Source organism: Hordeum vulgare, chromosome 3H (assembly GCF_904849725.1).
Source record: "Hordeum vulgare subsp. vulgare chromosome 3H, MorexV3_pseudomolecules_assembly, whole genome shotgun sequence".
Lineage (NCBI taxonomy): Eukaryota > Viridiplantae > Streptophyta > Magnoliopsida > Poales > Poaceae > Hordeum > Hordeum vulgare.
Genome location: NC_058520.1, coordinates 234,532,244 through 234,604,332, shown reverse-complemented (window position 1 = coordinate 234,604,332; position 72,089 = coordinate 234,532,244). Strand labels below are relative to the sequence as shown.

Below are 72,089 nucleotides of genomic sequence, written 5' to 3'. Positions count from 1 at the left end.
ATCAACAATTGATGCTCCTATTTGATTTCTACTTTCGCGTTGTCAAACATTGCGAATCGCTTAAGGATCATCATATCCATCCTTGATATGTTTATAGTTCATCACGAAGCTCTAGTAGCTTGGTGGCAGTGATTTTGGAGAACCATCACTATCTCATCTGGAAGATCAACTCCCACTTGATTCAAGCGACTGTTGCACTCAGACAATCTGAGCACATGCTCAACGATTGAGATTTTCTCCTTTACTTCGTAGACAAGAATCTTGTCGGAGGTCTCATACCTCTCAACAAGGGCACGAGCATGAAATACCAATTTCATCTCTTAGAACATCTCATATGTTCCGTGATGTTCAAAACGACTTCAGCGCCTCAATTCTACGTCGTTAAGTATTACGCACTGAACTATCACGTAGTCATCAAAAATGTGTATGTCAGATCTTCGCAACATCCACAGACAAAGCTCGAGGTGTAGCACACCGGGCGGTGCATTAAGGACATAAGCCTTCTGCGCAGCAATGAGGACAATCCTCAGTTTATGGACTCAGTCCGCAAAATTGCTACTATCATCTTTCAACTAAATTTTCTCTAGGAACATATAAAACAGTAGAGTTGTAGCGCAAGCTACAACATAACTTGCAAAGACATTTTGACTATGTTCATGATAATTATTTCAATTAATCATATTACTTAAGAACTCCCACTCAAATAGACATCCCTCTAGTCATTCGAGTGGTGCATGATCCAAATCCACTAACTCAAGTCCGATCATCAGATGAGTTGAGTATAGTTTCAGTGGTGAACATCTCCATGTTGATCATATCAACTATATGATTCATGCTCGACCTTTCGGTCTCTTGTGTTCCGAGGCTATGACTGTACATGCTAGGCTCGTCAAGTTTCACCCAAGTGTTCCGCGTGTGCAACTGTTTTGCACCCGGTGTATGTGAACGTTTAGTCTATCACACCCGATCATCACGTGGTGTCTCGAAACGATGAACTGTCGCAACGGTGCACGGTCGGGGAGAACACAATATTATCTTGAAATTTTAGTGAGGGATCACCTTATAATGCTATTGTCGTTCTAAGCAAGATAAGGTGCATAAAAGGATTAACATCACATGCAATTCATAAGTGACATGATATGGCCATAATCTTGTGCTTCTTGATCTCCATCACCAAAGCACCGGCATGATCTTCATTGTCACCGGCGCCAGACTATGATCTCCGTCATCATGATATCCATCAATGTCTCACCATCGAGATTGTCGTGCTATCTATGCTATTACTACTAAAGCTACAACCTAGCAATATAGTAAACGCATCTACAAGCACAAACGTTAGTTTAAAGACAACCCTATGGCTCCTGTCGGTTGCCGTAGCATCGACGTGCAAGTCAATATTTAACTATTACAACATGATCATCTCATACATCCAATATATCACATCATGTCTTTGGCCATATCACATCACATGCATACCCTGCAAAAAGAAGTTAGACGTCCTCTAATTTGTTGTTGCATGTTTTACGTGGCTGCTATGGGTATCTAGTATGATCGCATCTTACTTACGCAAAACCACAATGGTGATGTGCAAATTGCTATTTAACCTATCTCCAAGGACCGCCTTGGACGGCAGCAAGGACGAACATCAACGCCCACAAAAACTTTTGAGTTCTACTTGAGATTACATCTACGCATGAACCTAGCTCATGATGCCATTGTTGGGGAACGTTGCATGGGAAACAAAAAAATCCTACGCACACGAAGACCTATCATAGTGATGATCATCTACGAGAGGGAGATCGTATCCACATACCCTTGTAGATCGTTAAGAGGAAGCGTTAATAAACGTGATTGATGTAGTGGTACGTCTTCACGATCCGTCCCACGAACCGTCCCATGATCCGTCCCGCAAACCGTCTCACGATCCGTCCCACGACCTGTCCCGATCAAGTGCCGAACGGACGACACCTCCACGTTCCACACACGTACAAATCGATGACGATATCCGCCTTCTTGGTCCATCAAGAGATACAGGGATGTAGATGAGTTCCCGACAGCGCGACGGCGCTCCGGTGGTGGTGATCTATTCCTGCAGGGCTCCGCCCGAACTCCGTAGAACACCGATCTAGAGGAAGAACTATGATCTAGAGGAGAGGGCAGCACGTGGCAAAGTTGTGTCTCAAAAAGCTCTAAACCTCTAGGATATAAAGGAGGAGGGAGGGGATAGCCTTGGCGCCACAAGGGAGGCTCCCTTGGGTCAGCCAAAGTGGAGGAGGGAGGAGTCCTCCAATCCTACTTGGATTAGGACTCCTTCCTTAATTTCCCACCTCTTTTGGATTTTCCACTTTGTCCTCATGGGCATCCAATAAACCCATGTGGACCCCTTGGGGCATGGTGGGCCCACCCAGTGGGCCCCCGGAACCCATTCGTCACTCCCGGTACACTGCGGGCAATGCACGAAAACCTTCCGGAATCCAAATACCAACTTCCTATATATCAATCTTCATTTCCGGACCATTCCGGAACTCCTCGTGACGTCCTGGATATCATCCGGGACTCTGAACAAAACTTTGGTTACCAACACATATAACTCAACTATACCGAAACGTCACCGAACCTTAAGTGTGCAGACCCTGTGGGTTCGAGAACTATGGAGACATGACCTAAGACACTCTCTGGTCAATAACCAACAGCGGAACCTGCATGTCCATATTGGCTCCTGCATATTCTACGAAGATCTCTATCGGTTGAACCTCTATGGCAAGGATTCATATAATCTCGTATATTATTCCCTTTGTCCTTCGGTATGTTACTTGCCTGAGATTTGATCGTCGGTATCGCCATACCTAGTTCAATCTCGTTACTGGCAAGTCTCTTTACTCGTTCCGTAATACAAGATCCCGTAACTAACTCATTAGTCACATTACTTGCAAGGCTTGTTGTGATGTTGTATTACCGAGTGGGCCCCGAGATACCTCTCCATCACACGGAGTGACAAATCCCAGTCTTGATCCATGCCAACCCAACACACACCTTTGGAGATACCTGTAGAGCACCTTTATAGTCACCCAGTTACATTGCGACATTTGATAACCCACAAGGTATTCCTCCGGTGTCCGTGAGTTGCATGATCTCATGGCCATAGGAACAGATATGTTGACATGCAGAAAACAGTAACAATAAACTGACACAATCATATGCTACGTTTATAGTTTGGGTCTTTTCCATCACATCATCTCCCAATGACGTGATCCCGTTATCAAGTGACAACACTTGCCTATGGCCAGGAAACCTTGACCATCTTTGATCAACGAGCTAGTCAACTAGAGGCTCACTAGGACAATGTATTGTATATGTATCCACACATGTATTTGAGTTTCCAATCAATACAATTCTAGCCTGGATAATAAACGATTATTATGAACAAGGAAATATAATAATAACCTATTTATTATTGCCTCTAGGGCATATTTCCAACAGATAAGCCTCAGATTTCGAGCCCAGTCAACAAAGTTGCTTCCATCATCTTTCAGCTTAGCTTTCTCTAGGAACGTTTTAAAATTCAGGGTTGCTACTACGCGAGCCATTGATCTACCACATGAAATTTTGCAAAGATTACTTAGACTATGTTCAAGACAATTGAGTTTAGCTAATCATATTACTAATAAACTCCCACTCAAATAGACATCCCTCTAGTCATTCGCGTGTTGCGTGATCCAAATTCACTAACTCAAGTCCGATCATCACGTGAGTTGAGTATAGTTTCAGTGGTGAACATGTCCATGTTGATCATATCAACTATATGATTCATGCTCGACCTTTCGTTATCTTGTGTTCCGAGGCCATGTATGTACATGCTAGGCTCGTCAAGTTTAACCCGAGTGTTTCGTGTGTGCAACTGTTTTGCACCTGTTGTATGTGAACATTGAGTCTATCACACCCGGTCATCACATGGTGTCCCAAAATGATGAACTGTCGCAACGGTGCACAGTCAGGGAGAACATAATTTTATCTTGAAATTTTAGTGAGGGATCACCTTATAATGCTATCATCGTTCGAAGTAAAATAAGGTGCATAAAAGGGTTAACATCACATGCAAATCATAAGTGACATGATATGGCCATGAACTTGTGCTTCTTGATCTCCACCACCAAAGCACCGGCATTGTCTCCATCATCACGGGCGCCGCACCATGATCTCCATCATCGTGCCGCCATCGAGGTTGTCGCGCTATCTATGCTATTACTACTAAACCTACAACCTAGCGATATAGTAAAAGCATCTGCAAGCACAAACGTTAGTTTAAAAACAACCCCATGGCTCCTGCCGGTTGTCGTAGCATCGACGTGCAAGTCGATATTTAACTATTACATCATGATCATCTCATACATCCAATATATCATATCACGTATTTGGCCATATCACATCACATGCATACCCTGCAAAAACAAGTTAGACAACCTCTAATTTGTTGTTGCTTGTCGTATGTGGCTGCTATGGGTATCTAGCATGATCACATCTTACATACGCAAAGCCACAATGGTGATATGCAAATTGCTATTTAACCTTTTCCAAGGACCACCTCGGTCAAATCCGATTCAACTAAAGTTGAAGAAATAGACACCCGCTAGTCATATTTATGCAACAAGTTGCATGTCAGTCGATGAAACCGGTCTCTCTTAAGCGTACGAGTAAAGTTGGTCCGGGCTGGTTCAATCCAACAATACCGCCAAATCAAGAAAAGACTAAGGAGGGCAGCAAATTGAACATCAGCGCCGACAAACTTTTTTGTGTTCTACTCGAGATATCATCTACGCATGAACCTAGCTCATGATGCCACTATTGGGGAACGTTGCATGGGAAACAAAAAAATTCCTACGCACACGAAGACCTATCATGGTGATGATCATCTACGAGAGGGAGATAGGATCCACATACCATTGTAGATCGCTAAGCGGGAAGCATTAAGAAATGCGGTTGATGTAGTGGAATGTCTTCGCGATCGAAATCGCCGCCGTCCCACGATCCGTCCCGATCTAGCACCGAATGGACGACACCTACGCATTCAACACACGTACAACTCGATGACAATCTCCGCCTTGTTGATCCAGCAAGAGAGACGAAGAGGTAGCTGAATTCTCCGGTAGCACGACGGCGTGGTGGTCATGATGGTGGAGCTACTCCGGCACGGCTTCGCCGTGCCGTACCGATCTAGCTACAAGGTGTCACGAAGTAGTGGAGGGAGAGAGGTTTGCACAAAGGCTTGAGGTGCAAAAACCCTCTCAAATCTCCACTATATATAGGAGGAACAAGAGGGAGGCTGCCTTGCCTCCTACTCCAAGTAGGAGGGGTCGGCCGAGCCAAGGAGGAATGTCTGCTCCAATTCGGTTTGGTGGAGGAGTCTTTTCCTTCTTGTCCACCTCCTTCCCTTTTTTCTTTTTTTTTCTTTTTTTCCTTGGCTGAAATAGGCTTATTGGAATGGCCTCACCAGCCCACTAAGGGCTGGAGCGCCACTAATGGGCCTATTAGGTCCTCTCCCGGGTGGGTGGCCCCTCCCGGTAAAACCTCGGAACCCATTCGTCACTCCCGGTACTTTACCGGTAATGCCCGAAATCTTTCCGGAAGCCAAAGGCAACAATCCTATATATCAATCTTCATTTCCGGACCATTTCGGAGACACTCGTGACATCTAGGATCTCATCCGGGACTCCGAACAACATTCGGTTACCAACATCAATAATTCAACTATACCGAAAACGTCACCGAACCTTAAGTGTGCACACCCTGCGGGTTCGAGAACTATGTAGACATGACCGAGACACTCTCCGGTCAATATCCAATAGAGGGACTTGGACGTCCATATTGGATCCTACATATTCTACAAAGATCTTATCGATTGAACCTCTATGTCAAGGATTCACACAGTCCTGTGTATCATTCCATTTATCCTTCGGTATGTTACTTGCCCGAGATTTGATCGTCGGTATCACCATACCTATTTTAATCTCGTTACCGATTAGTCTCTTTACTCGTTCCGTAATACAAGATCCTATGGCTAACTATTTAGTCACATTGCTTGCAAGGCTTGTTTGTGATGTTGTATTACAGAGTGGGCCCCGAGATACCTCTCCGTTACATGGAGTGACAAATCCAGTCTTGATCCATGCTAACTCAACGGACACCTTCGGAGATGCCTCTAGAGTACCTTTATAGTCACCCAGTAACGTTGTGACGTTTGATACACACAAGGCATTCCTCCGGTGTCAGTGAGTTACATGATCTCATGGTCATAGGAATGTAAACTTGACATGCAAAAAACAATATTAACCAAATGACACGGTCACATGCTACATTTATAGTTCGGGTCTTGTCCATCACATCATTCTCCTAATGATGTGATCTCGTCATCAAGTTACAACACTTGTCTATGGCTAGGAAACCTTAACCATCCTTGACCAACAGGCTAGTCAACTAGAGGCTCACTAGGGACATTGTTTTGTTTATATATCCACACATACATTTATATTTCCATTCAATACAATTATAGCATGGATAATAAATGATTATCTTGAAACAGGAAATATAATAATAACTATTTTATTATTGCCACTAGGGCATATTTCTAACATTTTTGCCATGCCACCCCAAGGGAGTTACCTCAGAACTCCGGATGCAACTCCTGGCAGTTTTGTTAAGATATTGTGGGATTTTACCCGCAGTACCATGGGTTCTCCCCTCCCACCCCAGTACGAACTATTCAAATTGAGGATCACTTCCACCACCTCGAAATATTGGTGAGTTGTGCACATTTTTCCAGTGGATCCTAACCAAGACCCCACGAAAGTGTCCTTCAGCGGGAAATCTATGCTTACCCTGAAAGTAGCCATAGAGGTTGCTGCCTACGAAGCGATTAATCGCCTTCGATTTGCGGTACCATGTGTCAATGAAAGGGGGTATTGTCATTTTACAAGCCGTGCAGCGCCCGGAGAAGCAGCGCCTTTTCCAGGCACCCGTGCAGAGAGAGACCGAGTGTTGATCAGGCTAGTGCACTATGTCATCGCTCAAGAGCGTTTGAACCAGCAAGTGATGGATTTTCTCCATACCCTAGCTGTGCAAAACCCTTAGATCGCCATTCGCGAACCTCTGAGACTAGACCCAGCAGGATGCATTATGCGAGTCCTCCAACCGCTCGACCCTGAGGACGAAGAATATATTCCACTGCCGGGAATATTTCCTCATAACCGTTAGATTTGGCATGTTCCATGAACGCCATGTTTGTATGTGCTAGCCTAGCATCTAATAGTGTGATGTGATAGTTGTGCCTTACTTTGTAAATTATCCATTGCATGTGTCATAATTTCAATTGTGTGATTGTTGTGATTTTTCTTTGGATTGTTTTTCTTGTGACAATCCTTTGTGTGATAGTTTACTAAATAAAACTACTGTAGCAAAACTTTTTCCAACAAGCATTTTATTTGCATGCCAACCGGCTTACAACCACACTCACTCTGCCGATGCACTAAGGGCAGAACCACACACATGCTTAACACCTAGCTAATCGCCTCGCTAGCACCACAGTCTTCCCGAGAGGAATACATTTGTGGATATTTTATTTTTGCACAATTACCACAGGCACACTAGCACCAAACCATGCACTTTACACGTGCCTAGTCATCGTGTTTCACTGCCGTCGTGGAGAGCCACCAGTCGAGCAGCAGAATCGTGACGATCATCTTGGATCATCGTGCATAGGAGCACCGAGAGCCCGACCAATGCCGCCATCCCTCCAGCCAGCAGGGTCGTCAGCCACCCCGGAAGCTCGTCCGTCATTAGAGCCTCGCCTCAAGTTCCTACAAGCAGAACTGAAGAAGGAGGAAGAAGGAGGAGCGAGGCTAGGTGTGAGGCAGAAGAGAGGAATGACGCGGTCATTTTTATAGCTCAAGTTCGGTGTACGATGGGCGAAGTCCACCAGCTCGATCGTCGCTCGATCACCGGTGTTCGGAGGCGAATCCGCGAACAGTGCCGACACGCACTGGCTCGCGAAGTGAGTGCACGCTGCGCCGATAGCTAGCACACCGCGCACTACTACAGTACGACCCTAGACGCCCTACACGCTAGACGCCACGAGTGGAGAAAGCGCAAAAAGTGCGCGAGAGGGAGAAGAAAGAAGAGAGCCGGAATAAGAAGAAGAGACTAATAGTGGGCCCTAGTTCCGCCCATCAGCCAGAGAGAGCATTGTGCACTCGGGTATGGCAAGCACTATTCGGAAATTGGAAATTTTCCTTTTCCAAAAATTGTCGTACCATTAGTAGCAACATCTCAATTGCACAACCATAGATTTTATTTGCAGCACTAGTACCACACCAGAGTTGCGCCAATTATCGTCGTTCACTGTGACCCCGCCATATCATTTATATAGAGTATTTATTTTCGTGCTCATATTGCAGAATGGTAGGGTAAATATATATTTTTTGCAACGTCCTTAGCAAATCTCAAGGACGAGATTTTTCTTAAGGGGGGTACAGTTTGTAACACCCAAAAAATTGACCATGATTTTATTTATTAAAATTTGACCATGATTATTTAAATTTTTAGTTTTGGGTTTCCTGTTGACTTCAGATCCCTTTCTTTTCTTTGAATTATAAAAATTTCTTTCCCAAGTAGGAGTTTTGAAAAATATGATATGACTTGAGTGCTTGCCTAAATATTTTTCCCTTTCATTTGCCAAATCCAGTGAAGGCCTTTTTATAAATATTTTCCCTTTAAGTTTCACTTATTCAAAAATGGCTCTTTAATTCTTTTAAAGACCTAATTTGAACTGCAATCATTTGGTGACTTCATTTAAAAATTTCACAAAAACTTGTTGATGACCTATGATGTTCCTAGTTCAATTTTATGCAAAAACCTAGCCAAGTATTTTAAAAAATTTGAGCACATTATCTCTTTTTCTATTCTGGTCCAATTTATTGTTTTGAACTACAACCACTCGATATACTCTTTCGAAAACTCTATAAAAATTTGGAGATGTCAACGGGTGCTGATAAATCACTTTTATGCAAAAACCCACTTTGGTCTTTTGAAAATTTTGAGCACCACATCTCCTTTTCTGTTCTGGACCAGTTTAGCAGTTTGTACTACAACCCTTTTGTTTTCTTCCCCAAAGCTTTTGAGATTTTTAATGCTTGTAGAAGACCCTACCAAAACCCTTAAGTCCAGGAGTTTATCCCCATTGGCATTGTTTGAGACCATTTTATAACTCCATTTTGTTTCTGTCCAGAATGGAGATTTTATTAAACTTGCACTAGGAAGTTTTTGTTTTGGCCAAACCAACCATGCCATCATTCTTAACATCCAGGGAGACCTTGGACTGGAAGTTTTGGTGGCCAACAAGACCACCTAGATGCCCCTGGCATTTTGTCAAAAACTAAAGGTGCATGGCGTGAGTTGGCATGGTTCTATGTTTGCATTGGGGACTTGCCTCCCTAGCCATACCACCATGTCCACTAGTCTCTCCTCTGCCATAAACCTAACCCTGTTAATTTGTGTTTGCAACTAAGCCCTCTAGGACCCCCGGCATTCTGTCGAACACTTGGTGGGCATGTCCAGAGCGTGGCGAGAGCACGCATTTTGCACATGCTCCACATGAGCCTTCGCACCCACCTGCACTGTTTTCGTGATGCCCCCGCAGTGGCAGCTTGCTCCTCTCAGATCACTAGCGCTACTAGCTCCGTTTCTGCATGCATGGACGCCCTGAGCAGCATTGGTCGTTGACGCTGCTACTACCACAAAAGACCTTCCAACGGCGGCAGAAACAAGCGTGCTGACGGGAGACTATTCTTGTCTTGATACTTCTCAGCAACGGCACCAGGAATCTTTCTGCTACGGCTATGCCTTTCGGGACTTCCTTGGCAAATATGCAAAGGATTCCCCCGTGGCCTTGGAGCCTTGTGTTGGTGTTCCCTCGAAGCGGAAAGGGTGATGTAGCACAACGGTGGTAAGTATTTCCCTCAGTTTTGAGAACCAAGGTATCGATCCAGTGAAGGATTGTCACAAGTACCTGCACAACCACAAAGAGCTTGCACCCAACGCTATGAAGGGGTTGTCAATCCCTTATAGATTGTTGGCCAAGTGAGAACTGAAAGCAAAAAGAAACAAAGCAAAGTAAAAGAAAAAGTGGAAACGATAGGTGTGAATAGACCCGGGGGCCGTAGTGTTCACTAGTGGCTTCTCTCATGAAAGCAAGTAGACGGTGGGTGAACGAATTACTGTCGAGCAATTGATAGAACCGCGCAAAGTCGTGACGTTATCTAAGGCAATGATTATATCTATAGGCATCACGTCCAAAACAAGTAGACCGATACTTTCTTCATCTACTACTATTACTCCACACGTCGACCGCTATCCAGCATGCATCTAGTGTAATAAGTTCATGAGAACAAAGTAACGCCTTAAGCAAGATGACATGATGTAGATGGACAATCTCATATCTATGATAAAAGCCCATCTTGTTACCCTTGATGGCAACAACACGATCCATGCCTTGTTGCCCCTTCTGTCACTGGGAATGGTCACCACACGGTATGAACCCAAAACCAAGCACTTCTCCCATTGCAAGAATCATAGATCTAGTTGGCCAAACAAAACCCAAGACTCGGAGAGACTTACAAGGATATCAAATCATGCATATAAGAAATCAGCAAAGACTCAAATATATATCATCGATAATCTGATCACAAATCCACAATTATCGGATCTCGACAAACACACCGCCAAAGAGGATTACATCGGATAGATCTCCATGAAGATCAAGGAGAACTTTGTATCGAAGATCCAAGAGAGAGAACAAGCCATCTAGCTACTAACTACGGACCCGTAGGTCTGAAGTGAACTACTCACGAGTCATTGGAGGGGCGATGATGTTGATGTAGAACCCTCCAACTCCAAAGTCCCCTCCGACAGAGCACCGGGAAGGGTCTCCAGATGAGATCTCGCGGAAACGGAAGCTTGCGGCAGCGGAAAAGTGTTTTCGTGGATTCCCCTATTTTTTCTGAATTTTAGGGACTATATATGCGAAGGAGCTAGGTCAGGGGGCGCCAGGGAGGCCACAAGCCTGGTAGCCGCCGCCCCCTGGTGGCGGCTACAGGGCTTGTGGGCCCCCTGTGGCTCTCCTGCCTTGGCCCTCAAGTCCCCTGATCTTCTTCCGTTGTGGAAAAATTTATTTCGGGGATTTTATTCCGTTTGGACTCCGTTCCAAAATCAGATCTGAAAAGAGTCAAAAACACAGAAAAAACAAGAGCTGGCACTTGGCACTCAATTAATAAGTTAGTCCCAAAAAAGATATAAAAGGTATATAAAACATCCAAAGTTGACAAGATAACAGCGTGAAACCATCAAAAATTATAGATACGTTTGAGATGTATCAAGCATCCCCAAGCTTAACTCCTGCTCGTCCTTGAGTAGGGAAGTGATAAAGAATGATTTTTTTATGCTTTCATGCTACCTAGCATAGATGTCCTTTGTAACTCCTCTTATGTGACGTGAATGTTCAGATCCATTAGATCAAAACAATAGTTTGCTATTGACGTGGAAACAATAATACTTCAAGCAAACTAGCAAGGTAATCATGAACTTTCAAAATAACAAGGCCAAAAGAAAGTTATCATTACAAAAGCATATAGTCTGGCTATGCTCTATCATCCTTGCACAACGAATTTAAATCATGCACAACCCCGGTATTGGCCAAGTAATTGTTTTCACACTTTTACTTTATCAAACTTTTTCAATTCTCACGCAATACATGAGCGTGAGCCATGGTTTTAGCACTATAAGTGGTGTGGAGTGTGGTGGAGGTTGCAAGACAAACAATGACAAGATGATCACATTAACTAGGCATATCAATGAGCTATGGAGATGCTCATCAATAGATATCAATGTGAATGAGTAGGGATTGCCATACAAATCATGGACTAGAGCTAAGAGTATGTGAAAGCTCTTAAAGAAAACTAGTGGGTGTGCATCCAACTTGCTTGCTCACGAAGACCTAAGGCAAATTTGAGGAAGCCTATCATTGGAATATACAAGCCAAGTTATATAATGAAAATTTCCTACTAGCTATATGGTGGTGACAAAATGAGAGACTCTCAATCATGAAGATCATGTTGCTTAATAAGCACAAGTGTGGAAGGATAGTAGCATTGTCCCTTCTCTCTTTTTCTCTCATTTTTTTGGTGGGCTCTTTGGCCTCTTTTTGTATATGGGCTTCGCTGGCCTCTTTTATTTCCTCACATGGGACAATGCTCCATCAATGATGATCATCACACTTACAACTCAAAACTTAGAACAATGATGACTCTATATGGAATGCCTTCGGTAGTGTACCGTGACAATGATCTAGCATGGCATAGACATTAATGGAAACATCATGCTAGCTATCTTACGATCATGCAATGGCAATGTAGACGTGGTGGCACATGTCATGGTGGTAGTTGCATGGCAATATATCTCGGAATGACTTTTAAAAAGCCATAGTAGGTAGGTATGGTGGCTGTTTTGAGGGAGGCTAATGGTGGGTTTTGTGCACTGGCGAAAGTTGCACGGCACTAAGAAGATAATGATGGTGGAAGGTGAAAGTGCATATAAACCATGGACTCAACATTAATCATGAAGAACTCATATACTTGTTGCAAAAGTTTTAGTAGTGATCGAAGCAAAGCATTCAACGCATACTCCTAGGGGAAGGGTTGGTAGGTATAAACCATCGCGCGATCCCGACCGCCACACAAAGGATGACAATCAATAGACTAATCATGCTCAGACTTCATCACATAGCGGTTCACCATATGCGCATGCTACGGGAATCAGTAACTTCAACACAAGTATTTCTAGATCCACAACACCTTACTAGCATAACTTCAATATTACCACAACCACAACTCAAAACTAATTGAGATGAATCAAACTTCTCTAACTATTCAATGCACATGAAGGTGGAAGTTTTCATATCCCTTTGGATAACTACCCCTTTTTTAGACTACTTTCATACCATAGATCAACTACCAAGCCACGCGCTTCCGTGCTCTAAAAGATATAAGTGAAGCACATAGAGCAAAATCAACTAGCTCAAAAGATATAAGTGAAGCACATGTGAGCTGAATTGTCTACCAAAGGATATATGTGAAGCTCGAAAAAATCACGGTAAGTGCATGTCTCTCTCTCTAGGTGTGCAGCAAGGATGATTGTGACACAAAAAAATAAAAGACTCCTACGATACAAGACGCTCCAAGCAAAACACATAACATGTGGTGAATAAAAATATAGCCCCAAGTAACGTTACCGATGGATTGAAGACGAAAGAGGGGATGCCTTCCCGGGGCATCCCCAAGATTAGGCTTTTACGGCATCCTTGAATCATCTTGGGGTGCCTTGGGCATCCCCAAGCTTGAGATCTTGCCACTCTTTATCTCTTTGTCCATAAGAACTTCACCCAAAACTTGAAAACGTCACAACACGAAACTTAAACAGAAACTCGTGATAACATTAGTATAAGAAAGCAAACCACCACTTCCTTAGGTACTGTAGCAAACTTAAATTCTACTTATGTTGATGTTGGGTTACTGTATTTTCAATATTCCATGGCTAATACCCCCCGATACTATCCATAGTTTCATCAAAATAAGCAACCAACTCAACAAAAACAGAATTTGTTAACAGCAGACCAGTCTGTAGCAATCTGTATACTTCGTATACTTCTGGTACTTCAAAAATTCTGAAAAAATATGACAGTCTGAAGAATTTGAGTAGCAATCAGAAGCAAAATAAATCAACTCAAAACTCTCACAGAAAAAAATTGAAAATTCTTTTCGTGAGGAGAAAGTTTCTGTCTTTTCCAGCATGACCAAACGATCATCCCCAAGACTAATCATAACGGTTTTATTTGGCACAAACGCAAAAAGAAACACAAAAAACACAATCATAACATAATTATGAAAGTGTGGAAAACACAAAACAGAAAGAAAAAGGATAGATTCGTTGGGTTGCCTCCCAACAATCGCTATTGTTTAACGCCCTTAGCTAGGCAAAAGGTGATGAAATCACGTATAGTCATCTTTGGTGCTCAAACCATAAGTAGCCCTCATCATAGATTCATAAGGCAATCTTATTTTCTTTCTAGGAAAGTGCTCCATGCCCTTCTTTAGAGGAAATTGAAATCTAATATTCCATTCCTTCATATCGATGATAGCACCAATAGTCCTTAGGAAAGGTCTACCAAGAATAATGGGACATGAAGGATTGCAATCTATGTCAATCATAATGAAATCCACTGGTACATAGTTCTTATTTGCAACAATAAGAACATCATTGATCCTTCCCATGGGTTTCTTGACAGTAGAATCCACAAGATGCAAATTAAGAGAACACTCTTCAATCTCATGAAAACCAAGAATATCACATAAAGACTTTGGAATCGCGGAAACACTAGCACCCAAATCACACAAAGCATTGCACTCATAGTTTTTGATTTTGATTTTGATAGTAGGTTCCCACTCGTCATGAAGTTTACTAGGTATAGAGACTTCTAATTCGAGCTTCTCTTCAAGAGATTTCATCATAGCATTTACGATTTGCGCGGTAAAGGCTTTGCTTTGGCTATAAGCATGTGGAGAGTTTGCAATGGATTGCATCAAAGAAATGCATTCAAACAAGGATCAACAATCATAATTGATTTCCTTGAAATCCAAATTGCGAGTTTCATTACTACCCAAAATTTTGATTTCTTCTACTCCACTCTCCACACCTTTATCATCAAGATAGGTGGACTCTGAATCATTGGGGCGTTTTTCAACCAAAGTGGATTCATATCCAGCCGCTTCATCAATAGGTTTGACACGCGAAAACAAAGATTCAAGAGGAGTCACACCAAGCACTTTAAGATCTTCGTGATTTACATCACTAGAACGCACCATTTTTAACCATTCATGCCTAGCGCGAATTTGGGCGGTTCTTTCTTTGCTCTCATTCATGGAGACACGCATAGCTTTTAAAGTTTCATCCAGGTTGACCTTGGGAGGAGCACATCTAACTTTCAAATCATCAATATCACAAGACATCCTATCAACGCTCTTAGCCAAATCGTCAATTTTGAGTAGTTTTTCCTCAATGGACGCATTGAAAATCTTTTGAGAGTTGATGAACTCTTTGATATTACTCTCTAAATCAGAGGGTAATTTGTTGTGATTTCCATAAGTGTTGTTGTATGAATTGCCACAATTGTTAGAGGAGTTACTAGGAAAGGCCTAGGAACATAGTTTCCTCTAAAAGCATTATTGTTGCCAAAATTGTTCCTACCAACAAAATTAACGTCCAAACTAGCATTGCTACTCTCAATCAAGGAAGATAGTGGCATGTCATTAGGATCCAAAGGAGAATTTCTACTAGCAACCAAATTCATCAACTCGTCCATCTTAGCACTAAGCGAGTTAATTTCTTCTATAGCGTGTACCTTTTTGCTAGCAGGTGACCTTTCAGTGTGCCACTGAGAGTAGTTGGTCATGATATTGTCTAGGAGTTTTGTAGCGTCTCCTAACGTGATTTCCATGAACGTTCCACCTGAGGCGGAGTCCAAGATATTGCGAGAGGCAAAATTCAAGCCAGCATAAAAGATTTGTATAATCATCCACAAACTCAAGCCATGAGCGGGACAATTTCTAATCATTAACTTCATCCTCTCCCAAGATTGTGCAACGTGTTCATGATCAAGTTGCTTGAAATTCATGATAACGTTACGTAAGGAGATAATCTTAGCCGGCGGAAAATACTTGGATATGTAAGCATCTTTGCACTTATCCCAAGAATCGATACTATTTTTAGGCAAAGAAGAAAACCAAGTTTTTGCGCGATCTCGCAACGAGAAAGGAAAAAAAGCTTCAACTTAATCACGTCATTATCCACATCTCTTTTATTTTGCATATCGCAAAGCTCAATGAAGGTATTGAGATGGGATGCGACATCTTCACTAGGAAGGCCAGAGAATTGCTCTTTCATAACAAGATTCAGCAAAGTTGCGTTGATTTCATACGATTCCGCACTAGTGGCGGGAGCAATCGGAGTACTCATAAAATCATTATTATTGGTACTCGAGAAGTCACAAAGTTTGGTGTTTTCAGCCATGATGACTTCAACAAACAAATAAGCACACAAGCAAGCAAGAAAATCGGCAAAGGAGAACGGCAAAAAGGCAAAAGGCAAAAGAAAACGGCAAATGTGAAGTGGGGGAGAGGAAAACGAGAGGCAAGTGGCAAAAAAGTAAATGCAAGAGATGAGTTTGTGAGACCTACTTGGATAGATCTCTCCTTCCCCGGCAACGGCGCCAGAAATACTTCTGCTACTGCAACAAAAGACCTTCCAACGGCACCAGAAACAAGCGCGCTGACGGGAGACTATTCTTGTCTTGATACTCCTCAGCAACGGCACCAGGAATCTTTCTGCTACGGCTACGCCTTTAGAGACTTCCTTGGAAAATATGCAAAGGATTCCCCCATGGCCTTGGAGCCTTGCGTTGGTGTTCCCTCGAAGCGGAAAGGGTGATGTAGCACAGCGGCGGTAAGTATTTCCCTCAATTTTGAGAACCAATGTATCGATCCAGTGAAGGATTGTCACAAGTACCTGCACAAACACAAAGAGCTTGCACCCAACGCTATGAAGGGGTTGTCAATCCCTTATAGATTGTTTGCCAAGTGAGAACTGAAAGAAAAAAGAAAAAAGCAAAGTAAAAGCAAAAGTGGAAACGATAGGTGTGAATAGACCCGGGGGTCGTAGTGTTCACTAGTGGCTTCTCTCATGAAAGCAAGTAGACGGTGGGTGAACGAATTACTGTCGAGCAATTGATAGAACCGTGCAAAGTCGTGACGTTATCTAAGGCAATGATTATATCTATAGGCATCACGTCCAAAACAAGTAGCCGATACTTTCTGCATCTACTACTATTACTCCACACGTCGACCGCTATCCAGCATGCATCTAGTGTATTAAGTTCATGAGAACAGAGTAACGCCTTAAGCAAGATGACATGATGTAGATTGACAATCTCATATGTACGATAAAAGCCCATCTTGTTACCCTTGATGGCAACAACACGATGCGTGCCTTGCTGCCCCTTCTGTCACTGGAAAGGTCACCACACGGTATGAACCCAAAACCAAGCACTTCTCCCATTGCAAGAATCATAGATCTAGTTGGCCAAACAAAACCCATGACTCGGAGAGACTTACAAGGATATCAAATCATGCATATAAGAAATCAGCAAAGACTCAAATATATATCATCGATAATCTGATCACAAATCCACAATTCATGGATCTCGACAAACACACCGCTAAAGGGGCTTACATCGGATAGATCTCCATGAATATCATGGACAACTTTGTATTGAAGATCCAAGAGAGAGAATAAGCCATCTAGCTACTAACTACGGACTCGTAGGTGTGAAGTGAACTACTCACGAGTCATTGGAGGGGCGATGATGTTGATGTAGAAGCCCTCAACTCCAAAGTCCCCTCCGGCAGGGCACCGGGAAGGGTCTCCAGATGAGATCTCGCGGAAACGGAAGCTTGCGGCGGCGGAAGAGTGTTTTCGTGGTTTCCCCTATTTTTGTATTTTTGGGAATATATAGGCGAAGGAGGTAGGTCAGGGGGGGCAGGGAGGCCACAAGCCTGGTAGCCGCCCCCCCCCCCTTGGTGGCGGCTACAGGGCTTGTGGGCCCCCTGTGGCTCTCCTGCCTTGGCCCTCAAGTCCCCTGATCTTCTTCCGTTCTGGAAAAATTCATTTCGGGTATTTTATTCCGTTTGGACTCCGTTCCAAAATCAGATCTGAAAAGAGTCAAAAACACAGAAAAAACAGGAACTGGCACTTGGCACTGAATTAATAAGTTAGTCCCAAAAAAGATATAAAATGTACATAAAACATCCAAAGATGACAAGATAACAGCATGGAAGCATCAAAAATTATAGATACGTTTGAGACGTATCAAACGCCGGGAGTGTCTACCTCGACGATGCAGCATCGCCAAAATCGCAGTTGCTCGCAAGCTCGCCCCTGCAGCCAATACCTTCTTGTCCACTAGCTCAGCCAATAGCCAGGACACCCCCTTGACCACCTCCTGCATCGCCACGTCCCCCTGCAGCTACATAAGTGGTAGGTCGGCGACCTTATCGCCACCACCTCGGAACCAGCTTCGTTGGCTATAAAAGGGAGCCCCAAGCACTTCTAGACACCATCGCACTCTCTACACATCCATAGGAGACCCCTTTCCTCCAATTTCACCGGAGCCAACTCCTTCCGCACCACTGGTAGCTTCGGCCCCCACCGTCCTCCGGTGAAATTCGAGCTAACGAGACCCCAACCTTGACACTCTTCTTCGCCCTAGCTCCGCGATGACCCCTAAGACCTTTTTGCCCTTCCAATTGCGCCCGGCAGACGCAGTGCACCCAACTCTATTCTTCCCGAAGCTTCCCTCCGCCATGGAGGAAGGGCTACTCGCCAAAGAGCTCCGCTGCGCCTCTAGCCTCCAAAAATGGATGCGACACATCCTCCCGAGCATGTGCATAGCCGGAGCGCGTTGGTTGGTGCCTTGTGTCATCGGGAATCGTCACCAAAATCCATCTCTGCTCTGTGTGAGCATGCGCGCCTCACGAGGGAGACGAACCTCACAGGTCGGTCCCACCTGTCGGTGAGCCAGCCCCCCTCGTTGTTGGCGCCCAACGGCGGGTGTGTTTTCCTTTCCGAGCAGCGTATTAAGCAAAGTGCATTTTCCCATGATCGAAGGCTGCCTATAAGTGTGGATATGGAGAGAGGAGTAAAACTTTCAAGTTTTGGAGTGCAACATACTTCTCTATACTTGGAAGGCAAGCATTGTGAACTTGCATATATTCTGGTTCTGCGTGGAAAACATTATTGTTATATTGAATAGGTTTGATAGTATTTTGTGTGGTGGTATAACCATGCACATGGGTACATGGTTAGAAGATCATATATGTTGCATATGTGATGCTTGTGATAGTAGCCACTCCCTTATGCCTCACATGCCTTTCCGGATGGGATCCGAGAATATTCGGTGTCTCAGAAAGGCACAACTTCGGGTAACTGACATCTCGTTGGACGAGGATGGTCAGCGACGCATGTTGGGGTATGAAAGGTGGTGATTCTGTGTGGAATCACGAAACACTTGTGTTGTGCTAATTATGCAGGGAATAACTTAAACCTCCTAAGTCGACCATAGATCGAGTCTTGTCAGTGTGTCACATTACCATTTTGCGCTGCCACGGGTCTTCCTGGAAGGGAATATGGTTCAGTAAGTCGTAAACCTATTATCAGGTACACACCAAGTAGAGGGGCCGGGATGAAAGTATCCGGGCACTGGACTAAATCCAGTCATCCGGTCAGGGGGCATGGGTGTTTCTGGTCTTGGACCGAGAGGGAAGAGCTCTCACCTTGTAGCGCGCGGTATAAATTTGATCCCATGCTAGTCGAGGTTGGAGCCTCCCCGTCTTATGGTTTTTCCCTGGCAGCATAGTCTGAGTGATATCGGTCTTCGGGGGGGATGGGTTTGTGCTGGTTCTGAGTGTTCACTTCTAGGATACCATACATGGGATTAGTCCGAGTGACTATTGAAATCCGTGGGCTGTGGGTAAATAGTACACCCTTTGTAGAGTAAAAACTATTCGAGTAGCCATGCCTACGGTCAAGGACGACTCGTTGACAGGTCGAGTATCGGTCTTCGGAGGAAGTTAACATAATCGTGAGAAAATCATGAAATATGGTGGATGATCATAAATATTATTTTATCATGGACTAACCTTTATGATACATGAATGTTGAATATCCCTACGATAGTTCTACCTCCTCGATATTCATTGTTATTATTTCATGTAAGCCCCTTTATGTGGTGTCGCTCAGACGCCCGACTGCGGCATGCTTGTTATTATTTCATATAATCCCTTTATGTGGTGTCGCTCAGACGCCCGACTGCGGCATGCTTGTTATTATTTCATATAAGCCCTTTATGTGGTGTCGCTCAGACGCCTGACTATGGCATGCTTGTTATTATTTCATATAATCTCTTTATGTGGTGTCGCTCAGACGCCCAGCCGCGACATGCTTGTTATTATTTCATATAAGCCCTTTATGCGGTGTCGCTCACACACCCGACTGCGACATGCTTGTTATTATTTCTTATGATCCCTTTATGTGGTGTAGCTGAGACGCCCGAGTGAGGCATGTTTTATACCTTATCCTTTCGAGGCGTTTCTCGAGACACCCGATCAGACTATTTTCCTGTTCTTGGAAATATTCGAGAGGACTACTGCCCAATGTTCCAATAAAATTTTCTTTCATTGATTGCTTGTTAAATTCTCAATATCGTAAAAATATCTGTCGGCTTACACTTAAGAAGTTGCATTATGACTAACGGAATATCATTGGATTAATTCAAGAGCATATTAACCACTAGATATTTTATGTCTGATTTCATGATGTTTGCGAGTACATTCAAAGTACTCTCTGGCTTGTCCCTAGCTATTGTCTTGGCCAGATTTCATGCTGGAGAGGAGGATCCCGACGATAGCCCCGGAACCTAAGCACCAAAAACAGCAGTCCCGTGAGATAGGAATTATCCATGTCAGCTGTTCTTGTGGGAAATCGACTCCCATAGATGCTGGAGATCCCGAATCCCTTCCACCATCAACCAACAGAAACCTTTTTGATGTACTCCATAGACCATCTTGGTCATGTACTTCAAATTTGTAATTTTCTTGGACATTTGTATCAAGGCTTTGTGTACCAGCTGACAGTATCCTTGGGGCTAGTATGCACAAGGGTCATTTTGAAGGGAAAATAAATCCCCAAAAAACCGGTCGTGGCAAAACTCGGTCCAACTGTTTTCTGCGAGAGGCCTGCTTTCATTCTCGGTTCTACCGAATCACATTGCCTCGGTGATTCCGGTATTATCACTACCTTTGATTTTTAGATATCTATTGGACTATTGTCTTAGGGGGAGAAAGGTTGTCAATGATCCCAAGTTTCATTTCCTTCTAAGATTTTATTGAACATTTTGGGAAACAAAATTAGTTTACATTATTTTCGAGGGGGAGAAAACTTCTCTAGGGGAAGAAACCCTCAGTGATCCCATACAATATAAGAGGGAGAATCATCTAGGATTCCAAACTCAGGGGGAAATAGTTCAAGGAACTCTTATCCATATTAAAGGGGGAGAACATTCAATGAACCCTTACCTATGATCTAAGGGGGAGAAATATCAAGGAATCCTTATCAAAGAGAGAAGTATCAAGGATCCCTTTCTGTCAATGAGACCTTACCCTCTGACCTTTTTGGAAATTAATGCCAAAAGGGGAGAAATATAAAAGCTTCCAATAAACCTATATAAAGGTGGAGAAATATCACCAATAAGCTTACATGAAGGGTGAGAAATATCAATAGGGGGAGATATATGTTCCTAAAGGAAGGTTTACCTAAGGGGAGATCTACCTCAGGGCAGATGTATCAAGCCTTACGTATTAAGGGGGGAGAGAGATAAAATTGTTTCACATTTTTCATTGCTTCACTATCTTTTGTTTGAACTTGTCTTACCCTACCTACTCCCAATATCTACATGCTATGATTTAGGGGGGGAGGAAATTCTTACATATTCATTCTTAAGGGAGAAAGTTCTAAATTCTCTTGGAGACATATCTATCATCAAATCCTATTTTCAATATGTATTTAATATCTTGGTACTTTTTAAGCTCTTTGCATCTTTACAATAGAGTACTCTTGTGTTATCTAACATTTGTTTTCCCAAGTATACTTCTACTGCTACGACGCTCAAGAACCTCAAGGTAAGAATATGCATCATATCCTTGTTCATCATGATCTCTTGTCTCTTGCACATATTGTTTGCAAGAGTGAGTCTTGAACATGGAAGCTCTACATTCACATATGTTTGATGCATATAGCCAAGATTTATATGACGTGTACTGTCCTTCTACCTTGTGTGTGCCCATGCAGTCCAAAGCAATTGTCCTTTAAAAAGGGATTGCACACATTTAGGGGGAGCTTGTACTAGTCATGTATCTTTCAAAGTTGTCATATTCTAATGCATATCTTTATTTGAAGCTTTGGTTGTATGTTGTCATCAATTACCAAAAAGGGGGAGATTGAAAGCACGTATGCTCTCTTGGTGCTTTTGATAATTCATGACAACATACAATGTCTCTTGGACTAACACTTTTATATAGTATATTTCAGGTATAGTCCACAAAGAGCTTTGGCTATAGGATTGTGAGGAGAAGCCCCTTGATGAGGAAAGGAATAGGATTGGATCAAGCTTCGAGCAACAAGGCTCTACATTTTACATTTGTGAGAAATCACTTTGAGTCCATAGGAAAGCCAATATTATTAAAAGGGGTGAGGTATTATGATGAATTGGTTGCTCAAGTGCTTAGAGATAGCCACCAAAAATACTCAGCCATTCTCCCATGAAATATCTTTGTCCCAAGCCAAATCAGCAAAATTGGTGCCACTAACATTTCCTACTCGACTATACCAATTTTACACTTAGATAGATCCTATGCCAAGTCCACCATCTCGGCACAACCAACAATTCCATCGGTGTCATCGAGATTGGGTGACCAGCTTTCTGTTGAGATAACTTCAAGTTTCAGAATTTCTGGGTTTGAAGTCGGTCTCACCGAGTTTGGGAACTAGTCTAGGTCATCGTATCGGTACCACCGAGATTCCTATACAGGTCTCACCGAGAATTCATAGTTGCCACATTTAGTGCAACTCGGCACCACTGAGATTAATATTTTGGTGTCACCGAGTTGGGCAATAATGTTGTAACGGTTGTATTTTGGGAGATGCCTATATATACCCCTCCACCTACCTCTCATTCGCAATGGAAGCACTCAGAACACACTTACACTTGCCAGATCCATTTTTCTGAGAGAGACCCACCTACTTGTGTGTTGAGATCAAGAGATTCCATTCCAAGCATTGGAACCTTGATCTCTAGCCTCCCAAGTTGCTTTGCACAAGATCAATGTCTCCTACCCCTACCAAATTTGAGAGAGAGTGATTGAGTGTTGAGGAGACTATCTTTAGAAGCACAAGAGCAAGGAGTTCATCGTTCTACCACATCCATTACCTTTTGGAGGGTGGTTCCTCCTAGATTGGTTAGGTGTCGATGGGGACCTCCTACTTTGGAGTTGAACCAAGATGTTTGTAAGGGCAAGGAGATTGCCTACTTCGTGAAGATATACCATGAGTGAGGCTAGTCATGTGTGGACGAAAGCCGTGCTGGAATAGACAAGGCTGTTTCTTCGTGGATCCCTTGTGGGTGGAGCCCTCCATGGACTCTCGCGGCCGTTATCCTTCGTAGGTTGAAGTCTCCACTAGCATGGACATACGATAGATCCACCTATCGGAATCATGCCAAAAATTGTCGTGTCAACTTTTTCGCGTTTGATCTTCCTAAACTCTACTCCTTACTACATGTGCAAAGTTTTTACTTTCCGTTGACATACTTGTTGACTAGCATGTGTAGGGTGCATTAGACTTTTTAGAATTGCTAAAATCTACCAAACATTAAATTAGGAAAAGGCTAGGATTTTAATTTATGAAAGTAGTCTATTCACCCCCCCTCTAGACACCTCTTCTATCGATCTCTCAAATAATCTAACAAAGCACTACAAAAAATGGCATGGCACACCCAACAAAACATGATGCAACAAAATAATGAAATGGATGTCATGATGCCATGATGCACAAGTGGATGACATGAAGCACAACATTTTTATAAGTTCAACCAAAAGTTGACATGGCATACAAGGTTCACACATGGAAATGGTTACAAGGTTGGAAAGATGCTCTTGGGCTATTACATGATAACACAAGCAGGCATCACCTCACAAAGCCTCTTGGTGCTCCATGTTAATGCAGGGTTTTGAGCGATGCTCCATCAAGATTGAAGCACACCAAAAGCACACTCCATATCCTTTCTACCACTCTCTTGCATTTGGGAAATCTGTGTCTCTTCTCTCCTTGCAGATTGGGTATTGTATTCACAAAATTTGACCATTGAGGATAGATACCATCAATTGGGTAGTATCCCTTGTTGTAATGGTGGTCATTGATCTCACAGTTGATCTCTGGGGAGTGGCCTTCTGCAAGCCTTGCGAACACTAAAGAACGCTGAAGCACGTTGATATCATTATGAGAACCAACCATGTCGAAGAAAGAATGACATATCCATAGTTCTTGTGAAGCTACCGCTTCTAATATGATAGTGACACATTTCACGTGTTCCTTATACTGTCTGTGTCAAGCAAATGGACAGTTCTTCTACTTCCGGTGCATACAATCTATACTATAGACCATGCTCGGAAAGCCCCTATTGGAATTGATCGCCATCAATCTGTGTGTATCAACGATAGTTGGCTCTCTTAGGTACTCAGGATCAAACACTGCCACCATAGGCTTGCAGATATTGTACATTGATACAAGGCATGTTGACTCACTCATACATATGTAATCATCGATAAGATCTCCTAGAATTCCATATGCAAGCATGCCAATAGCCGACATGCATTTCTAATAAAAGCAGAAGCCAAACTTGCCAAGGGCATCCTCTTTGCACCCAAAGTATGAGTCATATGCTACAAGTCCCTTCTGAATATGATTAAACACATGTCTCATCGTATGTAAGCAACGACAAAATTGGTGTGGTTTGTAGAGCGGGCCATTATCAAAGTAATTGGCGTAGAGGAGGGAGTAGCCACTGTCCCGTTGTGGTTCAAGGTCGGGACATGACCCGAGATTGATCCTGACCGAGGCCATTGCCTAGCAATGTGGTCATTTACGACCAATGGAGCAATCACAATCTCTTCATCGTCCGAGGATTTGTGGAAAAAAATACTCATCCCTACTATCCATGGTACCTTATGAGCAATGTGTCGAACACCATGCGATCGTCGTGGGGACGCGGCCTGGAAGAGCACCTTGAGTTCCTGCCGGAAGGTTTGGCGTTCGCGGCCGGCGCCCTGCAATGCCCGTCGAAAGGTGTTGGGGTCGATGGGCGTCTACGGCAGCAATAGCTTCTCTCGCATAGGATGCGACGACAAACAACCACCAATGCCATAAAAAACTCGTACAAAATGCGGGTGTGGGACAATTATGGCATATAGCGTGATAGTGGTTTTACGACGGTCCATCAAGAAAGCGAGGAGGCGATCAAAAAAATAGGAGGAAACAGGTGGCAACGACAATAGGAGGGGGGAGGGGAGGGGTCTGTTGGGAGAGAAACGAACGTTGTGTCACCGGACAGGTAGAAAGAGAACAAGGATACGTGTCTCGTCCAACAAAAACCAAAGGTTTATTTCTTTGCTTTCGCGCGTTGGGTTGCATTTTGTATCTGTTTAACTCGAACGGATGTGGCCAGACCAAATCATTTGGGTTGTGGTTTGGAGCTGGCCTTAAGCGCCCACGAAGATGAGATGACAAGAAAAAGTGTGGGTGGTGCGAAATCGGCCTAGTCGCGCCCCCAACGGAAAACGTTTTGGCGCGAAAAAACGCTAGGCCCGCCGAGTCATCCTCATCGCCTCGTTTTCGGCGGGAATCAATGCGAAGGTTGCGCCGCCGTTCAGCCTTCCATTGATTCATGGGTGGCACGGTGAAGGTGCGGGACGCGCACCCCAGCAACGCACGTCCCGTCGGCTTCTGCCACGTGTTCACACACCGCCGCTCCGCGTGCTCGCCGCCCGCGGCTATATAAGGCGACCCCCCCCCCCCCCGCTGGTGGCCACACGCTTCTCCCCGCCGATGCTCTCTCCTCTCGTGCTTCGCCACCGGTGCCTTCTTTCCTTCTCCTCCCCACATTACTGGAATTTATAATTTTGCCGTCTGCCATGGCTGACGGCAAAGGGGGGAACCACGGACGGCAAAGGCTTTGCCGTCGGTAAGCAGACGGCAAAGTAGACGGCAAAAAAATTCCGGTGAAGAGGTTCTTTGCCGTCTGCTTTTTTAAAGCGGACGGCAAAGAATCTTTGCCATGAGGGGGCAGATGGCAAATTAAATGGGACGGCAGATACACCAACGGTCCCGTTAAGTGTTAACGGCAGGCCTCCTCTCTTTGCCGTCTGCCCTCCCCCCTTTGCCATGTGGGGGCTGACGGTAAAGGGGGGAACTAAGCCCCTCTATCTCCCCTCTTTGCCGTCTTCCATCCCCCCTTTGCCATGTGGGGGCAGACGGCAAAGGGGGGAACCAAGCCCCTCTCTCCCCTCTTTGCCGTCTGCCATCCCCCCTTTGCCATGTGGGGGCAGACGGCAAAGAGGGGAACGAAGCCCCTCTCTCTCCCCTCTTTGTCGTCTGCCATCCCCCTTTGCCATGTGGGGGCAGACGGCAAAGGGGGAACCAAGCCCCTCTCTCTCCCCTCTTTGCCGTCTGCCATCCCCCCTTTGCCATGTGGGGGCAGACGGCAAAGGGGGGAACCAGCCCCTTTTTATTTTATTTCTTATTATATCCAGCATTTTCACAATAATCAGGATATATATATATATATATTTGACAAAAATAAATTTGTTTCCGTACTCATAACCATATTAAAATAACTTTCATCCATAGTACATATATATTATGCAAGTTCCATCCGTACCAAACCATATATTACACCAGTTTCATCCACATGCATACAAAGTTTCATATATATCCATATACTACAATAGTTTCAATACAAGCTTCCGTGAAGCCATGGTACAAGAAATCATCTACAAGGATTCGATCAATATAATCCAAGCTTCCCATGAAGTGAATGTAATCTGCAAAATGACAAATAAGTAAGTTAGAAGAAGAATACTAGATGAAGAAGTATATAGGTTATTTCGGAGAGAACTTAGCTAAGTATAGGCCATTTAATAGCTAAGTTAGGTGGAATAGGTCATCTTGGAGCTACATAGCCTTATTATGTCATTCACGAGAGAACTTAGCTAAGTATAGGTCATTCTAGAGCTAACTTGGATAAAATATGTCATTTTGTAGCCAACTATGATTATTAATCCATTTTGACCTTATTATGTCATTTTGGAGCTAAATTAGTCATTTTAATGAGCTAACCAAGGTTCTTATGATGTTTTTACCTAACTATGCTAATTATGTCATTTTGGAGGATAATTAGCTAAGTATGTCTTTGTTGGGGAAAATAACCTACGTAGAAGAAGAAAGAAAAGAAGCAAGAAGAGAAGAATCAAGAAGATAAGAAGAAGGAGAAGAAAAAGAAGAAGAAGAAGAAGAAGAAGAAGAAGAAGAAGAAGGAGGAGGAGGAGGAGGAGGAAAAGGAGAAGGAAGAGGAGAAGAAGAAGAAAATAAAAAGGACAAGAAGAAGGAGAAGAAGGAGGAGAAGAAGGAGAAGGACCTTCTCTCCTCCTTCTACTTCTCCTTCTTCTTCCTCCTTCTCCTTCTCTTCTCTTCTTCTTCTTCTTCCTTCTTTTCATGTTTCCTCTTTCTTCTCCTCTTGTCCCCTTCTTCGGGCTAAATCAGCTAAGAATGCCTTTTTGGAGCTAATTATGTCATTTCGAGGATAATTAGCTAAGTACAGGTCATGTTTCATTAAATAGACCATTTTGGAGCTAACTAAGCTAATTATGTCATTTAGGTGGAAGGCTAGCAAACTATAGGTCATTTTGCAGCTACTTGGGTAAAATATGTCATTCCCGAGCAAACTATGCTTATTAAGCCATTTTGGATCTAGCTAAGCTAATTATAGGCCATTTAATACCTAAGTTAGGGGGAATAGGTCATCTTGGAGCTATGTAAGCCTTATTATGTCATTTAGGAGAGAACTTAGCTAACTATAGGTCATTTTTTATTAAATAGATCATTTTGGAGCTAACTAAGCTAATTATGTCATTTAGGTGGAAGCCTAGCTAACTATAGGTCGTTTTGGAGCTCACTTGGGTTAAATATGTCATTTTCGAGCTAACTATGCTTATTAAGCCACATTGGAGCTAAATTGGCTAATTATATCATTTAGGTGGAAGCCAAGCTAATTATATAATATTCATGAGCAAACCAAGGTTGTTATGCCATTTTGAGCTTATTATTTCATTTTTTAGCTAAATTGGTCATTTTAATGAGCTAACCAAGGTTCTTATGATGTTTTCACCTAACTAAGCTAATTATGTCATTTTGTAGGATAATTAGTCCACTTAGTCTTTGTTGGATGAGTCTAAGCTACGTAGAAGAAGAGAAAGAGAAGAAGCAAGAAGAGAAGAAGAAGTAAAAGAAGAAGGATGGGGAGGAGGAGGAGAAGGAGAAGGAAGAGGAGAAGAAGAAGAAAAGAAGAACGAGAAGGAGGAACAAGGAGGAACAAGAAGGAGAAGGAGGAGCTCCTTCTCCTTGTTCTCCTCCTTCTTCTCCTTCGTCTTGTCCTTCTTCTTCTGTTCTTCTTCTTCCTTCTTTTCATTTTTCCTCTTTCTTCTCCTCTTGTCCCCTTCTTCGGGCTAAATTAGCTCATTATGCCTTAGTGGAGCTAATTATGTCATTTCGAGGATAATTAGCTAAGTATAGGTCATGTTTTATTAAATAGACCATTTTGGACCTAACTAAGGTAATTATATCATTTAGGTGGAAGCCTAGCTAACTATAGGTCATTTCGGAGCTACTTGGGTAAAATATGTCATTCCAGAGCAAACTATGCTTATTAAGCCATTTTGGATCTTGCTAAGCTAATTATAGGCCATTTAATACCCAAGTTAGGGGGAATAGGTCATCTTGGAGCTACGTAAGCCTTATTATGTCATTTAGGAGAGAACTTAGCTAACTATAGGTCATTTTTTATTAAATAGGTCATTTTGGAGCTAACTAAGCTAATTATGTCATTTAGGTGGAAGCCTAGCTAACTATAGGTCATTTCGGAGCTTACTTGGGTTAAATATGTCATTTTGGAGCTAACTATGCTTATTAAGCCATATTGGGGCTAAATTGCCTAATTATATCATTTAGGTGGAAGCCAAGCTAAGTATATAATATTCATGAGCTAACCAAGGTTCTTATGCCATTTTGAGCTTATTATTTCAATTTTTTAGCTAAATTGGTCATTCTAATGAGCTAACCAAGGTTCTTATGATGTTTTCACCTAACTAAGCTAATTATGTCATTTTGTAGGATAATTAGCCAATTTAGTCTTTGTTGGATGAGTCTAAGCTACGTAGAAGAAGAGAAAGAGAAGAAGCAAGAAGAGAAGAAGAAGTAAAAGAAGAAGGAGGAGGAGAAGGAGAAGGAAGAGGACAAGAAGAAGAAAAGAAGAAGGAGAAGGAGAAGGAGGAGGAAGAAGGAGAAGGAGGAGCACCTTCTCCTTCTTCTCCTCCTTCTGCTCCTTCTTCTTGTCCTCCTTCTTCTCTTCTTCTTCTTCTCTTCTTCTTCTTCTTCCTTCTTTTTATTTTTGCTCTTTCTTCTCCTCTTGGCCCCTTCTTCGGGCTAAATTAGCTAATTATGCCTTTTTGGAGCTAATTATGTCATTTCGAGGATAATTAGCTAAGTATATGTCATGTTTTATTAAATAGACCATTTTGGAGCTAACTAAGCTAGTTATGTCATTTAGGTGGAAGCCTAGCTAACTATAGGTCATTTAGGAGCTAACTTGGGTAAAATAGGTCATTCCGGAGCAAACTATGCTTATTAAGCCATTTTGGATCTAGCTAAGCTAATTATAGGCCATTTAATACCTAAATTAGGGGGAATAGGTCATCTTTGAGCTACGTAAGCCTTATTATGTCATTTAGGAGAGAACTTAGCTAACTATAGGTCATTTTTTATTAAATAGGTCATTTTGGAGCTAACTAAGCTAATTATGTCATTTAGGTGGAAGCCTAGCTAACTATATGTCGTTTCGGAGCTCACTTGGGTTAAATATGTCATTTTGGAGCTAACTATGCTTATTAAGCCATATTGGAGCTAAATTGGCTAATTATATCATTTAGGTGGAAGCCAAGCTAAGTATACAATACTCATGAGCTAACCAAGGTTCTTATGCCATTTTGAGCTTATTATTTCATTTTTAGCTAAATTGGTCATTCTAATGAGCTAACCAAGGTTCTTATGATGTTTTCACCTAACTAAGCTAATTATGTCATTTTGTAGGATAATTAGCCAATTTAGTCTTTGTTGGATGAGTCTAAGCTACGTACAAGAAGAGAAAGAGAAGAAGCAAGAAGAGAAGAAGAAGTAAAAGGAGAAGGAGGAGGAGAAGGAGAAGGAAGAGGAGAAGAAGAAGAAAAGAAGAAGGAGAAGGAGAAGGAGGAAGAAGGAGAAGGAGGAGCTCCTACTCCTTCTTCTCCTCCTTCTGCTCCTTCTTCTTGTCCTCCTTCTTCTCTTCTTCTTCTTCTCTTCTTCTTCTTCTTCGTTCTTTTCATTTTTCCTCTTTCTTCTCCTCTTGTCCCCTTCTTCGGGCTAAATTAGCTAATTATGCCTTTTTGGAGCTAATTATGTCATTTCGAGGATAATTAGCTAAGTATACGTCATGTTTTATTAAATAGACCATTTTGGAGCTAACTAAGCTAATTATGTTATTTAGGTGAAAGCCTAGCTAACTATAGGTCATTTAGGAGCTAACTTGGGTAAAATAGGTCATTCCGGAGCAAACTATGCTTATTAAGCCATTTTGGATCTTGCTAAGATAATTATAGGCCATTTAATACCCAAGTTAGGGGGAATAGGTCATCTTGGAGCTACGTAAGCCTTATTATGTCATTTAGGAGAGAACTTAGCTAACTATAGGTCATTTTTTATTAAATAGGTCATTTTGGAGCTAACTAAGCTAATTATGTCATTTAGGTGGAAGCCTAGCTAACTATAGGTCATTTCGGAGCTTACTTGGGTTAAATATGTCATTTTGGAGCTAACTATGCTTATTAAGCCATATTGGGGCTAAATTGCCTAATTATATCATTTAGGTGGAAGCCAAGCTAAGTATATAATACTCATGAGCTAACCAAGGTTCTTATGCCATTTTGAGCTTATTATTTCATTTTTTAGCTAAATTGGTCATTCTAATGAGCTAACCAAGGTTCTTATGATGTTTTCACCTAACTAAGCTAATTATGTCATTTTGTAGGATAATTAGCCAATTTAGTCTTTGTTGGATGAGTCTAAGCTACGTAGAAGAAGAGAAATAGAAGAAGCAAGAAGAGAAGAAGAAGTAAAAGAAGAAGGAGGAGGAGGAGGAGGAGAAGGAGAAGGAAGATGAGAAGAAGAAGGAGAAGGAGAAGGAGGAGCGCCTTCTCCTTCTTATCCTCCTTCTTCTTGTCCTTCTTCTTCTCTCCTTCTTCTTCTCTTCTTCTTCTTCTTCCTTCTTTTCATTTTTCCTCTTTCTTCTCCTCTTGTCCCCTTCTTCAGGCTAAATTAGCTAAGAATGCCTTTTTGGAGCTAATTATGTCATTTTAAGAATAATTAGCTAAGTATAGGTCATGTTTTATTAAATAGACCATTTTGGAGCTAACTAAGCTAATTATGTCATTTAGGTGGAAGCCTAGCTAAGTATAGGTCATTTCGGAGCTAACTTGGGTAAAATAGGTCATTCCAGAGCAAACTATGCTTATTAAGCCATTTTGGATCTAGCTAAGCTAATTATAGGTCATTTAATATCTAAGTTAGGGGGAATAGGTCATCTTGGAGCTAACTTAGCCTTATTATGTCATTTAGGAGAGAACTTAGCTAACTATAGGCCATTTTTTTATTAAATAGGTCATTTTGGAGCTAACTAAGCTAATTATGTCATTTAGGTGGAAGCCAAGCTAACTATATGTCGTTTCGGAGCTAACTTGGGTTAAATATGTCATTTTGGAGGATAATTAGCTAAGAATGCATTTTTGGAGCTAATTATGTCATTTTGAGGATAATTAGCTAAGTATAGGTCATGTTTTATTAAATAGACCATTTTGGAGCTAACTAAGCTAATTATGTCATTTAGGTGGAAGCCTAGCTAACTATAGGTCATTTCGGAGCTAACTTGGGTAAAATGTGTCATTCCGGAGCAAACTATGCTTATTAAGCCATTTTGGATTTAGCTAACTTAATTATAGGCCATTTAATACCTATGTTAGGGGGAATAGGTCATCTTGGAGCTAAGTTAGCCTTATTATATCATTTAGGAGAGAACTTAGCTAACTATAGGTCATTTTTTATTAAATAGGTCATTTTGGAGCTAACTAAGCTAATTATGTCATTTAGGTGGAAGCCTAGCTAACTATATGTCGGTTCGGAGCTAACTTGGATTAAATATGTCATTTTGGAGGATAATTAGCTAAGTATATGCCATTTTGGAGCTAATTATGTCATTTCGAGGATAATTAGCTAAGTATATGTCATTTTTATTAAATAGATCATTTTGGAGCTAACTAAGCTAATTATGTCATTTAGGTGGAAGCTTAGCTAACTATAGGTCATTTCGGAGCTATCTTGGGTAAAATAGGTCATTCCGGAGCAAACTATGCTTATTAAGCCATTTTGGATCTAGCTAAGCTAATTATAGGCCATTTAATACCTAATTTAGGGGGAATAGGTCATCTTGGAGCTACCTAAGCCTTATTATGTCATTTAGGAGAGAACTTAGCTAAGTATATGTAATTTTTATTAAAACACTTTAAATAACATACCATTATCGTCATCGCGGCGGTGAAGCACGGTGGCTCTCGCTTGTTTCACCTGGAGAAGGCTGCCCTGGAGAAGGCTCCACTGTAGAAGGGCCGTGCGATGCATTTCGGGAGATGTTCTGCACCAAATATCGTTTGCAATGTGTCATTAGCATGAGGACACTCTTAAGATCACTGCACTGAAATGAAACTCACCGTCCCCGCCATGTTAATGACTGGCATCGCCGGAGGGACTTGGCCGGTCTTCTCGCACATAGACTGTACATTTGGTCTCGACAAGTCAAACTTTTGATTTATTAATGAAACGGACATTAAAATGCAAGATTTGAAATAATATGAAGAAGAAACTTACCACGAAGAGCTCGTATATGGCCCTGTTAGACGCATCATTCCGTGCCCTCTCCGCCTCCACCAATGCAGTCGTCCTCTCCTCCAGCTCCCTCATCTCCTTATCCTTCTCCGCCATAGCCACCTACATTGCCTCTCTCTCTTTCAAAATAGCAGCCTGCAACACAACTCATTGTTAGCATTGTAATCATATTGGTTCCAACGCACAACATAATGCGGAAAGATAGTTGAGTCCATTAAACTAACCTCGATGGCGAGCTCGACTGGCCGTGGACGAGGTGTTATCTCCGGATAGGAGCTCGTTTGGCGTGCCTTTATCTGCCGGAGAGTGCTAGGACAACGTATAAGGCCGTCTCCAATGGCGATCGAGCCATGGGGCCTCCCGTTGCCAGCTATCATAACCAACTCTGGATCAATAGGCCCCTCGCTCGGGTTAAAGTCCTCCCCTTTCCTCGCCTTCCCGTGATCTCTGTACTTCACGAGCTTGTGGGAGGAGATGTTGGTGAAGTTTTCTGGATGCTTGAGGTCAGACTCAGAGAATGCCTTGACCTTCTTGTACGAGGCAGTATGGGCCATCGCATACACGTCTTACATCTGTGGCACCTCCGTCTTATTGTGACGCGCCTAAAAGAGAGAGAGAGAGAGAGAGGAAAATTGTATTAGTAAAGGGCTCAAGATAGCATTAAGAATGAATTGCATGAGGCATGAAGCAAACTACATACCCAGTTCTCGCCAAATTGGATTAAGTTGACGCTCCCTTGATGGTGTGGCACACCAACCATTCTGCCACGCCTCTCCTTAGCATTGTTGTGGCTGCCTCCCACGTTTTGGAGCACCACTGATCCACCAAGGCCTCCCAACAATCCATCTTATCCACACACCATCTCGGGGGCACCTAAGTTAATAAAGAGAAATTTGAGCGCGTAAGAACCAAATCAAGGAAACTAACTACAAAGCCTTAATAATATGTAATTACCTTCATGTAATGCTCCTTCTCCATCTTAGAATCACGGCACTTCGCCTTGTCCTTCCTAATACGCCGCGTGGCATAGTAGTCTCGAACAGCCTGCACCCGAGCCTCGTGCCGAAAGTTTTGAAGTAGGCGGCGACATTCGGTTTCGATAACCTTTGCCGCGTCCTCCTCGTATCCCTCCTCACACCTGTAGTAGGTGTGCAAACGAGACAACACCGATTAGTACAACAACTAGCTATGGTTGATTTATAATTGTGTGAAGGAGAAATTACCCAGAACTGTCGGATCACCATGTCGACGTGTGACACAAAACACCATCGATCTCCACCTCCGGCGGGGCCGGGGCACCCAAGTAGTGCTCCTAGGTCATTCCTACCTCTCGCTCCCGACCGGGCAACGTAACAAACCCTGGGAAGTTTTTACGGCAAAGCACACCAAGGACGTTGTTGGGCTTGCGGACACCCTTGGCAACAATCCAACCCCTACGGTATGACAAATTAAAGCCAAAACATTAGATATTTGAGAAAACGTGAAGGCAAAAGGTTAAATAAGAGTAAATTAACTTACTTGTCCCCATTTGGACTAATCGACCACCTCTGATCAGGGGTCGCCGGCACGAGCGGGAGCCCCGAACTACCACGCTGGTAGACGGTAGCCCCCTCACCCAGCTCCTCGTCGCTACCAGCATGGCCACTTGGCTCAGCCCAGGTATCCCACTGGGTCTCTGGGGACGTACCCTCATCCCTGCTTTGCTCCGGAGTCGCCTGGAACGAAGGCTCTCGGACACGAGTCTCGTGGAGGCTCGTGAACCGGAGACCCTATAGCCTCCACCTCAGACGAATCCACCCTAGAAGTCCTGTGCTCAGGTGAATCAGCTTGGGGTGGTGGCGGAGACCGTGTAGCCTCCACCTCAGAAGGCGTGGCAGCCACCGCCCTACCTCTCCCACGGACACGTGTACCTTTAGTACAACATAAATACCAACATGAGTAATGAAATGTATATAAACACCAATATGCATACAACATGAGTACAACATAAATACCAACATGAATACAACGTGTACCTTTAGTACCTCTCGGCTTCGCGGGGGGTCGACCTCCTCTCACGGGGGGTGCTCCTTGCAGAGTAGAGAGCAACGCTCTCCGAAGAGGCGAGGCAGGAATGGAAGTGCCCATCCCATCACCCGCCGACGAAGAAGGAGCCGCGGAGTGCTTTCGACCCTTTCCCACCATCTTTCAACACCTGTCATGACAAAGAGTAAATGAAATTAGTACAACATAAATACCAACATGAGTAATAAAATGTATATAATTTAAGTGTATCATCATCATAAATACCAACATGACTTATAAAAATTGAATACCTAACATGAACTCAAAATTTATATATAGTATAATAGTTGAATACCTAACATGAACTAATAACAATTGTGCTCGTCTATATATGCTTCGGGGTCAATAAATGCATCATGATCATCACTATAATCAATAAATGCATCATCATCATCACTATCAGAAAGAACATGTGGAAGGCCACCATTATGTAATTGGTCAAGAAGTGACAGGTCATCCGCAGCAGTAACCTCTTCTTCTTCGAGCTCTTCCTGTTCGGGATCAGGGGTTAAGACGGATTCACTGTCGCTATCTACTTCAATGTTCTGGGGTGAAGTAGAGCGGTTCTTGAAACGTTTCTTGGACATACGTGTTTCTTGGAAGAATTCTCCTTCATATGTGTCTGGGTTAATGTGAGGTTCGTAATCCTCTTCATTGAGGGTAGGTGGTCTAAAATGTGGTGGCACTTCATAAACGACATCCCAACCTTTGAGATTTGGATCAGTTTGGCAGGCCCACGGTAGATAGAAAACTTGTGTCGCCTGTTGAGCCGTAATATAGACATCGGGAACATATAAGTGGGTCTTTTGGTTGATTTCGACTAGTCCTATATGTTCATGAGTCCTTCTAGTCACCCTCAACTCAAACCAATAACATTTGAAGACTACGACGGTCGGTGGGTTTTCACCATAGAATATAAGTTCATAAATTGCTTCAACTCTTCCATAATACCCGGTGCCTCCTTCGCCGATAGCAGAGACAGAACAATTTGTAGTCTTTAGGTCGGGCATAGATAGCTCTTTTCCAAAGGTACGAAAGTGATACCCGTTGATGTTGTATTTGTCAAATGAACGGACCTTATAGTCAAAACCATTAGCGACTTGTCTCAACTCGGCGTCCATAGACTCTGCATCAGCCTACAAGTTTAATACGAAAGAATGGATGCATTAGCCGCAAATTAGACGAAGAAATCAAGTGGGCCCTTAATGGTAATTAGTTACCCTTTGTTTGAACCAAGAGATGAAACCGGGATAGTCGCCTCCATGCTTTGCGAGAAGCTCATACTCTTTGACGGAATCCTTTTCGATGACCGCTCCATCCGAGAATTCGGCGACGTATCGACTATATCAAATATCTAGGAATAATAGTAGTTCAAAGCAATTAGAAGTTGCGGAACAATAATTTACCGAGAACTTACTCGATGCACGGCCGCACTTCTGTTAGGTTGGTGAAGATATACAATGAAATGGTCCGCCATTCTTCGACATCCAATGATTTCCCTTTCGAAGCACCGGATGGTGCGAGCTTACCTTTGAATAGGGTGAGGTTGGATCGAACTTTTTTGTATCGCCATCATTGTACCGAGGCTTCGGGTTATGCAAATGATGATTTTTGGCTTCATAGTGTGCTGTCACGAAGTTTGTCGCCTCCTCAGTAATGAATGCCTCGACCATCGATGCTTCAATTCTACGTTTATTTTTACACTTAGCTCGAAGCGTCTTCTGCATCCTCTCAGTTGAGTAGCACCATCGATTTTTTATGCCCCCCCATTCTTGCCTCGGTCGGGAGATGCAAAATCAAATGTTGCATTGGATTAAAGAAGCCCCGTGGAAAGAACTTTTCTAATTTGCAGATCAACTCCTCCGCCAACTCTTCCATTTCATCTAGCACGCCAGGCGATAGTTCTTTCGCACAAAGAGAACGGAAGAAATAGCTCAGCTCTACCAGTACTAGCCATTCATCCTCAGGGATAAAGCCACACAACATCACCGGCATTACCCGCTCAATCCATATGTGCCAATCATGACTCTTGAGACCAAATATTTTCAATTTCTCAAGACTCGCTCCCCTCTTTAGATTCGCAACATACCCATCGGGGAACATCAACCGCATTTTCACCCACAATAGCATTTCCCTCATAGCTGGCCTTTCAAGATTGAACCATGCCTTTGGCTTCGCTATGCTTTGCTTTCCTTTCCGTTGTCGCAAGTTTTGCAACGGTCTATCACATAGAGCCTCCAGGTCGATTCTAGCCTTAGGATTATCTTTTGACTTCCCCTCTATGCCGAACAATGTACCAAAAATGGCCTCCGCAATATTCTTTTCAGTGTGCATCACGTCGATGTTGTGTGGGCAAAGGAGGTCTTTGAAGTAAGGCAGATCCCATAAGAATGACTTGTGAGTCCACGCATGTTCCATATTATACCCTTTGAAGTATCCTGGACGCAAAGGATCAGGCTCGAGAGCGTTTAACTGATCAAGGGTCTGTTGGTCTGTCGACGCAGCTGGTGCAGTGTTTTTCACAACTCTACCTTTAATGAAATTCTTCTTGTCTTTTCTGAACTTATGGTCAGGATCCAGGAATTATCTATGCATGTCGAAGCAAGAAAACTTGCGACCAGCCTGCAGCCAACGGAACTGAAGAGCTGCCTTGCATGTGGTGCACGGGAACCTTCCATGCACACACCAGCCAGCGAATAGCGCAAATGCCGGATAATCATGCGTCGAGTACATGTACCACACATGCATTTTGAAATTTGTTTTGGTAGCCGCATCGTAGGTCTTGATCCCAGGCTTCTTGCAACTCATCCTTAAGCGGCTGCATGTACACATTCATATTCTTCCCCGGATAGTTGGGCCGTAGAATTATGAACGTCAGGAAAATGTTCTTTCTTTTCATAATCTCTCCGGGTGGCAAATTGAGTTGGATGACAAATACAGGCCAACAACTGTATTGTGCTGCCGTCATACCATACACATTGAACCCATCCGTGCTGATGGCAACTCTAGCTTGCCTTGGATCTTCCGATTTATCCTTATGTAATGCATCGAAGTGCCTCCACGCAAAACCATCTGAAGTGTGTACCAGCATCTTGTTCCCATCCTCATCTAGTTCGGTTCTTTTGCCCAATTTGTGCCATGTCATCTGTCTGGCCGTCTCTTCGACCATGAAAAGACGTTGAAGTCTTGGTACGGTTGGCAGATACCGAAGAACACTAATGGGGATTTTGGTCTGATTCTTCTCACCCATACCGTTGTCTACGACAATATACCTGGAAGAATTGCAAATGGGGCAATAGTTCCAGGCCGCATACTCAAGCCTAAATAAGGCACATCCATTCTCACAGGCATGTATATTCTCATAGGGCATCTTAAGTACACGGAGGATTTTCTCTGACTGGTACAGGTTTGCAGGCAGTACATGGCCTTTGGGTAGAAAGCGTCCAAATATGGTCATCATAGCGTCGTAGCATTCTCTGCCTAGGTTGAATTGAGCCTTTAGAGCCATTCTTGCGCGATGGAATCCAGATGACAAAGCTCAGCCTGCTCGTGGAGAGGACGTTTTGAAGAATCCAACATTTCATAGAAGGCCTTTGTAGATTCCTCCATCTCATCGTCCGAATCCCGAGCATCATCAAAGTCTTGCACCATGTCTTCAATCCCGGTACCATGCTCGTCGGTGCGACGACGAATCACCTCAGCTCTGGCACATTGGTCAGACTCACCATGAAAAGTCCACACCGTATAATTAGGCGTAAAACCCCACTTCTGCAGGTGTTTACCCATTTCAAATTCGGTCTGCTTTTTCCAGTTGTCGCAGTTGGGACAGGGGCACCATGTTTTTTGCTGACCATTTGCAAATGCGGCTCTCACAAACCCCCTGGTTTTTGTTAACCATTCACGGGTCATGTCTTTCTGACTAGGGTGACCAGTGTACATCCAAGCACGATCACTCATGTTGCCTAGCTACCTATGGGCGCACAAGAAATAAATATATAATTCATCATCTATATTCATACGCTAATCAAGTTTGTCAGTTTTATTACGTCCATGCAACCTACACGCTAATAGGTAAAGATAAGTCCTAATCCCACCAGAGTATGTGTAGATTGGGTTCGTTTTCCCATGCTCTGCTCCAGATGCGATGCAGAATTTCGACAGCACCTCCCTGCTGTTCTCCTGATACACGTCTCGGCAATAAGCAGAGAGGATGTGTACCCGGAGAACAACAGGGAGGCACTGACGAAATTCTGCATCGGATCCAGAGCACAGCATACGGGAAAACGAACCCAATCTACATATACTCGGGTTGTCCATGGATAATGTTGGACAATTCGAAAGGATGGTGGTTATAAATATGCAAAGAAATGCATATTTATAGATGTCGCCCTTTCGAACGGGAGATGCATACTGGTCACGCATACTCATGATTGAAGAAACCTATAGCTATCAAGTTTCATCGGCACGAAGACTGGGACAGAGCAAATTAAGGGGGTAGGAGGAGAAGTCATTTGTGCTCACCAACAAACGCAAGGGCGGAGCTCGTCCAACGCACATGGAGGTCGTCGGACAACTGCACATTGAAATTCACACGATCAACACAAATATGATGTTTTTATAATTAACATAACTATGTGACCTAATTCATAACTACGTGGGTCAGTGTCGTCGGGGGTCAAGGGTCACTGGCGTCGGGGGTTGGGGTCTTTTCGGTCAACAAGAGGCCGAAGAGGTGTTGGGGCTCGGGAGTTGGGGGTCAGTGGCGTCGGGGGTCGGGGTAGGGGGTCGGGGGTCGAGGGTGAGTGGCGTCGGGGGTCGGGGGTCGAGGGTCAGTGGCGTCGGGCATCGGGGGTCGAGGGTGAGTGGCGTCGGGCGTTGGGGGTCGGGGGTCGAGGGACAGTGGCATCTGGAGTCGGGGTGCTGCGGCGCCCGGATGAGCGGAGGGGAGGCGGCCGGCGGGCGGGGGACGAGCAGAGAGAGCAGGTGAGAGAGACAGAGAGATGGGCGAGGAACTGTCGGAGATAGGGGGACGTGGGGTGGGGAGACGGCTGTTAGGGGGTTGCACCGGGCAAAAGATATCTCAAGACCTTTCTACCGGTGCGATCATCTACAGTTTTGAGTTACTACCGGCTACATCCATGTGCTTTCCAGTTTCCTTGTGCATTGCTGGTGAACAACTTAGTGTTATGTTTCTTTTTTCTTTTGTGACTTCATACTTTAGATGTAGTATCATGTATCTAAAATAGTTGGTGTATATAGGACACAAGCACGAGAATCCTGTTGTTTCATTATAACTATAATATCTACTCCAAATACTGAGTGATGGTATTACCTTGTCAAAAACTGAATGCAGCCAATTTTTTAATAGTTAATTTCCCTGACTAAAATAAGGATTTTCAGATTGGTTATAGTTTTGTGGCAACTTAATGATAGAATGCAATTATGAATCCAAAATTTATATGAGTGCTAGAACACAATCGATGTGCACATGTTACAGAAAACAATTGGCATATACAGTATAACCTAACAAACTAATTACCATGAACCTAAAAATGACAAAAGAGAAAAAAAAGCAGAAACAAATTTACCTAGGGGAGGGGCAGCGCTGGCAGGAGCGGTCGTGGGGGAGGGAGTCCACGACGGAGGGGAGCGGTGCAGAGAGGGGCCGGGTGGATCCAACCTGGGGGAGGGGGCACCGAGCGACGCAGGGAGGGGCGGCCACGGGGGAGGGAAGGGTGTGGGGGAGGGGCAGCGTAGGGAGGTGGGGCGTTGTGGAGCAAGGAGGGGGCGGTGCAGGGAGGGGGCGGTGCAGGGAGGAGGGGCGGTGCAGGGAGGGCCGTGCAGCGAGGAGGGGCGGAGCAGGGAGGGGCGATGCAGGGTGGTGGCGGCACAAGGAGGAGGGGCGGAGCAGGGAGGGGCGGTGTAGGGAGTGGCGGTGCAGGGTGGTGGCGCGCCGGGTGGGGGAGGCGCCAGGGGAGGGGGCGGGCGTGCGGGAGGAGGGCGACGAGGTGGGAGCGGAGCCGGGTGGGGGAGGCATCGGGTGGGGGCAGCCGTTAGTGGGGTTGGTGGGCCGCCGTCCCCTTTGCCGTCCGCCGTGCTCCCAGGTAGACGGCAAAGGAGTCCCAGGCAGACGGCAAAGGAGTCCCAGGCCACCGTCCCCTTTGTCGTCTGCATGGGTCATCTTTGCCATCAGCCATGTCTTTGCCATCAGCTTGGTCCATCTTTGCCGTCCGCCAGCTGACGGCAAAGAAGCGACTAATGGCAAAGCACTTCTTTGCCATCTATTTTTTGGTAGCTGACGACAAAGAGCTTCTTTGCCATCAGCCAGTAGACGGCAAAGAGCCGGCAGATAGCAAATTCTCTGATTCCAGTAGTGCCAATGGCCGAACGCTACCCGGGTGATGGAGCTGTCGCCAATGGCTTCGGCCGTCGGCACCTCCGCGAGGATGAGGCTCGCCTCCTCTACGAGGCGGAGTACCCATCGCTGCTGGACATGCGGGCGCCGGGGTCTTGGAGGCTCAGCACCGGCGGCGTCCCAGTGCCACCACCGCCCACTAGAGCTGAGGGGCGGGCGAAGATTGCGCGCATCAGGTCCGGCCTGCCGGAGAACTCATGCAATCTCCCGCGGTACGCCCCCGACAACGACGCGCTCTGGACGACGTTCTTCGACCGCTGTCACGCCGACCAGTTCGAGCCCCCGCGACCGGCACAACTCCAAGGGGTGGCGCCAATGGTGGGGTGTCCCCGACCGCACCCTGGAGGCTGTCCTCGAGCACACCGAGGACATCAATACGCCGAGGTACGAGTACCCTCCCCCGTCGTCCTTCTCCTGCCGCCGCGACGACTCCTGGACGCCGAGGAGGATGGAGTCAACGACGTCCTCGTTGTCCGGCTCCCGTTCCCGCTCCTCCGGATCGCCGGCGTTGCTTCCCATGAAGCCGGAGCCGCAGGAGACGCCAATGGGGCGGCACACCTGCAACATCGGGATTGTCATCAACGAGCCCGACGCTTCTTCCTTCCGCCTCGTGAGGCCGAAGACAGAGCCGGGGCTCTTGCCCGTCAAGCAGGAACACCTCGCCATGGCTGCCGACGATGAGGCCACCCTGAAATGGGCGCGGGACGACTACGTCCGGGAAGAAATGGAGCGCCAGCGCCGCACCCCGGAGGAGATCGCCGCCCGTCGCTGCGGCTGCGAGGATGGCGTCGTCGTCATCCTTGACGTGAGCGACGAGGAGGCGCCAGCGCCCGTTTGCCTCGGCGACCCAGGTCAGTGCAGCAGCAAGGACGACGCTTTAGTGGGCGGCAACGACAAAGACAACGACGACGACTACACAACCTTCTACAAGCTCCTTGGCATGTAGAAGGCGGCGGCAACGGGCAGCAGCGGCGGGCGACGACGACTTTAGCTTAGTTTTAGTTTTAATTTAATGTTTAATTTTGTTATTTTCTAGTTTTTGTATAAATTTTAATGAAGCTATGAATTTCGTATGAATTTAACTCGGTTTTGGTCAAATTTGGAGCTATTTTTTTAAAACCCTTTTGGTCGACCATCAGGGGCAACTGCGAACCTGAACACCCAAGACGATTTTTTCGTCAGCGAGCCACCAAATGGTGCTATTTCACGCTAGTGGAGGGTTGGAGATGCTCTAAGGGTGTGTTAGGTAGCCTGCACGGAGGGTGCACGAGGCCAAAATTTCCCTATCGAACCCACTTTTCGCTGTTTGGTAGAGTGCATGAGCTCAAGTGGACTATGCTCAACCGATGCAAAAAACACCCTCAGCTATGCTCCACCGAGCTCCTCCTCGGGCCGAGCTGGGGTCAACTAAGCTAGCCTCGACCCACCTCTCCCTCGAATGACCACCCCTCCCGAACCCATCTCTCCCTCTCGACTCATTTTTCTTGTCAAACCGCCCGATGCAGCAGCCGCCGCCGCCGCTGTCGCTCCACCCCGCCCGGATCTACCCCGCCGCCGCCCCCGCCGCCGATCTACCTCGCCGCTGCCCGGCCCCGGGTCTACCCTGCCGCCGCCGCCACCGATCTACCCAGCCCCCGCCCCGGATCTACCCCGTCGCCGCCGATCTACCCAGCCCCCGCCCCGGATCTACCCCGTCGCCGTCGCCAATCTACCCCGCCCTTGCCTCGGGTCTATCCTGCCGCCGCCGCCACCGATCTACCCAGCCCCCGCCCCGGATCTACCCCGTCGCCGTCGCCAATCTACCCCGCCCTTGCCCCGGGTCTACTCCGTCGCCGTCGTGTCGCCAGTCATCCTCGTCTTCCCTGCTGCTGGCCGCCGCCCCTGGGTTACCAAACAAAGTCTTATCTCGACAGCATCAACGCATACATCCTTCCAAACAAGATGCAGTTGCACGCACTCAACATGTCTCGGGAGGGAACAACTATGCTGAGTGGAGATTGTTACCAAACACACCAACAAACGGCGCAGAGGGCGCCGGAGAACAAGCATGCCCCAAGTAGGCAAGATCCTCCAAAGATGAGATAAACCTTACACTCACCAAAGCTTCGACGGTGTACCATCCATATGGCAACCAACACCCTCCCCTTTCGCTCCCTCCTAGCTGCCCCGGCCCAGCACCCTGGTGTACGGCTCGGGATCTCTCTCCGTCTCTCCCTCTCCCACCACAATCAACCTGCAGACGACCCTGAGCGCCGCCGAGCTCCGGTCGGCTCTCACCCGGCCTTTTGGCGCGGTAAGGGTGCCAAGAAGATCCCCGTCCCGAACACTGGCGAGCCCGCCGACGGCATCCGGGTCACCGACCGGGGCCTCGTCTACCACCTCGAGGGGGCGCCATTTGAGTTCCAGTACAGCTACACGGAGGCCCCACGAGCACGCCCCGTCGCTCTCCGGGAGGCTCCATTCCTGCCGTTCGGTCCCGAGGCTACGCCGCGCCCGTGGACCGGGAGGAAGCCTCTGCCCAAGAGCCGCAAGGAGTTGCCTGAGTTCGACTCTTTCGTGCTACCGCCGCATGGCAAGAAAGGGATGAAGCCCGTGCAGTCGCCAGGGCCATTCCTCGCTGGGATGGAGCCAAGGTACCAAGCGGCGTCGCGGGAGGAGGTCCTCGGGGAACCGCTCACCAGAGACGAGGTCGCCGTGCTCGTCAAGGGAAACCTCAAGGCGAAACGGCAGCTCAATATGGGTAAGTTTCCTCAACTCAGCTGTGCAGATCAATAAGCTGATTTCATTCCACTTTCCTATTCTGAAGAACAACTTACCGAAAAAGGCTTTCACCCCGTTTTATATATAATGCAAACCACCAAACCACGAGTACATGCATAGGATCAAATTCGAGTACACACCAGGGTATCACGACACCAATTACTAGGGGTTCCGCCGAGGGCACAGCTCAACAAGTCCTAAAATAAACAAAAGAACATACAGGCGGATAAGACCGTGAAGGCAGAATCTAATCCGGCTCGGGAGGTGGCGGAGGTAGCGGCGGCGCCAAGGGATGGCCATCGTCCGGAGGTCTACGATGATGGAGTTGATGGCGTCCTGGTCCAGTTGGCGGCTAAGTGGTCGCCAGAGCTCCATAAAGCCACACATTTTGAACACCGCGTCAGTTGCCCGCCGAAGAGGCGTCAGTTGTCCGCCGAAGAGGCACACGTTGAATAACAAGCTTATTTCGGACCGTCCAGAGTGTCCATGCGAGGACACCAATAACTAGCCATCTAATGTGCTGTCCCGAAGAAGGGGAGGCCTAGATCTCGGTGCATAGGTCGGGGAAGTTGGTGTTATACCAAAGTCCCCCAATGGTCTCACAGATGCAGGACCAGAGGAATTGGGCGGAAAGGCACGAGAAGAAGATGTGGTTGGAGTCCTCTGCAGTCCCACAAAGGAGGCACTGTCCGTCTCCCGGCTGTGTCGCTTGAGCACCTCCACTCCGGATGGGACCTGGCCGCGGATCCACTGCCACATGAGGATTCTAATCTTCAGGAGGAGCCTGATCATCCAAATCATCTCAAAGGGCTCCGGAGTGGGATTGCCAGCGATGGCCTGGTATAGAGACTTCATGGAGAACTTGCTCGATGGCTCTAGATGCCACAAAGTGCGATGGACGGACTGGTCGACGTCCGGTTCGTGCAAGGGGACAGTTGCAAGGAGCTCGTACCATGCGACGGTGTTCGGGGGCCCAAATGGCCTACGGACAGCTAGGCGCCCTAAGTCAGTAAGGGCCGCCTCGACGGAGATCCGCGGGTCTATCTTGATAGCAGATAGGTCGGGGAAGCGAGCAGCAAAGGGGGTCTCGCCCGCCCACCTGTCGAACCAGAACAGGGTGGAGGTCCCGGAGCCCACCTCAATGGAGGCCCCGATGCGTAGAACTGGGAGTAGCTGGATGACTGACTGCCAAAACTGCGAGCTGCCCGATCTCTGGCAGAATGCCAGCAGCTGGCCGCACAGGTATTTATTTTGGATGAGCTGGAGCCAAATGCCACCTTCCCCACTAGCGATCCGCCATAGCCAAGGGGTCAAAAGGGCTATGTTCATGCGCTTGGAGGACATGATCCCGAGACCGCCTTGGTCCCATGGCTGGCAGATCTCGGGCCAGCGGACCATATGATACTTCTGACTATCGTCATCACCGGCCCAGAAGAATCGAGCCTGAACGGAACCAATCTCTTGGTGGAGCGTTTCGTGCAGGCTGTAGAAGCTCATAATGAACATGAGCAGGCTGGACAGGGAGGAGTTGATGAGGATCGTCTGAGCCGCTTTAGACAGCCACTGGCCCTGCCACGGTTCGATACGATGCTGGAGCTTGAGCACGGCAGGTCGCAGGTCCGCCATCGAGAGGCGCAAGGGACTAACGGGGATCCCCAAATAGGAGGTGGGGAAGGTACCCAACTGACAGTTCAGCCGGTCCACGATGCACTGAGTTTCAGACGTAGAATAGCCCATCACCATCACTTCACTCTTGTTGAAGTTGATTTTCAGGTCCGACACTTGCTGGAAGCAGAGGAGGAGGAACTTCGAGTTCGAGATATCAGTTGGGGAGCCTTCGACCATGATGATGGTGTCATCGGCGTAGTGCAAGAGGGACACACCGTTGTCCTCCACTAGATGAGGTACGACACCGCGGATATGTCCTGCGGCTTTGGCCTTATCCAGGTTATTGGCCAGAGGGTTCGCAACCATGTTAAACAAAAACGGAGAGAAGGGGTCTCCTTGTCTAACCCCGCACAGGGTATGGAAGTAGGGGCCGATCTCTCCATTGATGTTAACCGCGGTTTGTCCAGACAAGACCAGCTGCATGGCCCGGGAGATCCAGCGGTCGTCGAAATCTTTTCGCTGTAGCACTTCCGAAGGAAGGGCCAACTGACCGTGTCGTATGTTTTCTGGAAATCAATCTTTAGGAAGACGACTTTTAGGTGTTTGGTGCGGACTTCATGGAGGACCTCATGAAATACCGAACCCCATCCAGGGTGTAGCGGCCTCTGATGAAGGCCGACTGATCGGGATGGGTGATGTGGTCGGCCAGTGGGGTCACCCTATTGGCGTACCCCTTTGCTAGGATGCGGAATATCACATTGATCACCGTGATAGGATGGAACTGACGAATGTCCAAGGTGCCTGTCACCTTGGGAATCAACGTGATGATCCCATAGTTAAGGCGGTGGAGGTCGATGGAGCCAACATAGAACTCCTCAAAGAGGGCCATCACCTCCTGTCTAACGGAGCTCCAGAAGGATTGGAAGAACTTGACCGGTAGCCCATCCGGACCCGGCGTGGAGGAAGGATTCATATCCTTGATGGCAGTCGACACCTCTTCCTCTGAGAACGGGGTCGTAAGGGCCGCATTCTCCTTGGCAGAGACACACTGGCGTCCAGTCCAGAAGTGTGGCGCCAGGGCTAAACCACTCGTAGGAATGGAGGAGAACAAGGCCTTGTAGATGTTAGAACTTTTAGCCTGAGCATTGATAGTTGTGGATGACACTAGGAGAGTTGGGACAATTTTCGTTGGTTTATTTCTCACACAATGCCATGCCAACCTGAGGGGTTGGGGATACATATTTATAGGCTGCTAGCCAGCCAAGCATATGCTAAGATGCTAGTCTAAGATGCTGCTAAGATGCTAGTCTAAGATGCTATCCTAACTGCCAGTCCTTGATGGTCAAGGATTCTATCCTAACAACCACAAGGACCATGTGCTGTAGCCCCACAAAGGACTATGTGTTGCAGCCCCACAAAGACCCTAGTACATAGACTTATCCATCATTCTCCCCCTAAGTCTTGTACGTCGTCTTGTGGAAGAGTCGAATCATCCCGATCCTGGAGCAGAGTTCGAGGAACTTGATCCTCCCAAGAGGCTTGGTGAGCAGGTCTGCGAGCTGGTCCGTGGTGTTGATGTAGTTCGCCTCGATGCTCCCTTCTTCCAAACAGCTGCGAATGAAGTGATACCTCAGTCGGATGTGCTTGCTCCGTTCGTGGAAAACGGGGTTCTTTGCCAGGGCCAGTGCGGACTTGCTGTCCACCAGGAGCTGCACCGTTCTGGTGTCTCGGACGAGGAGATCACCAAGCAGTCGAGCGAGCCAGAGCGCCTGAGTGCAGGCGGTGGAGGCCGCTATGTACTCGGCCTCACAGCTGGACAGGGCCACCACCTGCTGCTTGACCGATTGCCAGCTCACGAGACACTTGCCGAGGAAGAAGAGGATCCCGCTCGTGCTCTTGCTGGTGTCGATGTCGCCGGCGTGGTCGCTGTACCCGACGAAGTGTGCCGCCCCCGGACACCTAGGGTACTGGAGGCCGTGGTCGAGTGTCCCTGCCACGTAGCGGACGATCCTCTTCACTGCCTGTTGGTGCTCCGACGTCGGTCGCTCCATGAACCGACTAACATAGCCCACGGAGAATGCCAAGTCCGGCCGTGTGTGGGCGAGGTAGCGAAGGCTCCCCACAAGGCGTCGGTACTGCGTAGCGTCCACTTCCTCCGTCGTCCTGTCGCGGCTCAGTTTGAGCCTCTCCTCCATCGGAGTGAGAGCTGGGTGGCAGTCGGTGAGCCCAACTAGCTCAACGATGCGCTTGGCGTAGGCGGACTGTCGAAGCGCGATCCCGGAGTGATCCTGGTGCACCTCGATCCCTAGATAGAAGGAGAGGAGCCCCAGATCACTCATCTGGAAGGTGGCCTTCATGTCTTCCTTGAACGCCGCCACCTCTGCATCTTTGATGCCGGTGATCACCAAGTCGTCAACATAGACGCCCACCAGCAGGGCATTTCCTCCACTGCCCCGTCGGTAGACAGCCGCCTCATGCGGGCTTTGCTCGAAGCCCATCTTCTTTAGCGTGGAGTCCAGCTTGGCGTTCCACGCCCTAGGTGCCTGCCGTAGGCCGTAGAGAGCCTTACGCAGGCGGAGTACCTTTCCCTCCTGGCCGGGGATCGCAAATCCCGGTGGCTGATGCACATAGACTTCCTCCTTCAAGTCGCCGTTGAGGAATGCCGACTTGACATCCATGTGATGGACACGCCAGCCCTCCTGGGCAGCTAGCGCAAGGAGAAGTCGCAAGGACTCCATCCGTGCCACGGGAGCGAAAGCATCGTCAAAGTCGACTCCTTCCTGCTGCAAGAAGCCTCGGGCCACCAAGCGAGCCTTGTGCTTGATGATGGCGCCGGCTCCATCCCTCTTCAGCTTGAACACCCACTTAAGGGTGATTGCGCGGTGACCACGAGGGAGGTCAGCGAGCTCCTAGGTGCGGTTCTGCTCGACCGCATCCATCTCCAACTGCATCGCGGCGCGCCATGCCGCGTCTCTCTCGGCCTCTGCAAAGGACCGAGGTTCGCCGTCCTCACACGCGAGTTGTAGCTGCGCCTCCAGGTCGCGTGGCACCAGTCCCGGCACCGTCTGGTCGCCAAGTAGATTATCCATCGTACGATACCACAGCGGTTCGCCGCTATGATACGCGTCGATGCGCTCCTCGTCGTGAGTGAGCGGGGAAACGAACTTCATCGGGTTGTGCTCTGCGTGAGCTGGTGCTGATGAAGACGAGCCCGGAGTGATGACTGCCGGGGCTGGAGTATGCGGCGTCGCCGGTTGTGGTGCCGTCGGCGTAGCAGGCACCGGAGTCGATGTAGTTTTGGGGGCTGGGGTAGACGTGCTCGGCGAAGAGGAGCTGCTTGCTCCCCCAGCTTCCTTGAAGTGGACGTACTCGAGAATGAAGTCGTCATACTTCGGCGTCGAGCCGTCGTCCACCGCCTTGTCCCATTTCCACCCTCGCCCTTCGTTGAACACGACGTCTCGCGCCGTGCGCACTCGCTGTGTCTCTGGGTCGAGGATGCGGTAGGCCTTTGAGCCATCCGCATAGCCGATGAAGACTCCCGGAGTACTCCTGTCGTCGAGCTTGCCAATGTGGCCGAGCTCTTTGGTGAACGCAAGGCAGCCAAAGACCCGCAAGTGGGAGACCGCCGGCTTCCGCTCATGCCAGGCCTCGTACGGCGTCCTGCCGTCGAGTGCCTTAGTAGGCGAGCGGTTGAGGATGTAGACGTCCGTTAGCACCGCTTCTCCCCAGAAAACAGCCGGCATCCCTCTCTGCTTGAGGAGAGCCCGAGCCATCCCCACAACCGTTTGGTTGCGCCGCTCGACGACGCCGTTTTGCTGCGGGCTGTACGGCGCGGAGTAGTGGCGCTGGATGCCCTCACCAGCGCAGTACGACGCGAATTCAGCCGCCGTGAATTAGCCGCCGTTGTCAGTGCGCAACACGCGCAGTTTGCGGCCGCTCTCCGCCTCCACAGCAACCTGCGCGCGCCTGATGGCGTCCGCCGCCTTTCCCTTACTGCCGAGGACCATCACCCACATGTAGCGAGAGAGGTCGTCGACGAGCAGCAGGAAGTAGCGTCGACTTCCTGGTGTGGCTGGCGTCACCGGGCTGCACAGATCTCCGTGCACGAGCTCCAGCCTCTCCTTGGCCCGAAAACTCGCCTGCTGGGGAAAGGGGAGTGGTCTCTGCTTCGTCAGCACTAAGATGACGCAGAACTGCTCCACATGGTCAAGGCATGGCAGGCCTCGCACCATCTCCTTGGCACTTAGACGCTTCAGGGCCTCAAAATGAAGGTGCCCAAAGCGCTCATGCCATTGCCACGCCTCGTCGTCCCGACGGACAGCGAGACAGACCGGTTGTGCCACCTGCACATCAAGGACGTAGAGTCGATTTTCACCTCTGGGTACCTTGGCGAGAAGGCGACGCTGGCGATCCCAGATGCGTAGGACCCCATGCTCAATCAGCACGCGTGAGCCGTTCTCATCCAGCTGTCCCAAGCTGATGATGGAGTTCCTTAGCGCGGGGATGTAGTAGACACCGGTGAGCAGTCGGTGCTCTCCCGTCTTGGTGGTGAAGATGACGGAGCCGACGCCCTTAATTTCCACAGCTGAGCCATCCCCAAACTTGACGGAGCCTCGCGCGTCGGAGTCGAGCTCGGCGAAGAATTCCCTTCGACCGGTCATGTGGTGGGTGACGCCGGTATCGAGGCACCACCCCGTAGTCTTGTCCTTCCCGGAGCCATCGCCGAGAAGAGTGTGTGCTTTTGGCTCGTCGAGGTGGAGGAGAGCCTTTGCGACTGGTGTCGCTGAAGGTAGCTCGATGCCTGCATGCGCCATGAACAGAGCCGTCTCCTCCTCCTCCGCCTGTGCGATGTGAGCCTGGCCTTGTCGTGGTTGTCGACACTCATTGGCCCAATGGCCAAGCCGGCCACAGTTGTGGCAGCTGTTGTCCTGTGCCGGCTTGGGCTTGCCAGCGGCGCCGTCCTTGGCGCCTCCGCGGGCGTCACCTTCGGTACGTCCTTGTGCCTTGCCGCCCCTTCGCGCCTTGCGCTGCTTGCTGCGCTTGCGGCCGCCCGTCGTGGAAGAAGGCTCCCCCTTCTTGTCACCAAGGCTGGCATCCCACTGCTCCCGAGTTAGGAGCAGCTTCCCGCCGGTGGTGATGGGCCCGAGGGAGGTTGTGGCTCGTCGGTGTCGACGACCTTGAGGCGACCTATCGCCTCCTCGATCGCCATCGTGGAGAGGTCCAGCAAAGACTCGATCGAGCGAGCCATCTGCTTGTACTTCTCGGGAATGCACCGGAAAAGCTTCTCGACAGCTCTCTCCTTGGTGTAGGTGGCATCGCCGAACTTCACCATCTTCTGCAGCAGAGTGTTGAGACGGAGAGCAAAGTCATCAACGTCCTCACTTGGCTTGAAAGCCAGGCTCTCCCACTCCTTACGAAGTGCCTGCAGTGTGGACTTGCGAGCACGGTCGCTGCCGATGCGTTCCGCGGCGATGGCGTCCCAAGCCTCCTTGGCAGTCCGCTTGTTGGAAAGCGAGAACTGCATCTCGGGCGGGACTGCGGCGATGAGGGCGTCCAGCGCCCGTCGATCTTCTTGGTGGTCGATGTTGCTGTCCTGGACTGCCTCCCACAGGCGCCGCACCTGGAGCCTGATCTTCATGATCGCGGCCCACTCGACGTAGTTGGTTTTAGTGAGGGTAGGCCACCCAACACTGGGACCAACATCCCTGACCACAGTCCGGACCTCGTAGAGGCCGCGGTCCTGGTCGTTGCAGCCGCCGTCGCCGTGCGCACCTCCACCTAGAGCGCGGGCGTGCTCGACTGCCCACTGCGCCGTCCGCTCTTGCGCCACTTTGGCGCGGTCTGCGTCGGCGCCGTCGTCCGCAGGCGCGGAGCCGTTGGAGTTGCCGGAGCCGCCGCGGAGTGCCTTGGCATCCGCCGTAGCCTCACGTGCTGCCTCCACTGCTGCTGCTTCTACCTCCGCCCTGGCTGCTTCTACCTCCGCTCTGGTTGCTGCCAGCTCCGCTGCAGCCAGCCTCGACACCCTTGCTGCCGCAGCAGCTGCTGCTACAGTTGCTCGCTCACGGTCCTCTGCCACGGCGCGCTCGGCCTCCTGATGGCGCCGTATGCTCGAGGTAGCCGTGTGCTGAGAGCGACCTGCAGACATGGCTCGCTGCAGGGGGGCTGTTGCTGACGAGCTGCTGCTCGACAATCTGGAGGGAGGGAGGTAACTAGGGGCAGTCGGAGCAGCTGCTGCTACCGGCTTAGGCTGCTCAGCTCTCGGTGAGAGAGGTGAGCAAGAAATGCTCGGGGTACAAGATAACGAGGCTCTGATACCACTTGTTAGAACTTTCAGCCTGAGCATTGATAGTTGTGGATGACACTAGGAGAGTTGGGACAATTTTCGTTGGTTTATTTCTCACACAATGCCATGCCAACCGGAGGGGTTGGGGATACATATTTATAGGCTGCTAGCCAGCCAAGCATATGCTAAGATGCTGCTAAGATGCTAGTCTAAGATGCTATCCTAACTGCCAGTCCTTGATGGTCAAGGATTCTATCCTAACAACCACAAGGACCATGTGCTGCAGCCCCACAAAGGACTATGTGTTGCAGCCCCACAAAGACCCTAGTACATAGACTTATCCATCAATAGAAGCCGTCCATGTGGGCGCGGATGTCCGCAGGGCTCCTAAGGAGGGTCTCTCCGTCTCAGGGCAAGGGGATGGCGTTCCGTCGGCGCCGACCATTGGCAATGGCCTGGAAATATGCCGTATTGGCATCCCCTTAAGAATCCACTTTTGGGTCCCGCGGAGGCGCCAATAAGCTTCCTCTTCTGAGTAAATGGTCGAAAGCTGGTCCTCCAGGTCGTACCTATGCATCCACTCATTCGGGGACAGGCCCACTAAATCCGCACGAAGAGCCTGAAGGGAGACAAGAATGGATTTTTTGCGTTCCCGCGGATCCCGGCCCAGGTTTGCGCCCCAGCCCTTCATGAACTGTCTCGCGCCTTGGCACAGAAATGCCAATTGTCGACAACCGACACGACATAGTGGGGAGCGGTATGTGCCTCCAGCCATCGGGCAGAGACGGCGTCGACGAAGCCGGGCTCGTTGAGCCAGAAGGTCTCGAAGCGAAACCTCGGGGGGGGGGGGGGGCGATCATCCTCCAAGAAGAGTAGCAGCGGGACGTGATCCGACCCAACCGATTGATCGCCCGGAGGGAAGCGAGGGGGCACCGCAGTTCCCACTAGGGAGAGACCAGGACCCGATCTAAGACGGATCGGGTCGGGTCAGCCTGCAGGTTGGTCCAAGTGTGTTTGGCACCAACCCTATTAATCACGAAGGCCGAGATCAGCAATGCAGTCGTTGAACACATGCGTCTGAGGGAAGTTCACTAAGTCGTTATTCTTATCCTCCGCAAAGCGGAGCAGGTTGAAGTCGCCGCCCACCACCACCAGTAGAGGGGCGGCCGAGACCTTCCTAATCTCGTCGAGGAAGGTCGCGGAACGCCGGTGGTCAGCTGGGTCATATACTATGATGATCTCCCACTTCAAGTTGCGAGCCCTCTCGAAGAGCTCCATACTAACAAAGAACTCGCCCCGGTCCATGCTACCCACCTCGAAAGTGGCATCCTTCACGCCTAAAAGGATGCCACCCGAGTGGCTGACAATCCTAGAAGGGAGCCAGTGCCAGGCAAACAGGTGGGTGCTCAATTGGTCGAGTTCCGGCAAGGAGAATTCTTAGCACATGGTTAGTAGAATGGACACAATGTCAATTCGTTCGTTGCGCATGTACTCAATGAGTTGGCGGCGGCTGCCATCTTTGCCGAAGCCACGGATGTTCCAAAAGAGTGTCCGCATCAAGAAACCATCGGGGGGCTGCTTGACCTCAGGACACGAGAGGCACTTTGTGCACGGAGTGCCGCGGTGCGAGAGCGGGTGCGGCCCCGGATGTCAGCGACCGCCGTTGAGGTCCGGCCAGCTGGCCGCGAGGGGGTGGCTGCGCCGTGGTGTCGGTGGTCGGGGATGCGGTTAGGCGAGCGCGGGTCTCGGCCAGCCGCCCGTCCAGGATTTCCGTGGTGCGGATCTCTTCAATCTGAACTAAGGGAGGATCTACCTCCCCCTTGAGGATGATCGACGAGTCTGCCGCGACCCGTGCGAGGCGGCCAAGCGGGGTGGACTCGAGAGCATAAAACGAGCATGTGGACGGGCTAGCAGGGACGACTGGCGTACCTGGCTCGAGGTTGCGGGCCGCAGCCCGGGGCTCTGCCCGCGCCAGGATGGGCAAGGCTGGGCTCCTAGGAGGCCGGGCCGCATCGATCCGAGCACTATGGCGGGCTGAAATCACTGGAGTCGACGTCGACCTACCCCTCCTGGAGTATGCAGCCGTCCGAGGCGGGTGAGGGTGAGCCGTCAGCAGAGTGGTCACCATCGAGGGCCCCATCACATCGGCAGCAGGCGGGGAGGAGAGGCAGGCAGGCACAGAGCAGCTCCCTGAGTAGGCGGCGCGTGGGGCCCTGGGGGAGGCAGGCCGACGCAGAGGAGAACGGGGTCCCTCCACGACCGACGCCAAGTCTCCCGGCGTCGAGTCATCGCCAGCCACGCCATCCATGACCTTGACGGGGCCGGTCGGATCCGGAGGCACCACCGGTGTCATGAGAGCAGCCACGGGCTCGGGGAATGGGGATGGAGCCGGGGTCGAGGTGGGGGAGCGTGGGGACGATGCCAGGAGTACCAACAATCCCACACTGAAGACGTCGCTTCCGCTTGGCGCGCGGTCAGGGGAGCTCCCATCCACCGGAGGGAGGAGCTCGACGGTGACATCCTCCAACGGAGGTGGAGGGGTAGGGGTAACATCCAGGAGAGGGAGCAGCCGCGCAGGGGTTCGGTCTGCGCCCCACCCAAAGATGTGGAGGCCGCAGTAGGGTCAGGGGCGGGGAAGGGGGAGTTGCTGTCCTCGGAGTGGTCGAGGTCATCGTCGGAGTGGCGCGAGTGTCGGTGGCGCCCACGGTAGTCGTCATTCCCCCCTGGCCGCCGCGAATGGGGCCATCATCAGTGAAGCGGGGGCGGCTCACATGGTTGGGCGGCTCAGGGGCGATCTTGATGTCAAATCCCTCGTCGTTGAAGAAGATCCGGACGACGGCGCGAAGTTTGGAGGATTTCAAGGATTTGACCTTGACCCGGACCTCCTCCTCGTGGAGCGAGAGCTCATCGACCACAACCATCACGCAACTTCAATATATTGGATAGAATGCCACTCTCAAAAAGGAAAAAAAACCGAGTAATCAGCTCTGACATGAAAAAAAAGAGTTACAACTATGGTCCTTTTGGTCTAAATGAGCCTTTCTGCAGGCAGGGATGGTTTAACACACAATATGTTGGAGAACATTCATGCACACTGGAAGAGGAAGAGAGTTTGCAAGATAAGATGCAAAGGTGTATGTACGGTTGACATGGATAATGTCTGCCAACAACTCGAGGTAACTATGCTATTCATTTCTTCGGGGTGCTACATCTTGTTTCAGTTCTATCCATCTGTTTTTTTTTGTATCCTGCAATCTATTTACGATTTATCCTATCTTGGAATTCTTCAAATGTACTCCCTCCATCCCAAAATAAGTGACGCAAATCTAGTACTAAGTTAGTACAAATTTTGAACTAAAGCAGCGACACTTATTTTGGGACGGAGGGAATATCTATTTTACTCCATGGTAAAAAATTCCACTCTTGATATTTTATGGAATGAAGGCGCCAGAAGTGCTCGGCTTCATATTAATAAAGCCCAACCGACGGTCAAACACAAAGTCTTACAACCAAACCGAATAAAATGGAAAGCATGGTAGCAAGGATATCAGTTTAACAAAACAAGCCACATAAGCGAGTACGTAGACTCGCAACACAAGACACACGCAGCCAAGATCCCAATTAGCTGCTCGACGTCCGATATCTATTGATGCCATACGCTGCCTTGCCCTTCTTCCCTAGGGGGAGACAGAGCTGAAAGAAAGATGGTTTTGAAGATGTAATTATCTGGAAAACCTGGGATAATTTCCATAGAAAATTGTTAAGCACATTCCATCAACCCCAGAATTGCGCTACAAAGCAACGCCAAACGAACCTACGCATAGGACCGTTAATGCCGCACAGTAGCTCTAAGAACTCAGGTGTGGGGTTGGGGTTCCAAGAGCATCCATGCATTCTCGGACGCAACTCCATGGAAACTTAACCTGACACGTTAGAGAAAACAATGTGGTGGGGTCTACTGGAGGTCTGGAGCACCATACATGGAACAAGATCCATCACTCGGCCGCGCCTTTTATGGATGTTAAGCGCTATATCTTAGGAGCTGCCAGGGGGAACACATTGATATTTAGGGGAAGAGCAGCGGTCCATAATGCCTTGGCATGTGCCATGGGAGGATTCCTTGTAAGTTTTGTATACATATACTTGACCTTGTAGCTCCCCGATGCTTGAAGGTCTTATGAAATAATGTCATTGCCTTCCCCAAAGCCTCCCGAACTACTCAATTTTTGAGTGGTGAGATTACTACAGAACGCCATGCTCACAAGTTGTCATGGAGAACAGAGTGAACTGAGGCCTCTATCTCCACGACCGGCTTGTACAGGTTGTGATATTTTTTCGAAAATAGGGGTGTCTCCAAGCCACTTGTTAATCCAGAATTGGGTAGCCCTGCCTGAGGGAGTCCTGGACTAGGGGGTCCATGCCGAGGTGAGTTAGTCCATGGGCCAGGCCAGTGGCCCACCTTGGAGGAAGGACTTCGGAGGCTTTGCAACAAGGTGTGAGCATCCAGGATTCTGCCGAAGACTTGGCGTGCGATCCAAGGGAGAAGGATTCCATTTGGCGTATAATGCATAAATGATAACCGACATTGATGTAACCCTAGATACCCCTGGTGCCTATATAAACCGTGGGGTTTAGTTCGCAGAGGACATCCATACACAACTTCACAACCCCTAGGGTTTAGCCCACAAATCCACAATCTCGAGGTAGATCAATTATGCAACCTTACCATATCGATACAACAAGAGCAAGACGTAGGGTTTTACCTCCATCAAGAGGGCCTAAACCTGGGTAAACTCCTCGTGTTCTTCGTCTCCTGTTACCATCTGTCCGATCCCCTACCTGAGGTCTGTCGGTTTTAACACCGACATTGGTGCTTTAATTAAGAGCCTGTTGTGCGGTCATCAGGATTGATGGCTTCCCCGACCGATGATTTGAACCCCCTCGAGGCCTTCAACATCCCAACGACCTTCGACGGGTCACTCCCGAATGCGGCGAACCCTGAGACACTCTCCCTCTTAAGGGCGGAAGGTTTCTATCGGGAAAATCACCTTGGGCACCTCGCCCCCCAAACTCTTCAACTTATAGCCTCCCCTCTGAAGAAACCTCGGGTCCAAACTCCCCGTCGAGGGACGGACACCGGATTAATCAGAAGGGGAGGAAGGAGGACTTGGACCTCGAGCCAAAACTTGCGTTACCCTCCTGCGTCAAAAAAACGGGGTTGCGATGGAGTCCCCCTCGGGGTTGGAAAATTTAATTCCACCCACCCCCACATTGGATACTGCCCAGATAATTCGGGACCTACCGACGTCTGGGATCTGATCTACATAAAGCAGCAAGCTGGGGAGATTTGCTCACCGCCTTCTGCCTTACCTGTGGCGGCGTAGGGGTGCTTAACGCCCTTGCCTGGCGCCGGGTTCAGTCGTTTGCCGAACTCTCCGACCTAGTGACAAAATTCTGCATCATGGAAGATGCTTGGCTGTCCGAGCAACCCACCAGACCTGATGAACGTGTGCCCCACGACTCAGCCCAACAATAGACTACCTCTACGCGCCCTGCCTTAATCGCACCACCGCCTAAGAAGAAGAAAACGGGGGCGTCAAGCACCCTAGATAGACTGCTGGGCAGACCATGCCACATACACACAATAACACTCAACCCCAATCCAACTCACAACCTTCGCGCTTGCTGGGTGGTGAGGCAGGTAGCCAAGCATGGCGAATCCCTCCTCAGGGGGGTAATGGTGTTAGCAGTCACCCAAACAACAGCTCACTCGAAGTCAAAGTAATGATGATCTATCAAACATACAGATCGGGCAACCAGCGAAAGCGGGCTCTGCGGGAAGGCCCGCCCAAAGCCGAAACACCATCAGCTGCATGGCTAGACATGCCGATCACCTTTGAACAAACCGATCTGCCGACAGGTGACCTAAGTCGATGCCCAGCCGCTTCGGTTGTGGACCTGATAATGGATGGATGCGGCCTACATAAAGTTTTAATGGACGGTGGTAGCAACCTAAACCTCATCTACGAGGGACGCTCGAGAATGGAACTGGATACAACTCGCATTAGACGAAGCTATTATCCCCGATAAAGAAGCACGCTGCATGGGTGAAGTCACCCTCGATGTGGTCTTCGGCAATCCTGAGAACTATCGTTTCAAGGAGTTACCATTCCACGTCGTTCCCATCCGAAGTGGTTATCACGCCCTCCTCGGTCGGGAGGCGTTCGCAAAGTTTCACGTCGTGCCTCACTACGGCTCGGCTGCATGAAGCTTAAAATGTTGGGCCCTAACGGAATAGTTACAATGATCAGTAACCCAGTCGTGGCACTCAGGGCTGAAAACAAGACAGCTTCCCTGCCGTTAGAATCTCTGGCCGAGGCCTTTGCAGCCGAAGAGCTAACGGAACTTTAGGCCTCAGTCGACATATATGACATCATCTTGGACAAGCCTTCCAAATCAACCTCATTCAAGCAAGCGGACAAGATCGTAAAATTTCAGGTACACCCGACTGACCCAAATAAAACGACGTCCATCGGTGCAAAGCTTGACCCGGTGATCGACGAGGCACTCAGAAATTTCCTTTGGGAAAATTGGGACATCTTCACCTGACATCCCCCAGACATGTCAGGAATCCCAACCAACCTAGCCAAACCCATCTTGAACATCATAAAGGGATTTTAACCAGTTAAGCAAGCACTACGATGGTTTTCCGAGCCCAAGCGACATGTCATGGGAGAAGAACTGGCAAAACTATTTGAGGCCGGATTCATCTGTGATATCAAACACCCTGACTGTCTAGCCAACTGTAGGATCCGAATTATGTCTAGAGGGGGGGGGGGGTCATTAGACTACTTGACCAAATAAAAACGTAACCTTTTCTCAATTTTAGTTGTGGGCAAGTTTTAGCAATTGTCACAAGTCAAGCACACCCTACACATGCAAGTCTAAGAGTATAGCAGCGGAAAGTAAAGACATACACATGTAAATAGAGGGTAGGGATAGGAAGATCAAACGCAAAGATTGACACGACGATTTTTGACGTGGTTCCGATAGGTGGTGCTATCGTACGCCCACGTTGATGGAGACTTCAACCAACAGAGGGTAACGGCCGCACGAGTCCATGGAGGGCTCAACCCACGAAGGGTCCACGAAAAAGCAAACTTGTCTATTCCATCACGGCTTACGTCCACGAAGGACTAGCCTCACTCGGGGTAGATCTTCACGAAGTATACGATCTCCTTGCCCTTACAAACTTCTTGATTCAACTCCACAACACGAAGTAGGAGGCTGCAAAGCGACACCTAACCAATCTAGTAGACAACACTCTCCAAAAGGTAATAGATGCGGTAGTACGATGAACTCCTTGCTCTTGTGCTTCAAAAGATAGTCTCCTCAACACTCAATCATTCTCTCACAGATTTGGCTTGGGTAGAAGAGGTTGATTGGGTGGAAAGCAACTTGAGGATTCTAGAAATCAAGAGTCAAATGATAGGATTGGAATATCTTGATCTCAACACATGAGTAGGTGGCTCTCTTAGAAAAATTGATATGGCAAGTGTATGTGTGTTCTGAGTGCTTCCTCTATGAATGAGAGGTGGTGGATGGGTATATATAGGCATCTACGAAAATCCAACCGTTACAACATTATTGCCCAACTCGGTGGAACCGAAGTGAAACTCGGTGGAGTCGACTAGTGCAACTTGTGGCAACTTTTGTCTTTTCGGTGGGACCGATATATGTATCTCGGTGGTACCGATTTTGGGTGTCCTAGGCAGTTAGGTTTCAAGTCGTGACTCATGCGAGTTGCTCAGGGGTAGTGACTCCGAAAGAGTCGAGCCTATAGTTGCGACTAGTCGCGACTCGCTTTTCGAGTCGACACTAAGTTGAGTCGACCTTTTTGTTGCGACTCATCGACTAGTTCGCGACTAGTCGAGACTCGAGCAACTCAAAATCCATGGCAGTTACCAAATCTCCGTGACACCGATTTCCAAAACTCGGAATTTCCGATTCTTGAAAATGGTTAACCAAAACATTGGTCACTGGTTTCGGTTGCACCGAATGGAATGTTGGTGGCACCGAGATGCTAGGGTTTGGCATGGGATCTGTCTTGTGGAAAACTCGGTAAGGCCGAATGAAAAGTTGGTGGCACCGAATTTTGGACTTTGTGGATTTTGACAGAATATTTGTTGGAGAATTTCATGAGTATTTTTATGGCTATCTCTAAGCACTTGAGCAACCAGATTATCATAGTCACCTCATCCCCTTTTAGTAGTATTGGTTTTCCTATGGACATGGTATCAAGGCCTAAGGTCTTGAGTTCAAGTCCCATTTTTCATGATCCAGAAATTGTTGTTGCCCCCTCTGTATCCACGTATAGGCCTCTTGAGCCATACCTATGAGTCTACTCACGTGTTGTCTTCCCACGTCACATATGAGAGAGGGTGTTGAAGTGTATAGGTGGATTACCTAGCCATTTCCACCAGTTCGACTTTTGATTGCGTTGGCTAGTGCATGGAGCTTAACACACACCATGTCCCAGAATCATTTTGAAGATTTTTAATATGGTTACGCTTCTTATGAGCCCCGATTCCCGACTGATCTATGAAAAAAAGGATGAATTTCTCTTGCATGTAATAACCAGTTAGCCCGACCACGCTGCAAGGTTTTCAATTAGCATTTGGACATCTCTGATATTCCTTGTAAAACCAACTCCATCTTCCCTTGGATTCTTGTTCAGGACCTGCTTCTTGAGAACATCTTAAAGGGTTTGGTTCCCTTTGAGACTTTTGAACATTCTTGTCTTAAGCAAATTCGTCATCCTATCATTTTCATCCAAGATATTTGTGGTTTCCTCAGATGAGGAGTTACCAACCACAAGAACAGTAGAAGAACTTGATGCAATATTCTTGGAAGTATTTCATGATTCGGGTAAAGAATTAGCAGTTTCACGTTCAATGTATATTTAGTAGGGAGGAACAAATTCCTCTTGAGAAGCACATATTTGCCGAGCAAGGAAATTGTCATTTTCCAACCTCAAATCATCATGATCAGCTGAAAGTGCATCATGACGAGAGTAAAGATCCTCAAACTTAGATTGCAGAAGCTCATGTTCATTAGTCAAAGTTCGGATTTTCTCCATTTCCTAGATCATAAATCTTCTTGCTTATCGAGAGTCTTTTGCAACTTATCGAGAGATTTTTGTTGCTCATTAGCAATTGAAGCAAGTTTAGCATAACTAGGTCTCAGTTCTTCTAATTCTTCAGAGAGTAAATCATCATCGTTGAGTCTATAGAATATCCATGACATCGAGAGTTTTGTAGTACGAATCATTCTTAATCATCGTAACCAAATTGTCGAATGGATCACCGAGGGACCTTAGCAACTTCTTCACAACATCATGATTTTCAACATCTTTAGCACCGAGATCTTTCCACTCATTTGTGATAGTGACAAGGCTCGAGTGGGTGCCTTGAACATTTTATGAGCCTTTTTTCTGAATTTGTTGAACCTGTTGCAGAGAACATCTATCTTATTTTCATGCCGTGAGCAAACATCTTTGTTCACTTTGCATAAAACATCCCTAACTTCCTTAGCCGTTTCCAGTTCGCTGATGCGGACGAATTCTTCTCTGGTCATACAGTCATAGAGTGTCTTGAGCTGTGCATACAATCAATCTGTAAGGACATGCATAACAAATGTTCAAGGTTGGATATCAACATTGATATTCTTAAAAAAAATTCTTTATGGGCATAGTTTCAAATAATATGTAAATCAGCATTAAGTCATTAGTTTACAACTTGTATTAACAATTTAGTGTGCATCATCGTATATGAAATGGTTGCTGTGCACTGGGTGAAATAGAGAGGATGATATGTGCATGTTGTAACCTTTAGCATATGGTAACTGATAGGAATGAAAATCCCCTATGTTGACAATAACTGCTTTCGTGAGAGCATCAGTCTATCATATCTACACAATTTAAATGTGTACGGAATATATATAGTAGGCATTTTTAAAGTATCACATACAAAGAAGAGTGTTAATTTTAAAGCAACAAAAACTTAATTTTAAGGATGATTAACATGCAAGTTAATATCATATTTAGAATCTACACATTTTTCTGAGCGATTTTCATATATGACATGTTAAATTTGGAGTTATGGTTTGAAAGATATGAATATTTACAAAAAAACTTGAATCTGCAAAAAAGAAGTTTAAAAGAGAGTACCTGGGCCGAATTTGCTCTGTGCAGCCCATCTGCTAGCGGACACTTGGCAAGGATAAAAGGCAAAAAAAAGGGGCTGTGGCGAGGATAAAAAAGGGATGTAGCTGGGATCAAACTCAGCTCGCCCTGATGACTAAGTGATGCTCTAGCCAGTCTGCTAGTTACGTACATGTGATGTGAAAGGGCATAGACATTATATGAACCAAAAGCATTGCACGGTGGCTGTAGGAAAAACAAATCGTTTTTTGTCACTTACGGGTGGCAATGGTGGGTAATTCTGGTGAACTTCGTGGTAATTTCCGTGACGTACAGCCAGAAGCGATAAGCACTTTATTATTAGGTGTTGTCACTTACGGGTGGCAATGGTGGGTAATTCTGGTGAATTTCGAGGGTAATTTCTGTGACGTACGACCAGAAGCGATAAGCACTTTATTATTAGGTAAAGATAAAGATTAATCTAAAAGTTGTGTTAGTTAAACTCATTTATGTAGTCTCTATTTTGTTGTCCTCTTCACTTACTTTTTGCAGCTTGTCTGCTGATTACTTTCTGATAACTTACAGTCTTACACCACATACTTGAGCAGGAAAGAGTTGGAGGAAAAGTAATTCACCGTCAAGGGGGTGTTATATTTCTTTTTCGTGGTAGAAACTATAATTACAGGACTCGCCCAGTTTTTCCACTTATGCTCTGGAGACCTGCAGCACCGATGTACCCTCGCCTGGTCAAAACGGTGCCGAATGGCTTAACTTCAGACGAGGCAACACGAATGCGCAAGAGAGGGCGTCAATTAACACCAATTTGCAAACTTGGTAAAGATATTTATTTTCCATGTATGTTGCTTCGAACCGTCATTTAAAAGTCGGATGCTCCATAGGTAACATAGTAAGGAGAAAGAAGAGTCCTCTCGCAAAAATGGCAAAAGGAATCTGAAATCACAAGTTGATGCATGTTTCATGGCTTATAAAATGTACCAGTCAATTACTCTAATACGACAAGTTGATTCATGTTGCGTGATATATTATTCATTGTTCAAAAAATAGTAAGAAAATAGGATATCTTAAACAAGGCCAAAGTAGTTATTGTTGCAAAATTTGTGTGCCTTTTTTGTGGTTGTACGTAGTACTTATGTTTTTTTTAAGATGTAATGCCTGTGACCAAAGTCAGTGTATATGGTAGACATTCATACTTGCTTTGCCTCAACTGGTTGACTTGCTATGGTTTAGTCCTACAGCCATATCCCATATGTATGGCGAAAAACTGGATGATATCTGAAATTTTCCTATTTCCTATAGCCTTATTCCAGCTTGTCTGAATTTTCTTAGTATGGTGTATGTTGTATATCCATATACAACATTTTGATCTGCATGTGTTTTGATTGGATGGTTGAGTCATTGGGCCATATCCTGTTGCTCCTACCAGAGTTCTCAATTCATTTATTTTTCTACAGGAAAAAATGGTGTTTATGATAACCTTGTGAAGGAAGTTAGAGAAGCATTTGAAGCATGTGATCTTGTCCGAGTTGATTGCTCAAGTCTCAACAAAAGTGATTGCAGAAAAATTGGAGCTAAACTGAAGGTTTGATTAATCTGTCGTATTATGTTGTTATATGTTTTTTTTTGTTCAAAGCATGAGTAACCGTACCTTGCAGGATCTAGTTCCATGTATCTTGCTGTCTTTTGAGTTTGAACATATACTGATGTGGAGAGGAAAGGAATGGATATCATCTCTTCCTCTGTCCGAAGCTGGAAGTGATCAACATCCGTTCAATGGTGAAGAAAATTTGAATAAAATGGAAACGGATTCAGCATCTGCTCTGACTTCTATCGAGGTGGTCAATAATGCAGCATCTGTTTACAACAGCATCTTGAGTGAACGTGAACGTTTTCTGGAAGATCCCTTGAATCCTAGTCTTGCTAATGATGTGGTGCTAAGTTCTCCATTTATAGCTGGAACTGAAATCTCAGTTGTCGGTCCGTTACAACTTTCTACTTCAGATACAGTGATTCCATCTCTTAAGTCAGAGTTTTATGGCCAAGGTGTCCTATCACGCAGCAGTGAAAATGGAGATCCAGTTCAAAGGTCTCCTGTTGACTCTGGAAAGTCTGAACAATATCCAGATGTGGTAGAAACTTCCATTTGTCCGACGAGCAGGAGTGATGAGATCAGTGAATTAGAGGCTACGAGCAAAATTAGTAAAGATTTGAATGGCCATGATAGCGTAAAGAGTTGTTCAATGATGTTATCCTGTGTGGAGGGAGTGTTACTTCTTTTGCAACAGGCCACTTTAACTGGAAGGGCAAATGTCTTGGATGAAAATGAGTTTGTTGATGCTGACGTGATTTATCAAAAGTCTGTTGCCTTTGCAAAGACAGCTCCGCGTGGTCCACTTTTCAAAAATGCACGAAGGAAGTCCGGTCTTCGGAAAAGCATGCCAGATAAGAGCGTAAGAGTAAAGAAGCATTCTGTAGAACATGAAGAACCTAGTGATGTTGAAAGGAAACATGATGCGGGCAGACGATTGGAAAAACAAAGAAATGATCTTGCACAGGAGTTTCTATCGGATGTGGTTCCACGAGGTACACTGAGAGTGGATGAACTAGCGAAGTTACTTGCTTAGAGATGGCTGCTCTTTTAGTAACAATGACGGCATGCAAAATATGCGTACCCTGTACTTTGACACGGTGAATGAGTGCAATGCAGCATCTATGTCATTGCCGTGTTAGGCCGGGACAGGATAGCGGCTGGAGGAAGGACGAAGATGAATTAGCAGCCTTGGGTTGCGTTGTATTTCAATGGCAAAATAGAAGGAAATTGAACTTGTTCCTCAATTTTGAGACTAAAAAATTGTTTAGAAGTTCTTGGTACTATGCTTTTCTATATTCTTCATTGGTTAATTTTTTTTAGACAAAAGGCGACCGCCGAGCCCAAGAAAAGGTTTGAACCTAGCCTGGGTTTGAATTAACAAAACCATCAACCGGTTAGGATTATAAATGAATGACTTACATGAAAACGGCAAAGATACAAAGTGCTAGAACAGCTCATAACGTAATAACATTACAGGCAACTGAAAAGTAGAAGGAGCCCAACCTGAATTGAAGTAGAAGAAGGAGCCCAACCTGAATTGCCAAGGCCAGACGACTAGAATTGCAGCTACACCAGCATCGGAGTGAGAACAACAAGCAGCACCCGCATCGGTGACCATCATCATCGCCTACTCCTGCATAGCATGTCAGCACTTCATCTGTTTCAACCTTCGAAGAGGACCACAATCCTCTTGCCCTGGCTCGAAGGGTGCCGTACCGTTGGTCGGTAGAAAGCTCGCTCTACTCCTGCATAGCATTTCAGCACTTCGTCTGTTTCAACCTTCGAAGAGGACCACAATCCTCTTGCCCTGGCTCGAAGGGTGCCGTATACCGTTGGTCGGTAGAAAGCTCGCCGAGAGCCGCATGAACAAAACCAACACAGCATCCTGGACATGAGGAACCTGAACTTGAACCACTTCTGTAGGGCTACCGTGACCTCACCACCGAGCACATCGAACCACACATCCAAACGCGAGTTGAAGAACGATACCACAAGACGAAGACCAGCGAAAGAAGATGAAAGGAAGCTGTCACCATTCACCCACAAACAAGCAGCAAGTGCCAACCTTGCATCCATGTACCGTGGACAACGCCTCCAGGAAGGGATGCGACGACAGCACGCCATTGCCATCCGCAAGGGGAATGAGAGCTTTCGCCACAAGGATGCAAGGCGACCAGTGGGAGGGGACCTCGACAAGGCCTCCAAGGAGGGAGTCGACACCAAAAGAATGGCGCCGTCAATGTCGTGCCCGCCGACGATGACCAATGGTTTCCCCTGGTCCTGCTCCACACCCTGCCCACACGGCCACAAATCAGACCAGAGGAGCACAAGCCCATTGAGAGGGACGAAGTGCTTCATCAAAAGCAAGAACACCGCTCGACGGGGTGCCCCGGCATCATAGTACACGTTTGCCGCAACCTCGTCGCCCACAGGGCTGAAGTCACAGACTAGCACCCATAGACGCTGCTCGCCGTAGAGACGACGTCGTCCACACAATCCGGGGTCGTCTCCCCGACATCCATTCACGAGGCACATCACATATTTAGTGAGCCGTCAGTCCCGCCAACACCACCAGGAACACCTCCGCAGCCACCACGCACCTACCTGTAGAAAAAAGTTGCGTCTGCAGCGTCCTCACCGGCCGGACCCGACCGGAATTGATGGCCAGCAGCCGCCAGAGCCCCAGATCCGGCGACTCCAGGGCAGCTGCGACAAGGCTGAGCAACCGCAGGGCCGTCACCCTGGGCTGATGCAAGGAAGCCGGATCTAGCGGCCCACCGCCTCCATAACCACCACGAGCGTCGGATCCAACGCATGAGGCGGCGCCAGGGGGAACCATCGAGGTCCGTCATGGATTGAGTCAAGGAAGGGCGCCCCCGTAGAAAGGGGAGAAACACGGACCACGTCGGCGTCCATGGGCCGTGGGAGGGCAAACGAGCGTAGATGGCATGAGGGGGACACCCCGCCGCCGCCAACCTTCGCGTGGGCGAGGCCCGACGATGATCGCCGATTGTGGCGAGGGAGGGAGAGCAGGGAGGAGGGCTCATGGCGGTGGGCTAGGGTTTCGCCCCCGGATCGCCCAGGGCGGATGACGCGGGGTGATGACTCAGAAGTATAAGGGATCAATCGTAGTCCTTTCGATAAGTAAGAGTGTCGGACCGAACGAGGAACAGAAGGAAATGATAAGTAGTTTCACCAAGGTATTCTCTACAAGTGCTGTGAGTAACGATGGTAGATAGTTTTGTACAAGATAATTTGTAACTAGTGACAAGTAACAATAGTAGCAAGTGTGCAACAAGATATCCCAATCATTTTTGTAGGAAAGGACAGGCCGACAAGTACTCTTATATGAAGCAAGCGCTTCCGAGGATACATGGGAATTCCCGTCTAATCATGCCGAGTTGATTCACGTGGTGGACCGGAGCTAATGTGATGTTCTTACTTGAACAAGCAACCCAATTATGATTACCCCCTCTCACAAGCATACACAACTACTAAAGAAGAATTAAGATAAATCTAATCATAGCATGAAACATGTGGATCCAAATTAGCCCCTTATGAAATAACGCATAAAGTAGGGTTTAAGCTTTTGTCACTCTAGCAACCCATCATCTACTTATTACTCCACAATGCCTTTACTTAGGCCCATATCATGGTGAAGTGTCGTGTAGTCGACGTTCACACGACACCACTAAGAGAAGCAACAACATACATATCATCAAAATATCAAACGAATACCAACTTCACATGATTACTTATAACAAGACTTCTCCCATGTTCCGAGGAACAAAAGTAACTACTCACAAATCATCAACATGTTCAAGATCAGAGGTGTAATAAATATTATTAAGGATCTGAACATATTATCTTCCACCAAATAAACCAACTAGCATCAACTACAAGATGTAATCAACACTACTAGTAACTCGCATGTACCAATCTTAGGTTTTGAGACAAAACATTGAATACAAGAGATGAACTAGGGTTTGAGATGAGATGGTGCTGGTGAAGATGTTGATTAATATTTGTCCTCCCACGAAGGAGGAAGCGTTGGTGATGACGGTGACTTCTATCTCCCCTCTCGGAGAAAAGTTTCCCCGACAAAATTACTCTGTCGGAGAGGAAAAGGGCCTCTCCCAGGTTTTCACCTCGAGACGACGACGTTTCATCCCGAAAGTCTCTTCTTAATTTTTTCTAGGTCAAAACACACCTTAAAGCAGAAGAGGGAGCCTAAGGGATCTGTGAAGGCCCCACAAGCTAACAGGGCACGCCCTGTTGGATTCTGGAGAACAAGTTGCCCCCTATAGTATATTTTGGCCCAATAATTCAGATATATGCCACAATAATTCTCCGTGAAGTTTTAGGTCATTTGGAGTCCATTGATTTTTTCAGCCTTTTCTTGGTTTTTTAGGTCGAGAATTCCAATTTCCGGCAATTTATCTCTTTGTGACGTACCTTGTAAATTCAAAGAGAAAAGGCATAATATTTGTATCATAATGTGTAATAATAGACAAACATAAAATAGAACATCATGATGCAAAATGGACGTATCGGGGGGGGGGGGGGGCTCGAGCTTCACAGTCTTTGAAAACATCATTGGTTAAATTTAGGTGGAGGGTGTGATATTGGTGACAATAAAATTACTCCTTTTCTCCTCCCACTATGACGGTGCCTTATTGGGTAGCGTTAGGGAGCGAAAGATGTCCGCATATGATCTTGCTGAATTTGGATTTTTGCTCTCGTAGGTGATTTCATGTTGATTTGATGAGTTAGTGTTTTCGTTTGATCTCTTTTGTCTTTAGTTCACTTCTCTGACATTTGGTGAATATTTTGTGTTTTGGTGACCTGTATTTCTAGGGGTTAGTTTCCATTGGCAACTTACGGGGCACTCAGAAACCTTTGAAAGTTGCTAAGTTCATGTTCTTTTTATCGATAAAGCCAAGCTTAGGTAGGTATACGAATGGTTGTATTTTTCAAGGTTAGTTTCCACGAACGACTTACGGAGCATTCAAAAACCTTTGAATGCAGCTAAGTTCATATTTCTTTATCGATAAGGCTGATACGACTCCAACGTATCTATAATGTTTGATTGTTCCATGCTATAATATTACCATTCACTACTGGAATCAGAGAGTTTCCCATCTCTCAGTTCTTTGCCGTGTGCCAGCGGACGACAAAGAAGGTCTTTGCCGCCAGCTTACAGAAAACAGACGACAAAGAGGGGACTGATGGCAAATAAGGTGTTTGCCATGAGGCCATCCTTTGTCGTCTGCTCGCCGACGACAAAAAGCCCAGAAGAAGACGACAAATGCCCAAATGGGACCACTTGGCGCTGGGGTAAAACATGTGCCCTCTTTGCCGTCTGCCTAGCGCCAGGCAGACGACAAAGGGAAACCCAGCAGCCGGCAAAGCTGACGGCCTCCTCACGCCTTTAGTCGCCCCACCCCTCTCTCCCTGCCTCCCTCACATCCCCCTCTCCCTCCCTCCCGCCGCTCCCCGACGCCCACCGGCCGCCGCCTCAGCCACCGGTCGCCCCCATCGCCCCGCGGTGAGCCTCCTCCCTACGCCCCTCTCCCCCTCTCCCATGTCGCCCCACCTCCCCACGGTGCCCCACCTCCTCACTCCCACCGTGATGACGCCCCACCTGCTCCCTCCCACCGCGGCGGTGCCCCACGGTCGAAGCCCGAGCCTCCCCCACGACGAGGACCCCCTTCCCGCGGTGCCCCATCTCCTCCCTCCCACCGCGGTGAGCCCCCCTCCCCTGCGCCTGCCCTCCTCCACTGGCCCTCCTCCGGTGAGTATTTGCAATTTTTTTTCATTTCATTGCATTATTAGTAGTTACTTTCAGTTTAGGTTGCTGTTAGTAGTTACTGTTAGTGTATATTAGGTTAGTGTTAGTTTAGGTAAATTAGATTAGTGCAAAGAAGAAGAAGAATAAGAAGAAGAAGAGGAGGAGGGGGAGGAGAAGAAGAAAATAAGAAAAAGAAGAAAAAGAAGAGGAGGAGAAGGAGAAGAAGAAGAAAAAAAAGAACAAGAAGAAAAAAAGAGAAGAGGAGAAGAAGAAGAAGAGAAGAATAGGAAAAAGGAGAAGAAGGAAGAAGAAGAAGAAAAAGAAGAGAGAATAAGAAAAGAAGAAGAAGAAGAAAAGTGAAGAGGAAAAGAGGAGAAGAATAATAGAAAAAGTAAAAGAAGGAAGAAGAAGAAGAAGAAAAAGAAGAGAAGAGGAGAAGAAGAAGAAGAAAAAGAAGAGAAGAAGATGAGGAGGAGGATGAGAAGAAGAAGACGAAGAAGAAGAAGAAGAAGAAGAAGAAGAGAAGAAGAAAAAATAACAAGAAGAAGAATGAGAAGAAGAAGAAGAGAAGAGGAGGAGAAGAAGAAGAGGAAAAAGGAAAATAATGAAGAAGAAGAAGAAGAGGAGGAGGGGAAGAAAAAAGAAGAAGAAGAAGAATAGGAAAAAAGAAGAAGAAAAGGAAGAAGAGGAAGAAGAAGAAAAAGAAGAATAGGAAAAAAGAAGAAAAGGAAGAAGAAGAAGAAGAATAAGAAGAAGAATAATAAGAAGAAGAAAAAGGAAGAAAAGGAAGAAGAGGTGGAGGAAGAAGAAAATGAAGAAGAAGAAAAGGAAGAAGATGAAGAAGAATAAACGGAAGAAGAGGAAAAAATAAGAATATGAAGAAGAAGAAAACAACACCCCGACACCCTTACACGATACCCCGACACCCCAACACAACGCCCCAACACCCCGACACCCCAACACGACGCCTCGGAATGACGCCCCGACACCCCTACATGACACCCCGACAGCCCGACACGACACCCCGACACCCTTACACGACACCCGGACACCCGGACACAACATGAGGCACCTGCATCTGCGTGTGGAGATGGGAAGATGTGAGTGATAGATCGCCATTACAATCCCACGCGCAGCTGTTAGTACGTCGCCCCCCACGCCACTCACCCCTGACCCCCGACATCGCTTCAGCCTCCCGTTGACCGAAAAGATCCTCTTTGGCCTTCTAGAAGCCGACGGGGTCATAGCTTTGTAAATTATGAGTTAGGTCTTATATTTACTTATTTTGTTATAAAAAATAAAATATTTGTGTTGATTGGGTGGATTTTACATAGATATTTTGTCGCTGTGAAATCTGGTGTTCGAAGACCTCCCCGTGCATTCGACGAGCTCCTCCCCTACGTTCGTGGGTGAGCACAAATGACATATCCTCCTCTCCCCTTCATTTGCTCTGTTTTGGTCTTCGTGCTGATGGAACTTGCTAGATATACGTACATTAAATCATCAGTATGCGTGACCAGTATGCATCTCCCGTTCGAAAGGGTTATAGTTAAAAATATGCATGTATTTGCATATATTTATAACCGTGATTCTTCTTAATTGTCCAACGTTATCCATGGCAGCCCAACTATGTTCAGATTGGGTTCTTTTTCCCATATGTTGTGCTTTGGATTCGATGCATAATTTTGTCAGTGCCTCCCTGTTGTTCTCCGGGTACACATCCTCTCTGTTTATTGCCGAGACGTGTATCACGAGAATAGCGGGGAGGCTCTGATGAAATTTTGTGTTGGATCCGGAGCAGAGCACGGGAAAACGAACCCAATCTATACATACTCGGGTGGGATTAGGACATATCTTTACCTATTAGCGTGTAGGTTGCATGGACGTAATAAAAGTGACAAACTTGATTAACTAATGAATATATTTGCTGAATTATATATATATATATATATAGGGTCGCGCTATTCGTCACCGTGGGTGAGAAATAGTTATTCTTCACCCACCTCTATTTTAACATCAATGCATCGTAATTTTACATACTATAAATTTTGTCTTATTTCATATGTAAAAAAGAGACTGTAAGAAAGTATAAAATCACCATAAAAATATTTTATGTCACGTAAGATTACAAACATAAAAAAGTGTAAAATTCAAAATAAATGCATTTTTTTCTCGTCTTGTGACCTATATTTTTATTTTTATGTCAAATTTTACATAATGAATCAATATAAATGTAATTATCTGCATTTAAAATGTAATTTATTAATGAAACAATCTTAAGATTACCTCGGGTGAAGA

The 72,089-nt window shown here is 46.9% G+C and overlaps 1 protein-coding gene across 1 annotated transcript; it reads left to right on the top strand.

The window, feature by feature from the left end:
• The first annotated feature begins 43,544 nt into the window (after nucleotides 1-43,544).
• On the top strand, nucleotides 43,545-65,283 carry LOC123443584 (CRS2-associated factor 1, chloroplastic-like). Its single transcript, XM_045120015.1, has 5 exons — nucleotides 43,545-44,279; nucleotides 55,239-55,366; nucleotides 63,000-63,225; nucleotides 63,864-63,991; nucleotides 64,065-65,283. The coding sequence occupies exons 1-5, from the start codon at nucleotides 43,664-43,666 to the stop codon at nucleotides 65,031-65,033; spliced, it is 2,067 nt and encodes a 688-aa protein (XP_044975950.1). The 5' UTR covers nucleotides 43,545-43,663; the 3' UTR covers nucleotides 65,034-65,283.
• Nucleotides 65,284-72,089: the final 6,806 nt, after the last annotated feature.

Coding starts and splice junctions, on each gene's coding strand:
- LOC123443584 (XM_045120015.1), top strand. CDS start 43,664: ATGGCAACCAACACCCTCCCCTTTCGCTCCCTCCTAGCTGCCCCGGCC. Junction 55,367..62,999: donor ATGTCTGCCAACAACTCGAG/GTAACTATGCTA, acceptor ATACTTGAGCAG/GAAAGAGTTGGAGGAAAAGT. Junction 63,226..63,863: donor AACACCAATTTGCAAACTTG/GTAAAGATATTT, acceptor ATTTTTCTACAG/GAAAAAATGGTGTTTATGAT.